The following is a 72,089-nucleotide window of genomic DNA, read 5'->3' on the forward strand; positions in this document are numbered from 1 at the left end:
ATATACCTTCATCTTAGTGCCACATGGTACCTCCTCCAAAATTGACAATATAATTAGTCACAAAACAGGCCTCCACAGATACAAAAATATAGAAATTAACCCATGCATGCTATTTGATCACCATAGACTAAAGCTGATCTTCAAAAGCAACATAAAAATAGAAAGCCAACATTCACATGGAAACTGTATAACACTCTACTCAATGATCCCTTGGTCAAGGATAAAATAAAGTAAGAAATTAAAGACTTTTATGAGTTTAGTGAAAATGAAGCCACAACATATGTGACACAATGAAGGCAGTCCTAGGAGGAAAACTCATAGCCCTGAGTGCCTCCAAAAAGAAAGTAAAGAAACCACACAATGGCAGCCTGACAACACACCTAGAGGCTCTAGAACTAAAGGAAGCAAATTCACCCAAGAGGAGTAGACATCAAGAAATAATGAAACTCAGGGCTGAAATCAACCAAGTGGAAACAAAAAGAATAGCCAGAAGCTAGAAAGAACCCAGATGTCCCTCAACAGAAGAATGGATACAGATAATGTGATACATTTACAGAATGGAATACTACTCAGTCATTAAAAACAATGAATTTATGAGATTCTTGGACAAATGGATATATCTGGAGGATGTCATCCATAGTGAGGTAACCCAATCACAAAAGAAGTCATTATATATGCACTCACTGAAACGTGGATATTAGCCCAGAAACATAGGAACACCAAAGATACAGTTTGCAAGACACAAGAAAATCAAGAAGAGAGAAGACCAATGGGTGGATACTTCATTCCTCCTTAGAACAAGGAACAAATTACCCATTAAAGGAGTTACAGAGGCAAAGTTTGGAGCTAAGAAGAAAGGATCGACTATCCAGAGACTACCCCACCCGGGGATCCATCCCATAATCAGCCACCAAAACCAGACACTATTGCATATGCCAGCAAGATTTGCTTAAGGGATCCTGGTATAGCTGTCTCATATGAGGCTATGCCAGTGCCTGGCAATTACAGAAGTGGATGCACCCAGTCATCTGTATGGAACACAGGGCCCCCAAAGGAGAAGCTAGAGAAAGCACCCAAGGAGCCGAAGGGGTCTGCAACCCTATAGCTGAAACAACAATATGAACTAACCAGTACCCCCAGAGTTCGTATTTCTAGCTGCACATGTAGCAGAGGATGGCCTAGTTGGTCATCACTGGGAAGAGAGGCCCCCTGGTCTAGCAAACTTTATATGCCCCAGTATAGGGGAACGCCAGGGCCAAGAAGTGGGAGTGGTTGGATAAGGGAGCAGGGCTGGGGGAGTGTATAGGGAACTTTCAGGATAAGCATTTGAAATGTATATAAAGAAAATATCTAATAAAAATATAAAAAATAAATAAATAAAATACTATTGTAGGAATATTAGTTCAATCTCTATAAAAATTGATGAAAGATATGGAAAAACTGAAGACAGTGATTCTACCAAGTGCATCAGGAATGACCTTGCAAATGACGATTACTTAGGTAGAATAATGACTAATTAGGGAAATGTCCATGACTCTCATCAAACTTACAATGGAATCCATACTCAATGGCCTTTTCAAAGAATCTGACCATCCCACTTTCCTCTGGCATTATAGCAAACTGGTATGATACTAGCAGCTACATAACTATAGGATCAGAGAGCCAACCACTTTCACCTATCACTACATGATAATTTTGATCAAAAAAGAAAAGAGTGATAAGCTCTGCATTTGGCAGTAGAGAAACTCAGAAGTTCATATCAGTGACTGATTTTCAAAACTGACATAAAAGAGTGATATATATTTACTTTAGTCTTGCATACATGCTTTATGAATTAAATTGAGGTGCACAATAGATGCACAGTAGACTATGACATATATAGCTTTTGAATTTTATTAATTTTGAAATCTTACGCGCGTTCGCAACCGGCCAGGAAAGACGCAACAAGCCAGAATCTTCTGTGGCAAAGCTTTATTGCTTACTCAGGAGCAAGCGAGGAAGAGCACGGCAGAGAGAGGCAGAGAGGAAGAAAGAGAGAGACGCAGAGAGACACACAGAGAGAGGCAGAGAGAGGGGCAGAGAGGGAGAGAGGCAGAGAGCAGAGGAAAAGACGAAGAGAAAGAGATGACGAGACAAAGAGAGAAGAGGGGGAGTGCCAGAACCCCGTCCCTTTTAAGGAGAATTATCCTCCGCCTAGGACGTGTCACTCCCTGATTGGCTGCAGCCCATCGGCCCAGTTGTCATCACGAGAAAGGCAGAGCACATGGCGGGGAAACTGCCCCTGCACATGTGCAGATTATTTACTACTTAGAACACAGCTGTCAGCGCCATCTTGTAATGGCAAATGTGAGTGCGGCTCCCCACATTGAAATTATAATATTACATCATTTAACCCTTTTCTTTCTTCTGACCAGGCTCTCTCAGATACTGTTCCTTGCTCTCTTTCAAATTCATAGCCTTTTTTTTTTTTTACTGTTAGTTGTTATAACATTCATAAATAAATATAATCATATGTGCTACTAAATATAGCAGTCCGGGTCTGTACAATGTTATTTACATGTATGTTTTCAGGGCTATTTTTATTGTATATCCAATTGTCGTATTTCCTCCCTAGAAAAGACTGATATTTAACTGTACAAATTTTCTGATAATAATGTACAGAAAAAGCAATGAATATATCAGTCTACAAAAGTAGAGGTAAAGAAGATGCCCAGAATACAGCAAGACCCCAACAGAGAATCAGTCATGGTTTGAACCACAAAAAGTGAATGTGGTAGGGAACACATACAATATATATGGTAACAATATAATATGGTGAAATTAACAAGATTTAGTTCTATATTTGAGTGATATGTGAGAAGGAAAGATACATACCAATACTTACAGTACATTTTTTACCCAAATGAAATGGAAAAAATTAGATTTAGCATTTCTGAAATTGAAAAGGTGGAGAAACAGCAGATTTGAAGCAGAAGGAGAGAAACTTAAAAATTAAGTTTAACACACCAGGGAGCTAACTTTCAAACATACAAGTACATACGTTAAAAAAAAAAAGATTCAAAATTCAGCATGAATTTAGATGAAAAAATAAATTTAGAAGATATCATTGCTTATATTTTTGACATTTCATTGTCCCACAAAAACATGTTTGAAAAATTTTAGACCGCATATTTTAAAATACAATTTTCATTTCTTTTAGAATCCACATGTTGTTACCATAACAATGTAATATTCTCTCCAATACCTTAATGATAAAATTTTGAATGATACAGGTGACTGACAGGTAGAACAACTTCAATGTTGGAACATATATAAAACTCTTAACATATTAGTGTTAATGATGAATTCACTGTCCAGGGTAATATACAAAGTGTGATAATCCGACATTATTAACACCCAGCAGATGTAAATAAATATTCAACACATGTCTTAAAAGAGAAAAAGTAGTGGAAGATTATAGAGTTTATATTTCAAGGAGGAATTGGGCAAAAAACAAATCCAAACTCTAAGTCCTGACAAAGAACTTGGTGAAAACATTGAGCAAATTCACAACGGATGGTTGGAAATGCTTTGCAATCATTAGTAATGGAGAGAATGATTTATCAGCTCTTGTAATACTTTGAAATATTATACTAGTTGTGAGTCTATTCTTTTTTGTATCTAATATGCAAAAATAATTAAGATTAAAGGAATTTGTGGGAGATAATATGTTCCAAAGTTCACAGGTCGCACTGTTGCCTTTTGTGCTTGTTGCTTTGATTCTATTGCTTTTTCCTCTCCTCACAGCATTATTTATTCAATCTGTTTAGTTTGCTTTACAGGCTGTGGCAGCATCCACAGGGTGGACCTATTGAACCAAGCCGTAATAGATGTAATACATCAATACATTTGAGCTGAACAGCTTTAATTAGGCCTTCCCGGTCATTTCATCAATTCAGTTGAGTACCATTGGGATTTGGATAACACCGAGCCTCCTGTCGAGCATGAGAATTACAGCACTTCAGCAAGGCTTCACCAGTCACAGAGCAAGGTTAGGCAATCAACTATAATTCACACAGGGAAGTGCCCAGTGCTCAACCCATAAACTTAGCCTTACAGTAATATCTTTGAAATCTTAAAGCCTCTAAACTCAAGTGTCAATTCAGAATGCAAAATGCCTTAAACCCCTCATACTGGCACACAAAGCTTTTCTTTATCCTATTCAATAAAAGGGCAGGGTTTCTTTGCTGCAAACATAAACATGCAATCAAGGTACCACTTCTGTAGTGATGAGTTTGATGGACAAGATATAAGAATATGCAAAAATGCTTGCTTAAAGTGTTGAAAATATTACAAGTGTATATTACTTATTTGCTGTTTTGTTCTGTTTTATTTGAGAAAGAATCTCAGTTTGTAGCCCAGGCTAGCCTTAAAATCACAGTAATGCAAAAGTTTCAGCCTTACAAGTTGCTTGTTTAACACGTGTAACCCATTTGTCTTAGCTAATTCTCTTGGCGTCCTTTCGTCATACTTACTTCTCATAGACCAAAATAAATATGCTGAATGTAACTTCCTAGAGAAAAATCTGTACATATGAGCAACATGTTAATGTAAAAGTCACTTATAGCTGGAAAAGGGAAATACTATTTCACCGGCACATTCAATATAACACGGTCACCAGCATAGCTGGATAAATCCAGAAGGAAAAGATTTATGTCATGTATAAAGGCATCAAAATGGCACTCTACTTCCCTTTGTCCACAATGTATATATACAGCATAAAGATAAAACCTTGTCAGGAAATCCTATGTGAAGGTGCAGTCTGGGTCACCCAGCATTCACTAGAGAATAGAAAACCCAACTTTTTTTTTGTTTTTATTGTTGTTTGTTGTTTGTTTGTTGTTTTGTTTTTACTAAGAAAACTTATACTTAAGAAGAGATTGGATTTGGGGAAAAGAATGGTTCGGCCAAGACAGGGACATCATTTTCTCAAGTGCTAGGAATGAATTAAAAGATTATTTGAAAGGCCACATTTTTGGAAAAGATTACTATGAACCCCAATCAGTTCTTGTGAGGGTTTCTTGTTTCTTTTTCAAGAACAGAGTTCATTTCCCTAGAATGTATACTGTGGGAAGCTGGCTATGTTGTGGCGAATTGTGAAAACTCAGAGGCCAGTATCACTCATTTTGCAGAATCAAGTTTTATCCAAGTCAATTCATTTTGTTTATGAATGTTTTAAAAACATCTCCTTGTACTGAAATAAAAATAGGAATGTAATGTTGCTTTAAAAAGATATAATCAGGCTAAAATTGTTGCTGTACAAAATGGAAAAAAAAATAGTTGAGGGAGTGGTAGAGGTTTTGGTGGTTCTGTTACTTTAAAGAGCTAATCACGGTGCTATGCGCTCAAAGGGTAATGCCACATACATTTTAAAATAATACTAGATATCATATAGGTTAATTTGAAATCTTTTCCTTTCAGTCACAGACAAGAAGCCTAAATTAGTCTTAATTGTGCCATGTTCCATTTGGACATTTGGCGATTGTTCTCTAATCTAGATGCTTTTACAGTTAGCACATCTTCTTACAAGGAGTTCTTTTTCTTATTTGCCTTCAGTGACCCATGGGATGTTTTTAACAGGGCATTGCTATTTTTGGAAATTGTAAAAGAGGTGATGTAATTGTGTGGACAGAGCTCTTTGAAATTTTAACTTGTCTGCATTATTCACTTCTACATTATTGAAAATTTTCATTACTTAAAATCTGCATAAATGTAGGAATTTACATGGGATGAAGGAGGCAGAAAGCTTCAAAGATGTGAAGAAACCAGGGCAGGTAAAGAGACCAAGTTTGAGAGATGACTTGAGGTAGCTCATTATTCCCATATAAAGGTCGGTATTGTAAATGAGGCTGTATAGCTTGTCCTGATGGAGAGAGGAGAGTTGTTCTTCACTGTTAGTAATTGATTTCAGACTTCTGGGCTGGCAGAAGAGGCATAAATCCAAGAAATTCCTGGCCAGCTAAAACCTTTCCACATCAAATCATGGTTCTTCAGAGAAGGGACAGATGTGAACTATTAGCAGCAGGTGGTGTATGAAGTCACCCCAAGTCTGGAAAGAGTGTCACCACACCATTTGCCACAACTATAAATCTACAAAAATATTCACAGATTTTGGGGAAAACATTAATTTTGATTTTAATCTGTTGAGCCATTTATTTTGTCTTTAATTTTTCCTGAGACCTTATAATTTTTTAACACATTGACAATTTCACATTCTTGGTGCTCTTTGTAAACATTTGTTTGGGATTATAACACAACTCCCACTCTTTCTAATCCCTCTTCGACCCGAATACACATTCTCTTCCCTATGTGTCCCATTTTAAATTCCATATATTTCAGTTTTGAGCCACTATGTGTATGATCAGAGAATACAATGTCTTTGGAGTGTTTGGGGCTCACCTTTGTAATCAGCTGACAACAATGAGTATCCCTTACCTATAATCCACCAGGTACTAATTGTTCAGCAAGGAAGGGACGGGTGAGACTACCACCCCAATCAATGATTAAGTAATGATCCTGCTGGCCTTGTATTAGCCCACTCATCATTTTAGCCTGTGTAGGATCAAAGTTCCAATGACTATAGCAGACCCAGAAGGAAACTGATTTTATCTATCTATCTATCTATCTATCTATCTATCTATCTATCTATCTATCTATCTGTCTGTCTATCTATCTATCACCTATCTGTTTAATTTATTCACTTTACATCCTGATTGTGGGTTCCCATACAAATTCTTCCTCCCTTCTCATTCTCTCTCTCTCTCAGAAAAGGGAAAACTCCCCTTGGGTATCGTGTCCTCCTGGAACATCTAGTCCTAGGAGGCCTAAGATCATCCTCCTCCACTGAGGCCCATATAGGTTGTCTAGTTAGGGGTCAGAAAAATAGTAGGCAAGAAAATCAGCGATAACCCCTTCTCCAATTATTAGGAGACCCACGTGAAAACCAATCTGCACATCTAGGTCCATAACCCACATGATTTTTGGTTGGTTGTTCAGTCTCTGTGATACCAACAGGCCCATGTTAGTTGACTTTGTAGGTCTTCTTGTAGTGTTCTTCCACATTTTATAACCGCACCAAACACTATTGTACTGCTAAAGGTACATAGTAAAAAATATCTTCCAACAAAAATCTCTTATACCCACAGGGAAAACTGTGATTAAAATATATAACAAAATATTTTCAATTAAAATAATATAATAAAATAACTTAAGACATGGAAGATTTTCTGTCATGTGGCTATTTTTTCTACATTTATGTAACCAAATTCTACATTTTATGTCTGATAAATATTATTGTATAATAAAATATCATCCATTTACTTATTGTGTCTAAACTTTTAGTTGTTATCACTGAGCAGTCATCACTGAGATTGTAGCAAATACTTTAAGCTTACTAGAATCCTTTTTGAATTAAGACTATTAGATCATGAATACAAAATTATGTTTCTTTATTACTTGCTGTCTTTAAGATTATTTTGCTTTATTTATTAACAATTTAATCATAATGTGTCAACTGAAAAAAAATCTGTGGATATACATTTTAAAGAGTTTGTGCTTTTTTTGGAACACAGAGTGTTTACTTCACTTAAGAAATTTTATATCCTTTAGAACCAAATCTTCATGATCTTTCCTCTCTGCTCTCTTCACCGTGGACTCCTACTCCTGGATTTTCATGCTTGGCACTGTTCCATAGCTATGCTAGACCTTTTCATTTTTCTTTTCCCCTGGTTCTTCTACTGGCATTTCAACTTTAGGGATTTGCTTCTGTACCTTAAATCTATTGGGGAAAAATCTGCTTCTTTTTTTAAATTCAGTAAATTGTACTTTTTAACTCAGAAAATCTTTTTGATTCCTATCAGTGTTGTTGCTTTAGTAACAACTGCTGGACATTCTTTACATCTTTTCTTTGCTTCTTAGAACATATTTGCAGCTGCCAATTTATTATACTCATCAAAGAAACACAACACCTATACTTTTTAGAGGAAAGATGATTTGAATTTTCTTGGTTCCTAAGAATATGAATTCTTGATTTTATATATGCCTCTAAATTTGCAAAATTTAAGAATGATATTAAGTATAATTCTTAATATATATATAATACTTGACATAAGTTTATAATATATACTTAATGTAATAACTAATATATTTAAGATATTATATTGATTATTATAACCAAGAAGTGAAATTCTTCACTTTTTGTATTCATTTTGGTTTCTAACTGTTGACTATTATTTAATATGTCCACTCTAATTTTGGAAAATTTTTGTTCATTACTGTTTCTGATTTCCTAAATGCCTCACTACCTTAACTTTCTAATCACTAGTCATGTTTTCTTAAAGTATTGTAAAAAAGAGTCAAGAACATTTCTTCTATCTTTGCAGAGGGCCATGTGATATTCTCCACAATGTTTATGTAGCACAATTGGGCACTTATATGAATAGTCCCTTAATTACTTGCTGTAATATGCTGAGATCTCAGATGTTTTCTGAACATATTTTATGTCTATCTTGTAATATGTTCTTCTTTCCAAATTCCTCTTTAGGCAAATGGTTTTCAAAGCCTTCATCTTCCCTTACTATCTTTTCTTTAATAACCCACTTCACCCTGTGATTTTCAGCCCATCTACTGTTTCCTTATGTTTCTACTAGTTCGTTCTATGGAAATAGGTTTGTTTCCTTGTCTTTTGGTATTCACAAGAATATCATGCTTTAGAAACTTCCCCACACTGGATAAATACTAATTAAGGGAAAATAACCTCATGTTTATTATATAAATACTTCAGACACATCTCAGGCATTCTGAACAGTGACAAATAGTTTGGGAAGATATACACTATACTCCCTCTTGAATGTTCAACACACTGCTACCTTGGGATACAGCCCCAAATTATAGAGTCATAAAGGAAAGAGGATGAATGAGAAAAGGCTAAGATAATATTATACAAAATTCTCCCACATTGTTTAGGCTACTTGTTTTTTCATTCACTATTAATTCACACAACTTCATTTTTGAGAGGCATCAAGTATTTTCTAAAATTTTGATACAGTTGATGAATGTGTGTGTTCTGTGCTTTTCTAAAGAATCATAGAGCTTTACAGATACCTAGTCTGTCATTAGTAACTTCTTAATATCCAATCCTTCTCATCTCTAGAAATCTGAAAAATCTAAGCAATTCTTGGCTGATTGACTACCTTCTTCTTTCAATTCTCAGTTACCAAAATATTGAATATGTGTCTATAAATTGAAACAAGAACATTTTCTTCTCTTCAAATCAATTTACTTCAAATTTCACTCTGCATGGTTTTTTGGTTTCTTGTGTGTGTGTGTGTATGTGTGTGTGTGTGTGTGTTTGTGTGTTAGACAATTACATTATTTCCTCTTACTTCCCTATTGTATTGTAAATGATTTCAGAGGAATTTTTGTTTGGTTAACAGCTTCTGACAAATGGGAGACACAATGAAGTAGAAGGAACTTATTTATTCAGTTCCAGATTTAAGGGATAGAAAGTCGATTAAATATCTAAACTGCCATTTTGCAGACAGGCTAGGATTAGGGGGCTGTTATGTGATGAGAGATAGAATACCTTCCCGCATACACACTCACTTCATTCTAGTCCTTAAACATATTTAGCTATCTTAAGTTCATATTTCATCTATTCAATTTTTTGCTTACATAATAATAGTTCTAGTCTCTGTAATGATGATTTCTTACTTTTGTCCTTTCTGCTTCACTTTATTATTTTGACTACATTTCTTATTTTTCCATCATTTCCATATATATTTAATATACCATGTCATATGAAAAAGATTGTAGGAATTTTGAGGTAGAATCAGCTGCTATACTAAGTAAGTCAACAGGTTACTGATATATCAAGCAGGTGATTACAATACTACCTTTAATTATAGCAACAAACATAAACTTAAATAAAAACATAAAAAATGAATAACAAGAAAAGAACAGAGACAAAGAACAGGCTGTGTGATGTTTAATTCACTATATGCTTGGTGGTTTCGTAACATCATGGATTATACAGAGTTATGGTACAGTTGATGGTGTAAGTGTGTGTTTGTGTGTGTGTGTGTGTGTGTGTGTGTGTGTGTGTGTGTGTGTATTCTACAAAATCTTAGAACATTAGGGCTACTTAGACTATCATCTGATTAGTAACATCATAATATATCATATTAGAGAGATATCTAGAGAGATGAACAAGGGACAGCATATGAGAGAATGTTTATCAAATCTATCCAATTAGAATCTATGGGTTTAGTAATATATATTAGTAAACAAATAAGGATGAAAAGATTTCATAAGAAGAAAGAAAATCAAAGAGAAAACTTCCTAAGAATGTTAATGTTATACATCACAGAGAAGTCAAGAGAGAGTGGTGGTGAAACGTTATTGGCAGACACATTGTTTATTTTTCAAGACTTTTCCAAACCACAATGGTAAGTTAAATTATTCTATATGGGTGTTCATACTGGAAACACAAACATTTCTCTCTTACAGTTGGCTACAATGTGTATATTATCTCTCATTATCAAAATGTAAACATCCCCAAGAAGAAGCACCACATACCTCTGCCAGGGCTCCTAAACACCCGAAAATTTCCTGAGATAGAGTAATTGAAGCAGGAGAAGATTTTGAGCTGATTTCACTCTATATCTCTTAACAATGCCTTTTTGATGATATGATAAATAGCTTCGGTTCATTTGCCAGTTGATCCACTGACAAAACAAACTCACTATATCAAACTAGAATTCAAAAATTTCACTGTGTATTTTCTTTGTTTTCTTTTTTTTTAAGTTTTTTTTTTTTTTAATCTCGAGTCTTTTTTTTTTTTCACTCCAGACTTTATACCCCTACCAGTCCACCATTTGCCTGTTCCACATCCCACACCTCCTCTCCCTACTCCTATTTCCAAGAGAATGTCCCAACACCCCAACTGCACCAGAGCTCCTCACTCCCTGGGGCCCCAAGAGAGTTAGGTGTATCTTCTTCGAGTCCAGAACCAGCAGTTATCTGTTGTATATGTTTTGGAGCCCTCAAATAAGCTGGTGTATGAAGCCTGATTGGTGGCTCAGTGCATGAGAGATCTTGGGGTCCAGGTTAGTTGAGACTGCTGGTCTTCCTACAGGGTTGTTCTCCTCAGATTCTTACAGCTTTACCCTAATATAACCACAGTGATCCAGTGTATGGTCAACTGTTCCTGTTATGACTGCTGTCTTAAGTGCCTACTACAAATCCCAACATAAGAACTAGTTTTCCCAAATTGCTTTCTATGATATCAACATGTATTTTTTCATTTGAACTATAGAGAATATACTCTAAGTCTACCCATAAATTGCAAAGAAATCAAAGAAAATCTCCGTAGATGGAAAGATCTCTCACATTCATGGATTAATATAGTAAAAATGGCCATCTTGCCGAAAGCAATCTACAGATTTGATGCAATCCCCATTAAAATTTCAACTCAATTTTCTTAGAGTAACAAAGAGCAATTTACAAATGCATCTAGAATACACCCCCCCAAAAAAAAACCAAGATAACAAAAACTATTCTTAACAATAGAAGAACCTCTAGAGGAATCACCATCCCTGACATCAATCTGAACTACAGAGCAATAGTGATAAAAGACTGCATGGTATTGGTACAGATACAGGCAGGTAGATCAACGGAACAGAACTGAAGATTCAGAAATGAATCCACACACCTATGATCACTTGATATTTGACAAAGGAGCTAAAACCATCCAGTGGGAAATAAAAGTCAGCATTTTCAACAAATGGTATTGATTCAACAACAGGCCAGCATCTAGAAGAATGCAAATCAATCCATTCTTGTCTCCTTGTACATGTTCAAGTTCAAGTAGAACAAGGACCTCCACATCAAATCAGATACAATGAAACTAATAGAAAAGCAAGTGGGCAAGAGCCTTGAGCACATGGACACTGAGTAAAAGCTCCTTAATGGAACTCCAATGGCTTATGCTCTATGATCAAGAACTGACAAGTGGGACCTCATAAAATTACAAAGCTTTTGTAAGGCAAAGGACAAAATGACAACCAACAGATTGGAAAAAGATCTTTACCAACCCTACATCTGGTACAGGGCTAATATCCAATATATCTCAAGAACTAAAGAACTTAGATTTCAGAGAACCAAATGAAGTTAGATTCCTGAGAACCAAATAACCTTATTTAAAATGGCTACAGAGCTAAACAAAGAATTTTCAACTGAGGAATACTGAACGGCTGAGAACCACATAAAGAAATGTTCAAAATCCTTAGTTATCAGGGAAATGCAAGTCAAAACAACCCTGAGATTCCACCACACACAAGTCAGAATGGCTATGATCAAAAATTCAGGTGACAGCAGATGCTGGTGAGGATGTGCACAAAGAGGAACACTCCTTCATTGTTGGTGGGATAAACAAGTCTAGAGATCATTCCGGCATTTTCTCAAAAAATTGGACATAGTACTACCTAAGTACCCAGCTATACCACTCCTGGGCATATACCCAGAAGATGCGCCATCATGTAATAAGGACACATACTCCACTATGTTCATAGCATCCATTTTTATAATAGCCAGGACCTGGAAACAACCCAGATGTCCCTCAACAGAGGAATGGATACAGAAAATGTAGTACATTTACATAATTGAGTACTACTCAGCTATTGAAAACAATTATTTCATGAAATTCTTACACAAAAGAATGGGACTAGAAAATATCATCTGGAGTGAGGTTACCCAATCACAAAATAACACACATGGTATGCACTCATTGGCAAGTGGATATTACCCTAAAATCTCAGAGTACACAGATATAATTCACAGTCCATAGGAAGCTCAAGAAGGAGGATGACCAAAGTGTGGAAACTTCAGTCCTTCTTAGAAAGGGGAACAAAATGCTATGCCCATGCGAGGAGATACTGAGACTCAGTGTGGAGCAGAGACTAAAGGAAAGGCCATTTAGAGACTGCCCCACCTGCAAATCCATCACATATACAGTGACCAAAACCAGACACTATTGTGGATGCCAACAATTGCTTTCTCACAGGAGCCTGGTTTAGCTGTCTCCTGAAAGATTCTGCCAGTACCTGACTAATTCAGAGTTGCATGCTCTAAGCCAATCATTAGACTGAGCATACAGTCCCCAATGTAGGAACTAGAGAAAGGACCGAAGGAGCTGAAGGGGTTTACTATCCCATAGGAGAAACAATATGTGCCCACTAGTACTCGCAGAGCTCCCAGGGACTAAATCACCAACCATGGAGGGACCCATGGCTCTAGATGCATATGTAGCAGGGGATGGCCCTTGTATGTATGTATGTATGTATGTATGTATGTATGTATGTATGTAGCAAGGAATGGAGAGGCTCTTGGTCCTGTTATGACTCAATGTCCCAGTGTAGAGGAATGCCCAAACAGGAAAGCAAGAGTGAATGGGTTTGTAAGCAGAGGGGAAACCAAAAAGGGTATAACATTTGAAATGTAAGTAAAGAAAATATCTAATAAAAAATTTCAAATATAAAAGAAGGCACACATATAAACCAACATATAAACAAATCATAAAATACACTTTGGTTAGTTAAGACTCTTTGAATAGAGCTTTCCAAAAAACTTGTAGAACATGTAACAACACCTATGTTCACAATTCAAGATTGCTAATTAAATTTGAAAGTAAATTTAGAGAGACCGAACTTATTTTATATTTTGTCATTTTTTTTATCCTTCAAATAATTATTACTAATTTTTAGGTTTAAATTTAAAATAGCTTTTAGTACTCATTGTAGCGGCTTATATTCTCATGCTCACAAGGTTTTCCAAAAAACTCTTTTCAGTGTCCCACATGTAAGCCTGAGGGATCCTGCTCCAAGTTGGTTTTGATTGCTAAATAAAGTTGCCAGAGACTAATAATTGGGCAGAGAGACAGTGGCAGGACTTCTAGGATTCCAAGGCAAGAAATAGAAGAGAAGCAGGAGGAAGGAGAGCCACCACACCTAGGAAGGAGAAGAGACATCACACCTGAGAGGTGCAGAATGCAGAGAGCATAGACTTCACATAGTTATCAGGGATCGTGGCCAAGAGGGCTGCATATCTGAATCTAGGGCCACAAAAATGAAATTTAGATTATAGTACTAACTCAGGGATATTGGAGGGGCCTGTATCATCCATGTGTAGGCTGGCTACTTAAGTCATATTAAAATTCAAAAAAAAGCTGTGTGTGTGTGTGTGTGTGTGTGTGTGTGTGTGTGTGTATTCTACAAAATCTTAGAACATTAGGGCTACTTAGACTATCATCTGATTAGTAACATCATAATATATCATATTAGAGAGATATCTAGAGAGATGAACAAGGGACAGCATATGAGAGAATGTTTATCAAATCTATCCAATTAGAATCTATGGGTTTAGTAATATATATTAGTAAACAAATAAGGATGAAAAGATTTCATAAGAAGAAAGAAAATCAAAGAGAAAACTTCCTAAGAATGTTAATGTTATACATCACAGAGAAGTCAAGAGAGAGTGGTGGTGAAACGTTATTGGCAGACACATTGTTTATTTTTCAAGACTTTTCCAAACCACAATGGTAAGTTAAATTATTCTATATGGGTGTTCATACTGGAAACACAAACATTTCTCTCTTACAGTTGGCTACAATGTGTATATTATCTCTCATTATCAAAATGTAAACATCCCCAAGAAGAAGCACCACATACCTCTGCCAGGGCTCCTAAACACCCGAAAATTTCCTGAGATAGAGTAATTGAAGCAGGAGAAGATTTTGAGCTGATTTCACTCTATATCTCTTAACAATGCCTTTTTGATGATATGATAAATAGCTTCGGTTCATTTGCCAGTTGATCCACTGACAAAACAAACTCACTATATCAAACTAGAATTCAAAAATTTCACTGTGTATTTTCTTTGTTTTCTTTTTTTTTAAGTTTTTTTTTTTTTTAATCTCGAGTCTTTTTTTTTTTTCACTCCAGACTTTATACCCCTACCAGTCCACCATTTGCCTGTTCCACATCCCACACCTCCTCTCCCTACTCCTATTTCCAAGAGAATGTCCCAACACCCCAACTGCACCAGAGCTCCTCACTCCCTGGGGCCCCAAGAGAGTTAGGTGTATCTTCTTCGAGTCCAGAACCAGCAGTTATCTGTTGTATATGTTTTGGAGCCCTCAAATAAGCTGGTGTATGAAGCCTGATTGGTGGCTCAGTGCATGAGAGATCTTGGGGTCCAGGTTAGTTGAGACTGCTGGTCTTCCTACAGGGTTGTTCTCCTCAGATTCTTACAGCTTTACCCTAATATAACCACAGTGATCCAGTGTATGGTCAACTGTTCCTGTTATGACTGCTGTCTTAAGTGCCTACTACAAATCCCAACATAAGAACTAGTTTTCCCAAATTGCTTTCTATGATATCAACATGTATTTTTTCATTTGAACTATAGAGAATATACTCTAAGTCTACCCATAAATTGCAAAGAAATCAAAGAAAATCTCCGTAGATGGAAAGATCTCTCACATTCATGGATTAATATAGTAAAAATGGCCATCTTGCCGAAAGCAATCTACAGATTTGATGCAATCCCCATTAAAATTTCAACTCAATTTTCTTAGAGTAACAAAGAGCAATTTACAAATGCATCTAGAATACACCCCCCCAAAAAAAAACCAAGATAACAAAAACTATTCTTAACAATAGAAGAACCTCTAGAGGAATCACCATCCCTGACATCAATCTGAACTACAGAGCAATAGTGATAAAAGACTGCATGGTATTGGTACAGATACAGGCAGGTAGATCAACGGAACAGAACTGAAGATTCAGAAATGAATCCACACACCTATGATCACTTGATATTTGACAAAGGAGCTAAAACCATCCAGTGGGAAATAAAAGTCAGCATTTTCAACAAATGGTATTGATTCAACAACAGGCCAGCATCTAGAAGAATGCAAATCAATCCATTCTTGTCTCCTTGTACATGTTCAAGTTCAAGTAGAACAAGGACCTCCACATCAAATCAGATACAATGAAACTAATAGAAAAGCAAGTGGGCAAGAGCCTTGAGCACATGGACACTGAGTAAAAGCTCCTTAATGGAACTCCAATGGCTTATGCTCTATGATCAAGAACTGACAAGTGGGACCTCATAAAATTACAAAGCTTTTGTAAGGCAAAGGACAAAATGACAACCAACAGATTGGAAAAAGATCTTTACCAACCCTACATCTGGTACAGGGCTAATATCCAATATATCTCAAGAACTAAAGAACTTAGATTTCAGAGAACCAAATGAAGTTAGATTCCTGAGAACCAAATAACCTTATTTAAAATGGCTACAGAGCTAAACAAAGAATTTTCAACTGAGGAATACTGAACGGCTGAGAACCACATAAAGAAATGTTCAAAATCCTTAGTTATCAGGGAAATGCAAGTCAAAACAACCCTGAGATTCCACCACACACAAGTCAGAATGGCTATGATCAAAAATTCAGGTGACAGCAGATGCTGGTGAGGATGTGCACAAAGAGGAACACTCCTTCATTGTTGGTGGGATAAACAAGTCTAGAGATCATTCCGGCATTTTCTCAAAAAATTGGACATAGTACTACCTAAGTACCCAGCTATACCACTCCTGGGCATATACCCAGAAGATGCGCCATCATGTAATAAGGACACATACTCCACTATGTTCATAGCATCCATTTTTATAATAGCCAGGACCTGGAAACAACCCAGATGTCCCTCAACAGAGGAATGGATACAGAAAATGTAGTACATTTACATAATTGAGTACTACTCAGCTATTGAAAACAATTATTTCATGAAATTCTTACACAAAAGAATGGGACTAGAAAATATCATCTGGAGTGAGGTTACCCAATCACAAAATAACACACATGGTATGCACTCATTGGCAAGTGGATATTACCCTAAAATCTCAGAGTACACAGATATAATTCACAGTCCATAGGAAGCTCAAGAAGGAGGATGACCAAAGTGTGGAAACTTCAGTCCTTCTTAGAAAGGGGAACAAAATGCTATGCCCATGCGAGGAGATACTGAGACTCAGTGTGGAGCAGAGACTAAAGGAAAGGCCATTTAGAGACTGCCCCACCTGCAAATCCATCACATATACAGTGACCAAAACCAGACACTATTGTGGATGCCAACAATTGCTTTCTCACAGGAGCCTGGTTTAGCTGTCTCCTGAAAGATTCTGCCAGTACCTGACTAATTCAGAGTTGCATGCTCTAAGCCAATCATTAGACTGAGCATACAGTCCCCAATGTAGGAACTAGAGAAAGGACCGAAGGAGCTGAAGGGGTTTACTATCCCATAGGAGAAACAATATGTGCCCACTAGTACTCGCAGAGCTCCCAGGGACTAAATCACCAACCATGGAGGGACCCATGGCTCTAGATGCATATGTAGCAGGGGATGGCCCTTGTATGTATGTATGTATGTATGTATGTATGTATGTATGTATGTAGCAAGGAATGGAGAGGCTCTTGGTCCTGTTATGACTCAATGTCCCAGTGTAGAGGAATGCCCAAACAGGAAAGCAAGAGTGAATGGGTTTGTAAGCAGAGGGGAAACCAAAAAGGGTATAACATTTGAAATGTAAGTAAAGAAAATATCTAATAAAAAATTTCAAATATAAAAGAAGGCACACATATAAACCAACATATAAACAAATCATAAAATACACTTTGGTTAGTTAAGACTCTTTGAATAGAGCTTTCCAAAAAACTTGTAGAACATGTAACAACACCTATGTTCACAATTCAAGATTGCTAATTAAATTTGAAAGTAAATTTAGAGAGACCGAACTTATTTTATATTTTGTCATTTTTTTTATCCTTCAAATAATTATTACTAATTTTTAGGTTTAAATTTAAAATAGCTTTTAGTACTCATTGTAGCGGCTTATATTCTCATGCTCACAAGGTTTTCCAAAAAACTCTTTTCAGTGTCCCACATGTAAGCCTGAGGGATCCTGCTCCAAGTTGGTTTTGATTGCTAAATAAAGTTGCCAGAGACTAATAATTGGGCAGAGAGACAGTGGCAGGACTTCTAGGATTCCAAGGCAAGAAATAGAAGAGAAGCAGGAGGAAGGAGAGCCACCACACCTAGGAAGGAGAAGAGACATCACACCTGAGAGGTGCAGAATGCAGAGAGCATAGACTTCACATAGTTATCAGGGATCGTGGCCAAGAGGGCTGCATATCTGAATCTAGGGCCACAAAAATGAAATTTAGATTATAGTACTAACTCAGGGATATTGGAGGGGCCTGTATCATCCATGTGTAGGCTGGCTACTTAAGTCATATTAAAATTCAAAAAAAAGCTGTGTGTGTGTGTGTGTGTGTGTGTGTGTGTGTATGCACATGTATGCGTGTCTATCATTTAGGAACTCAGAATACTAGGGCAGGTCGTGAAAAGCATTACCACCACCACCAGGGTGGATTTGTGTAGCATTAATTGGGCTCAGCTACGAGTCTTAATATATTTATACTTTTTAAATAACATATTCCAGGAGCATATTAAAAACTGCACCTGAAATGAAACAGTCTTATGAGAGAAGCTGCCATTTTTTATTTTTAGTGTTTTGTCTGGTAAATGTACATATATAAACTTATGCATGTATACAAGTATAAATTGATATAGATATGTATGTATGTGGTGTGTGTGTGTCTGTGTGTGAATCATCCATATGTCTCTAGTTTGTAACGTTTATGGTTCTGTTCTATTAGATAGGTAACTTTTACATAATACATGCCACTAATTGCAGTAAGGTAGTAAATAAAGAGGACAAATCTGAACTCTAGACATATTTGAAAACATATATGAGAAAAATATCAACCTACACATCTTGTGTCTCAGCTTTGTAACCTACTGGGGACAGAAAAATATGTAAACCTTACATAATCACATTTTACAAATCAAAATAGCATATGCAGAGACATGTTTCAGGATATAATTGGAAGGTTTTTATTGATGCTATCATGGTGCATGGAAAATCCAATCAACTATCATTAGTGTACAAGTATAGGTCAATAGTTAATGTATAAAGGCAGGTAAGTGAGAAAGTCATTTCTAATGTAATTGTACCATGTCTTAGCTTTTAATATTGATGAAGCATTCATAAACAGAGAGTCAAAACTATCAGCTATTATAATCTACATATGTAACTCACTATGCTTTCAAGTAATCTATCTTTTCCATTTTATGTAATATTTTTTATTTACTCGTTTTACATCCCAATATCAGCTCTCCTTCTAGTACCACCTCAAAACGAAATCCCTATTCCTTCCCCCTTCTCTTTTAAGGAGACCTCTAGGAATCAAGGTCCTTCCAGCCCCTGCCAGCACATCAGGTCACTGCAGGACTCAGCACATCCTCTGTTGATAAAGACAGACTGGGCAGTCCATCTAGGGGAACAGATCAACAGGCAGGCAGGCAGGCAGGCAGGCAGGCAGGCAGGCAGGCAGGCAACAGATTTGTGGAGAGCCCCTGCTCCTGCTGTTGCTTACAAAGCCTCTAATTTTCTGCATACCTATGGTGGGCCGAGTTTCATCTCATGCTCACACTTTGATTGAAGAGTCAGTCATTGGAGATTCAAGGTTAGTTGACTCTGTATGTCCTTCTGCAGAATATCTATTTTCTTCAGATTCTTCTCCCAAATCTTCACTAAGAAACCAAAGCTCCATCTAATTATTTGGCTATGCGTTTCTGCATCTCTTTCTATTAGCTGCCTCCCAGAGAACAGTTAAGTTAGACTCTTTTCTGCATATATAACAGAGTATCATTAATAGTGCCAGGGATTGGTTCTTGTACATGAGATTGGTCTCAATTTAGAGCAGCCATTGGTTGACCATTCCCTCCATATTTTGTAGGTAGGTCACATTTTTAGTTGAATGTTTTGTGGGTGGGTTGCTGTATTTACCCATCCACTGGGAGTCCTATCTGGCTCTATGAAGTGAGTATTTACAGATCCATAGCTACCATAGCTTGGAGTCTCTGCTAGAGTTGCTCCCATAGACCACCTGGGACCTCCCCCAACCCAGGTTTATGGCACATCCAAGATACTGCACCCACCACTGTATTTCTCTTCTCTAGCCCCTGCTATCCCTAAATTTGATACTTATCTACTCCTCTGTTCTTAACATCACCTCCTTTCCCACTCAGTTCCCTCCTTCCATCAATCACCAATGCCTATTTTGTTTTCCCTTCTGAGAAAGATTCAAACTTCCTCTCTTAAAACCTTGTTATTTGACTTATTTGGGTATGTTTATTATAGCACGATTATATTATATCCACTTATAGGTGAGTACATGCCATGCATGACCTCTTAGGTCTGAGTTAGATGATATTTATTAGTTTCATTAATTTGCCTTCAAATTCATAATAAGTTTCTTTTTAAGGGCCGAGTAGTATTCCACTTTGTAAATTAACCACATTTCTTTATCCATTTTTCAGTTAAGGAACATCAAGCTTGTTTCTGGGTTCTGGCTATCACAAATAAAGCTACTATGATCATATTTGAACAAGTGTCCTTGTGGGATGATGGTCTATTACTTGGGTATATGCCCAGAAATGGTGTAGCTGGGTCTTGAGGTAGATCTATTCCAAATATTCTAGAAACTCCCAAATTAATTTGCAGAATGGTTGCGCAAGTTTGTACTCTCACTAAGAGTGGATGGGTGTTCCCCTAGTTCCATAACCTTGCCAGTATGTTCTGTCCTTTGAGATTTTGATCTTAGCCAATCTTTTGGATATAAAGTAGAATCTCAGAGTTGTTTTGATTTGTATTTCCCTGATGACTAAGGATATTAAACACTTCTTTAGGTGCTTCTTGGCTATTTGAGAATCCTCTGTTGAGAATTTTTTGTTTAGCTCTGTCACCTGTATTTTTTTGTTTGTTTGTTGTTTTTTGTTCTTTTTTTTTTTACTTTTGCCATTTGGTTTGTTGGAGACTAGCTTCTTGAGTTCTTATGTAGTTTTTATAGTAGCCCTCTGTGAAATGTAGTATTGGTGAAGATCTTTTCCCAGTCTCTAGGCTACTGTTTTGTCCTAATGACAATGTCCTGTGACTTATAGAAGCTTTTCAATTTCATGAGGTCCTATTTATTGACTCTTTTTTTCACTACATATGTTTTATTTCTTGGCCTGCTTCATAGATTCTCAATGGGCTAGTGGGGGCCAGTATGGTTATTTCTTGTATATCTTAGATTCTGAGAAGACTTCATTCAAGTCATCATTGGTCAACTGGTCAAAGGGAATTATATTCTTCATTTTCTCTAGCTGCTTCTCATATTTGTAAATCCAGACCTGAAATCCATAAACGAACTCAGCACAGTTCTTCATATCCTACACCTCATTGCCTACCATGTATTTATCTTCAGGCACAGGGATCTTAAAGGCATTCTAGTTCTTTGCAAAATTATCCACAATGCTGGCCTTAGCCACATTGGCCTCATAGTAAGTCCAGTCAATTGCTGGTGGCTTCTCAGACAGATTAGCCAACCAGCTATGGAGTGTCTGATTGCAGGATTTGGCAACTGTCCTCTGGTTTGGGGGTATGATCTCCCCAAAAACTATCCAATAAATGGTTTTTAGAGCAAGTTTATGCCCAGCCATCTTGTGCAACTACACCAACCACTGGTAGAGTGCTGTCTACAGAAGCTGGAAACCATTTATTAATTCTTCACCGTAGTGCCTGCCTTAGGGTTTTACTGCTGTGAAAAGACACCATGACCAATGCAAGTCTTATAAATGACAACACTTAATGGGGGCTGACCTACAGGTTGAGAGATTCAGTTCATTATCATTAAGGCAGGAGATGGGCAGTGTCCATGAAGGCATGGTGCAAGCAGAGCTGAGAGTTCAACATCTTCATCTGAAGACTGTTAGCAGAATACTGACTACCAGGCAGCTAAGATGAGGGTCTTAAATCCCATGCCCACAGTGACACACCTATTTTTATTAGATATTTTCTTTATTTACATTTTATGTTATCCCCATTCCTAGTTTCTTCTTCAAAAAACCCCTACCACCCCCCCCCAACACTACACACCAACCCACCCACTCCTGCTTCCCGACCCTGGCAGTCCCCTATACTGGGGCATATAATCTTCACAGGACCAAGGGCCTCTCCTCCTATTGATGACCTACTAGGCGATCCTCTGCTACATATGCAGCTATAACCATGAGTCCCACAATGTGTTTTCTTTGGTTGGTGGTTTAGACCCAGGGAGCTCTGGATATACTGGTTATTTCATATTGTTGTTCCACTTATGGGGCTACAAAACCCTTGAGCTCCTTGGGTATTTTCTCTAGCTCCTTCATTGGCAACCCTGTGCTCAGTCTAATGGATGGTTGTGAGCATCCACTTCTGTATTTGTCAGGCACTGGCAGAGCCTCTCCAGAGACAGCTATTTCACGCTCCTGTCAGCAAGCTCTTGTTGGCATCCACAATAGTGTCTGGTTTTAGCTGTTGCTTATGAGATGTATCCCCAGGTAGGACAGTCTCTCAATGGTCATTTGTTCAGTCTCTGCTTTATACTTTGTCTCTGTAACTCCTTACATGGGTATTTTTTCCCCTTCCTAAGAAGGACCAAAGTATCCACACTTTATTATTCCTTCTTTTTGAGTTTCATGTGTTTTGTGAATTATATCTTGAGTATTCTGAGATTCTGGGATAATATCCACTTATCAGTGAATGCATATCATGGGTGTTCTTTTGTGATTGGGTTACTTCACTCAGGATGATATCCTCCAGATCCACCCATTTGTCAAGAATTTCATAAATTCATTTTTTTAATAGCCGTGTAGTACTCCATTGTATAAATGTACCACATTTTCTGTATCCATTCCTCTGTTGAGTGATATCTGCATTCTTTCCAGCTTCTGGCTATTATACATAAGGCTTCTATAAGGACACACTTAGTTCAACAAGGCCACATCTCCAAATAGTGCCACTCCCTGGGCCAAGTATATTCAAATCATGACCGTGCCTGAGCCATTGGTGTTCTGTTCAGGAAGTTGCCTCATGTACTGACAAGTTCAACACTATTCTTTATTTTCTGTTCTTTTACATTTAGTGGATCTGGATTTAACGTTAATGTCTTTGGTCTATTCCGTTTTGAGTTTTGTGCAGGGTGATAAACATAGATATATTTGCATTCTTCTACAAGCAGGAGTACTGTTAGACCAGCACCATTTGTTGAAGATGATCTCCCTTTTCCATTGTATTGTTTTGGATTCTTTGTCAAAATTTTAGTGTCTGTAGTTGTGTGGGTGTATTTATTTGTCTTTGATTAAATTCCATTGATCCACTTTTCTGTTTTTATACCAATTACATGCAGTTTTTATAACTGTTGTTCTGTAGTAATTGTTACTGTCACTGATAGTGATACCCCCTGAAGTTCTTTTATTGATCAGGATTGTTTTATCTATCTTGAGTTTTTTGTTTTTCCATTTTAAGTTGAGAATTGTTTTTTTGTGGGTTTTTTTTTAAGATCTGTGAAAAATTGTGTTTGAATTTTGATGGGATTGCCTTGAATCTGTAGACTGCTTTGGTAATATGTATATTTTCACTATTTTAATCCTTACCATTCATGTGCATAGGAGATCTTTCCATCTTCTGATATATTCCTCAGTGTTTTTCAAGGACTTGAACTTCTTGTCATACAAGTCTTTCACTCATTTGGTTAGAGTCACACCCAGATATGTTATATTATTTATGACTGTTGTGAAGAGTATTGTTACCCTAACTTCTTTCTCAGCCTGATTATCTGTTGACTAGAGGAGGGCTACTGATTTCTCTGAGTTAATTTGGAATCCAGCCACTTTGCTGAAGGTGTTTATTAGATGTAGGAGTTATCTGATAAATGTTTTGTGGGTACTTGTGCATACTACCATATCATTTGAGAATACCAGTACTTTGGCTTTTTCCCTAATTATTTATATCTCCTTAACCACTTTGAGTTGTCTTATTCTTCCAGTAAGAATTTTAAGTACTATATTCAAGAGATGGGGGAAAGTGGATAGGCTTATCTTGTCCCTTATTTGAGCGGAAATATTTTAAATTTCTCTCCAGTTAGTTTGATGTTAGCTATTGGCTTACTGTACATTGCCATTATGGTATTTATATATGCTCCTTTTATTTTTGCTTTCTCTAATACATTTATCACAAAGTTGTGCTGGATTTTGTCAAACTTTATTTTTGGCTTCTAGTGACAATCTTGTGGTTTTTTTTTTTCTTTAAGTTTGCTTACATGATGGATTATGTTGATAGATTTTCAAATATTTTACCATCCCTGGATTCTGGGGTGAAGCCTACTTGACCATAGTGGATAGTGTCTTGGATGTGTTTATGGATTTGATTTGTGAGTATTTTATTTAGTATTTTTGCATCAATGTTCATAAAGGAAATTAGTCTGAAATTCTCGTTCTTTGTACAGTCGTTATGTAGTGTTATGTATCAGGGTGACTTTGACATCACAGAATGAGTTTGTCAATATTCGTTTTGTGTCTATATTGTGGAATGGTTTGACGGGTGTTGGTACTAGTTCTTATTTGACAGTCTGGTAGAATTCTGCACCAAAACCTTCTTGTCCTTGGCAGTGTTTGTGTGTGTGCGTGTGTGTGTGTGTGGGGGGGGGGTGCGTGGGAGAGAGAGAGAGAGAGAGAGAGAGAGAGAGAGAGAGAGAGAGAGAGAGAGAGACTTTCTATGACAGCTTTTATTATTTAGGTGGTTATAGGACTATTCAGATTGTTTACCTGATCTTCATTCAGCTTTGATAATTTGTGTCTTTGCAGAAGATTATCCACTACATTTAGATTTTCCAATCTTGTGGTGTACATGCTTTTGAAAGAAGAACTAATGATCTTCTGAATTTGTTCAGTATCTATTGTTATTTCCCTTTTCCTTTCTGATTTTGTTAATTTGGGTACTGTTTCTCTGCTGTTTAGTAATTTTTTCTATGAGTTTGTCTATGTTGTTTACTTTCTCAACGAAAAAGCTCTTGGCTTTATGATTCTTTATATTGTTCTCATTGTTTCTAATTGATTGATTTCAGCCCCGAGTTTCCTTATTTCTTGCTCTCTACTCCTCCTGGGTGTGTTTGCTTCCTTTCTTTATATAGCCTTTAGGTGTACTTTTAATTGGTTGTATGAGAACTTTCATTTCATTATGAGTACACTTAGTGCTGTAAACTTTCCTTTTAGCACTGATTTCATAGTGTTGCACACATTTTAGTATGTTGTTTCCTCATTTTCATTGACTTCTAGAATGTCTTTTTTCCCTTTATTTCTTCCCTAACCCAGTTAAAGAGTTGTAGAGTTTGTAGCCTTTCTGTTGTTCCTGAAAAGTTTAGCTTTAATCCATGATGATCTGATAAAGTGCAAGTGGTAGTTTCAGTCTTCTTTATATCTGATGAAGGCTTTCTTTTTGAACGAGTATATGTTCAATTTGGGGGAAGGTTTCATGAAGTACCTTTAAGAAAGTATATCATTCTCTAGGTGAAATATTTTATAAATAACTCTTAGGTCTATTTGTATCATAACCTTTGTTAGTTTCATTATTTTTCTGTTTAGTCTCTGTCTTGATGACCTGTTCATTGGTGACAGTGGGATGATGAAGTCTCCCACTATTAATGTGTGAGGTTCAAGGCATGTTTAAGTTTTAGTAATATTTCTTTTACAAATGTGGGTGCTATTGCATTTGGCACATAGATATTCAGGACTGAAATGTCCTTTGGGTGTTTTTTTTCCCCCTTTGATGAGTATAAAATAGCCTTCCACATTTCTTTTAATTACTTTTGGTTAAAAGTCAATTTTATTTGTTATTAAAATGACTCCTCTAACTTGCTTCTTCAGTCCATTTGCTTTCATGGAAAACTTTGTTCCAGCCCTTTACTCTGAGGTAATATTTATCTATTGTTAAGATATGTTTCTTGTATGCAGCAGAATGATGGGTAGTGTTTCACATCCAATTTGGTAGCCTGTGTGTTTTGTTTGGGGAATTTAGTTCATTGGTGATGAGAGAAATTAATGACCAATAATTGTTACTTCCTGTTATTTTGATGTTGGTGGAAGTAGCTTATGTGTGTGTGTTTCTCTTTTATTGGTTTCAATGATGTGAAATTACTTATTTTTTGTGTTTTCTTGAGTGTGGTTAGCCTTCTTGAGTTATCTTCCTTCTAGTGTTGTTTGTAGGCCTGGGTTAGTGGAAAGGCCTTGATAAATTTTGTTTTCTTTGGTTTTGTTACTCACATACCTGTGTATGTGACTGTGTGTCTCTGTGTCAGTTTCTTGGTTCTGTTTGTTTGCTTGCTTATTTTTGGCCTATTTTTTGTTTGCCTGTTTGCTTTCTAAAAAAAAAAAAAAAAGACAGAGAGAGAGAGAGAGAGAGAGAGAGAGAGAGAGAGAGAGAGAGAGAGAAAGAAAGAAAGAAAGAAAGAAAGAAAGAAAGAAAGAAAGAAAGGGCATGGTGTTTGATAGGTGAGGAGGTTGGATTAGGGAAAAGCATGATCAGAATATATTATATAAAAATGATTTGTAAGAAAAAGTAGAAAAATGTTTACCTTCTTTAAATTGAGAGTAATTAGTATAGATGTAAGGCAGCTACTATTCATGTTGTTCTTACACTGGTTTACAAAAGAAGGGTTCCCTCACTTTTATTCAGAAACCTTTTGTCCCCTTTTCTTTAGAAGATGTCCTTAGGTCTTAGTTATATGGTTTCAATTGTATGCTAAAAGCATTCTTTAAATAATATTCAACAAAGGAAACTCAGTCACAGAAGAAAGGGGTAAAACAGAATGTCATACATTCTTTGAGATCATTTGTAACTATAGACTCAATCTGTTTCCCTACTGTTTATTTAGCCTGTTTATATTTAACCTGCTTTTCACCAAGTATTGTCAACAACCTTACTATACTGTGAGCTTTCTGTGTAATCAGGTTTTATAAAACAAGCTAATCATATAGCTTTAATCATGTTATGTGCTCTTCCAATTCCTAATTCAGAGTAATGTATGTGTGCTGTGCTAATCATTTACTGAAAGCACACAAGAGTCTAAAAGTAAACTCAAAGAAAACAAGTATCAACAACAAGTGCATTAATCAACATGTGCATATAGGGTGATAATATCTATTTGTGTTTTGGAATCCTAAACTGGATCAGTAGGGTCCACTAAAGTAAATTCTATAAACTCCAGTAACATAGATTAAAAACAAAAGATTTCCAATTCTTTTCCCATACCATGTTTCTGTGCTGTATAATAAATCCTTTGTTGTTAAGAAAATTAGGAACAAAAGATATATAGAAAGAAGTAGAAAATTCAAATCTGGGCTTGTTTTTAGTTAAAGCTACTCCAAGAAGAAATATTAGCTTTCAAACCTCTGGATACTTTCCAGCATTAATGATTTCATGGCATCCTAAAAATAGAGAATAGCGTACTCCTTTCATGGTATCACTATATGTTGATCCTACTAACATGTTGAAAAACATGAGGTTGACCTAGTTCCAAAATCATTTTCCTATTTCCTGACCAATGGACTGAGCTGTTTGCCCTCCCAGCTCTGATGTGCTTAAAGAATTAAAAAAAAAAAAATTCTTGTTCTCGTTCAACAATTACATTAGTTCTGTCAAAGCAACACTAAACTAAAACATACAAATACAAACACACGGTCTTTGCTTATATTATGTTAACATACTCACATTAACATTGTAAGTATATCTTACTTAGGGCTATAAATAACCTTTTTTTTTTCTTTTTGAGGAATCTGGGGATCCAAGGCCAAAGAACCTGAGTTGTGTTATCTACAAACATGTGAAGGGCAATATAGTTCAGTCCCCTAAGCCAATTAGAAGATCTTTGAGTGGATCTTCTGCATTCTCATAAATATTAAAATTCCAAGATCCCTGAAAATACTTTCCTCTGTCCACTTGATGAAACTCAGTAATTCCAAGGAATACAAAGATATTTGTGCTTTAATTTTGATAAAAAAAATGTGATAGTTTTAGATCCTACTGAATACCTGAATACAACTAATGCTTTACTCTCTGCCTGGATTCACACAATTCACTCATACTGGAAACTAACTCAATATAAGATGAAAAGTAGTTTTCCATGTCAAATCTTTGTTTCCTACTAAGAAAAATAGACTAATTAATAAATTTATTAATAAATAAATACTTTTAATTTTGAAGATATCTCTATTCATTTCATTTTTAGTGATAAAATAAATTAGTGAAAGCAACTTTAGGAAAGAAGAGTAATTTTTTGCTTAAGTTCACCTTTTGGCTTAAGCATGACTGGGAAAGCTTAAGAGTAGACTTTTGAGTCATATGACCACATCGCATTTACACTCAGAAAGAAATCAATAGTGAAAGCTTATACTTAGATAACTTCATTCTTTTTACAAACAACATGGCCCAAACTTAGGGAATGGGTTCACTCTCCTTTTGTATGGAATTTTCTTACCCATTTTAATTAATCAAAGCAATCTTTCACAGTTCTATATGGATTCTAAGCTAATGAGTAAATGATTCATCATCATAAGTTTTCTTGAAGAACACATTTATGTTCAAACATACAAAAAACATTGTCCATAACAATCAATTTCAAATGTTATCTAAATTTTCAGTTTGTTGTTATTTTCACCATCTCAGTTTACTAATTATGAAGTATTAGTTTTCATTTTAACTACTAAGCACAGCCTCTTTAGAGAAATAAAGTATACCTCTAAAGTAATTTGCATTTAGTTACATATAATTTTTCCAGTGGCTACAATTATTGAAGACTTCTAATCTTCAGGATGAGAAGAATAGCACATATCTTTCCTTATATCTGTGATTTAAAAAAATAGTTGACCTTAAGTAAATAAATATTCACAAATTGTTTTACACAATTTCACAACTGAATATACTACAATATGGCTCTATAACCTGTCAACATATGTATGACCTAGAGCTGTCTGGGATACTTTGACTTGTCAAAACACAAGGGGTAGATTTGATTATAACAGGAAAGGAAATAAGTAAAATGAATATCAGAATACAATGTCTATGCTGAATAAGAGATATGCTTGTTTTGTTCTAGTTGAATCCTAGTTAAGTGTTTCAGAATTATGATTTTGCTGTGATGATACTAGGTCTGGTTTTCATTTAAAGTAAACTAAATTTTAAACTACTCTATTGCCATTTTATACTATTTGTGAATATATTTTGACATAAAATTCATGCTCTCTTTACCAGGTTTTAAAAGAGTTCTTCATCCACTATGATACCTCTAGCCCTATATAGTTGGCCGAGTTTTCAGCACCAGGCATGATTTACCTGTGGTGATTGGGTCTAGGTTCCAAGTAAAATTAGAAGGCTGTTTGGTTACTGCTCTCCATTGTGTAAAACAACCACATTTTCTGTATCTAATCCTCTGTTGGGGAACATCTATATTCTTTGGACCTTCTGGCTATTATAAATAAGGCTGGTATGAACATGGTGCAGGATGTGTCCTTGTTATACGTTGGAGCATCTTTTGGAGATATGCCAACGTGTGGTATAGCTGAGTTTTCAGGTAGTACTATGTCCAATTTTCTGAGGAACCACCAGACTGATTTCGAGATTGCTTGTATCCCAACAACCCCTCCAGAACTATTTCCAGAGTGGTTGTGCAAGCTTGCAATCCCATCAGCAGTGGAGGGATGCTACTCTTTCTCTACATCCTCACCAGCATCTGCTGTCATCTGAGATTTTTATCTTACTCAATGTGACTGGTGTGGGGTGGAATCTCAGGGTCATTTTGATTTACATTTCCCTCATGATGGATGTCTCCTGAGAGTCTCTGCCAGAGTCTTACTGATAGAGATGTGGATGCATGAAGCCAACCATTGGACTGAGCAGGGGGAATCCAATGGAGGAGTTAGGGGAAGGACTGAAGGAGCTGAAGGTGTTTGCAAACCCATAGGAAAAACAACAATATCAACCAACTGGACTTCCCAGAGCTCCTAGGGACTAAACTACCAACAAAAGAGTACACCTAGAGGTACTAGAGCTATGGAGGGATGCATAGCTCCAGCCGAATTGGTAGCACTGGATGGCCTTATCTGGCATCAGAGAGAGGGGAAGCCCTTGGTCCTGTGAAGGCTTGATGCCCCAGATTATGGGAATGCTGGGGTGGTGGGAGAGAGTAGTTGGGTAGGTGGGCTAGCACCCTTGTGGAGGCAGACAGGAAGGGGGTTTGGATTGGGGGGGGGGGTTGGAGATTGGGAGTTGGATTGTGAAGGATGATTGCATTTGAAATGTAAATAAACAAAATAAGCAGTAAAATATTTTTTTAAAAAATGAAAGGAAGCTGTTGATTACTGGTAAGTTAGGCATGCCAGAGCTAAGCCCTTAGAGTTAGTGTGCTTAGAGTCCACTTATTTCCTGGGCATATACCCAGAAGACACTCCAACAGGTAATAAGGACACTTGCTCCACTATGTTCATAGCAGCCTTATTTATAATAGAAGCTGCAAAGAACCCAGATGACCCTCAACAGAGGAATGGATACAGAAAATGTGGTATATTTACACAATGGTGTACTACTCACCTATTAAAAACAATGAATTTATGAAAATCATAGGCAGATGGATCGATGTGGAGGGTATCATCCTGAGTGAGGTAACACAATCACAAAATAACACACATGACATGCACTCACTGATAAGCGGATATTAGCTCAGAAGGTCAGAATACACAAGATACAGTTCACAAACCTCATGAAACTCAAGAAGAAGGAAGACCTAAATGTGGATAGTTCGATCCTTCCTAGAAGGGGGAACAAAATACCCATGTAAGGAGTTAGAGAGACAAAGTATGGAACAGTGACTGAAGGAAAACCAGCCAGAGACTGCCCTACCTGGGGATATATCCCATATACAATCACCATACTTAAACACTGTTTGGATGCCAACAAGTGCTTGATGGCAGGAGCCTGATATAGCTCTCTCCGGAAAGGCTCTACTAGTGCCTGATAAATACTGAGGTGGAAGCTCTCAGCCAACCATTGGACTGAGCACAGGGTCACAAATGAAGGAGCTAGAGAAAGGACCCAAGGAGTTGAAAGGTTTTACACCTCTATAGGAGGAACAACAATATAAACTAACCAGTATCTCCAGAGCTTCCAGGGATTAAACCACCAAGCAAAGAGTACTCATGGAGGTACTTATAGCTCCAGCTACATATGCAGCAGAGGATGGCCTTGTCAGTCATCAGTGGGAGAAGAGGCCCTTGGTTCCATGAAGGCTCAGTGTCCCAAGTTGGGGGAATGCCAAGGCCAGGAATCTCAGGAGTGGGTAGGTTGATCAGAAGGAGGAGGGAGGAGGGCATAAGTGGAGAGGATTTTCAGAGGGAGACCAATAAAGGGGATAACATTTGAAATGTAAATAAAGAAAATAATAAAATTAAAACAAAACAAAACAAACAAACAACAGCAACAACAACAACAAAACCTTCTGCAACCAAGGCTTCAGGCTCATTGAAAAGAAAGGCACAGAAACACTTTAAGAGCCAGGAAAGTATAGTATTTTTTTTGAGATTGTGTCTCCAAGGAACATCTGACACTATGCCCATAAAACCTCACCAACATGGATGCTTAATTATGACCTAAAGAAGGATAATATTGATAGACATGCGAAAATAGATGGGAGACATTTCATGGGAACTCAACACTCAATAAATAACTATGGGCAATGAAGTGTTGCAGAGGGCATGGGAACTATTCTGTCTCAGGGAGAAGCACATCATTTATCTAATACCAAATGGTCAGCCTTGCAAACATGCATACACTTAATTTTATACAGACTGAAGAGCTTGCATTTATGTATACATACACACATGCACACACACACAAATCCATGGATGGAGAGATGCTGTGGGTCTGAAAGAGCCAAGGAAATATACTGAAGAGTTTGTAAAGAGGGAAAGAATGGAGAGGAAATATTGGTAAGAATTGTAATTGTTGATGTTTTATTCAGATTACTACAAATGCATGGCCGATAGGATTAACATTCTTTATTTACATGTTTGCTACAGAGTGAATAATACAAAATATAATTTCATTGATTACCATGATTATAAAATTATAATCCAAGAATTTAGGGTTTTAAAATTGATTGATTGTACAGATTAAATGAAACTTGTGATAAACCACTAATTTAGAGCAAAGTCCTAAATGATAAAACCCAATGAAACAACCCAAAATTAGAGTGAATTTTACTGGATTTTCATGTCAATGATTAAAGCTAATACTACTAATGTACTTTAAAAATAGTAAAATTAGGTAAGAGTGTGATGAAAGGAAATCGTTGAGAAAACCCTGCAACTTACAGAAATTAAGAGAATAGTAAAATTTGCTATCTAAATAAAAGAATAAATTACAAAAGTAGTAATTATGAAGCATATGTGAATGTAGTTGACAGATTCTTAGAAATGTTCATAGTTTCATGTTAATTTAATTACCATATTAGAGATTATCTCATGTATTTGTTTAGACTCTACCTTTAAGCTACTTGTGAAAATACTCATAAAAGAGAGCAACTAAAAATACTTGAAAATTACTTATCCTTTCATGGTACAAATGGGAGTATGTTTACATATGCTTATTCATTCAAAATTATCTACACATGTCTACCAGTGATAATTGATTGTTGCAGATGAGATATGTTTGTATTCTGTGTTCTGATATTAATAGATAAAACCACTTATTTGGTGATGGGGGAAGGTAAAACTGAAAGGGACTGAGGGAGAGGATAAGAGAGGGAGGAAGAAAGAAATAAAAAGAAGAAAAATGGGGGAAAGATAACAGGAAGTAGCAAGCAGAAAATAATGGAAAAAAAGCTATAGAATCCAACAGCAAAATGTAAGTACTAATGTACATACTTTAATGTAAGAATTTTAATATTCAATAAGCTTTCAGGTATAGAATTAGCTTTACTTCCAGTGGAATGGCTAGCTTAAGTACTGTAGAAGTCCTTGACTACTGAGGACTTGTCTCTTAATGACCCATAACTACCACTCCCTACCTCTGTGTCTTAGATAGAATTTTAACTTCTTTTATTTTCTGGCAATATGAGCAAGATGTAAATACCATCAAATTTAAAATTATCTTAAAATCCCCAACATCATATAATCACCAAATATATTAGTTTTCTGTTGCCAAAGAGAGCACCACGACATTGGCAACTCTTGGAAGGAAGAGTTTATTTGGGCTTAAAGTTCCAGAAGGATAAGAGTCTGTCATGGTGGAAAAGGTGTTCAGTAAGAAGAAGGCATCGTCAGAGTAGGAGGAAGTTGCAAGCATGTGGCAGAAAGCAATAAAACAAAGGAGAAGTGACCCTTAATCTCAAAGCCTGCTCTCAGTGACGTACTCCCTCCAGCAAGACTGTTCCAAGTGGAGCTCCTCAAACAGTATCAAGAGTGGGAACCAAGGGCTCAAATCCAGAGCCTCTGGGACATATTTCTCATTCAGACCATCATAATAGGCATCATGTTATATGTTTAGAAGTATCATCGTTATATCTGGCTTAAATTGTAAACAAATTTGGAAACAGATTTATGTCACCCGAGTTTTAGTATGAATTTACCTCTCCATATTAAATAGTTTGGGGTACTTATTTACAATTGCAGATTATTAAATACATAGAGATGGGCTGATGTTGATGTGGATTTCTGACAAATATTTAGCTTAGAAACCAAATTGGCACCTTTTATTTAAAGTTGAAATTTTAGTCAGAATAACCCAATTGGTCTTACTGGTTGACTGACAATATGCTACCTTCTTGATGCTTACAAAAAATTGGAATCATATATTATAATAGCTGAGCCTATTGTTTGATAAAAACAATAGGCTCATGTTCAGAGAGAACAATGACATGCACAGCTGGAGCATTTTCTGGCCCAAGACTTGCAGAGCTAGGGCCAGACCTCAGGACTGAAAATGTCTGACCATTATATCATTTCTACTACAGCCCAATGCTGCAAGTATTTAGTACACAGATTAGCTGTCAAACAATGAAAAGTCTTTTGTCATATTTGGATGAGAACATCTATGATGTGGCTTGGAAGGAAACAGCCGACATAAGGTACAATCATCTGTGAAAAGAAAAAAAAGGTCATTATGGGCTATTTCTGTGAGGTGGCTTGAAAGGAGGAAGGGAAGGGTGTCACACTCCGCATGGATCCTTGAAGTTTTTCAGGCTAACACTCCATTAGCAGTGACAAGCCACCATCTGTTAGTGAACTCTTCCAGAAGAGCAAAAACGACCCAAGAACATTTTGCTACATTCAAACTGGTTCTCCACACTCAGCCCTAGGTTTTGTCAGATGTGCCAAGAGATGTACACGGTCACTAGCGAAGTTCTTCAGTAAACTAAGTAAGTGCCAAAGAACAAATCATACATACTTCTAAGTTACAGAGAGCTGCATGGAAAAGGTGCCGATTATTCACGATTAAAAAGCCATATGGATTACATTTTAATAACTTATGCCTGCAATATTATTCAGTAATTCAGATTTTTTTTATCATTCTCTACCAAACTATATATTTCCTAGGCAGTGGTCTGAGCTGTGCTGGGGAAAAATGAAATTGGCCAGTTTATGCATTCACCTTAAATTGCATCTCTCACAGACTTCACGATAAAGATTGGGAAGTCCTAGGCAGTAAATCATGAGAATCTCTTCATTTCATGCATGTTAAATTTGGGAAATGTCAGAGAATGAAATATCTTCCCTTGGGCACATCAAAGATTTTGAAGTTACATTAAAGATTAATAAATGATATATTTATTTGTTTGTATTTGTTTTTATGAACTATAGATACATAGTGTGCACACACATTTTTTTATATTCATATATATACAATTTCAAGATGTGTACAGAAACAAGAAATCGTAAAGTATACATTTAATATTAAGAATCTTAGTATCTAGATAAAAAGAATAGTAATTTATATGCACATGCACAAACTTTGGATATACTGTCTGTTTTGAATTTTAACTAAACCAGGCATTCTTGGAAAATATTTAAAGCTGACAAATTTCTAGATCATCTTGTGTTCTATAATACATCTTACTATATAGAATCATTCTTCTGTACAATTGAATGGGCCTCAAAGATGCCCTTGCTTTCTTATGAGCAAGCAGAGCAGAGACTCGACACTTCCCTTCTCTGCCTCAGAAATTTTTAGCTGAACTGCATATCATCAGTTCTCAAATGAAAGAAATTATTTGTTATCCAAATTATCTAACTTTATCTCCCACTCACACTGTGTGTGTGTGTGTGTGTGTGTGTGTGTGATATCTATCTTTTTTGTCTTAACACTGAACTTTTGACTACTAACAGGCTGAATGGCATAAAACCCCATTATTAAAAAGAAAAAAGAAAAGACTGCCCCAAACTTTCTCAGTCCAACTATCTAGTCAGTTCCATGTAATATGCAAACTGAATGGCCATTATTTTCAGTCTCTCTGTCCTCATTATATTATTGGACGTAATGTTTGATGGGTTTGCAAGTTTTAAATTGTAATAGTATCAGCATATCACTATATAATGAATATAGGAAAAAATGCTAATCTTGAGTAAAGTATATATATATATGTGTGTGTGTGTGTGTGTGTGTGTGTGTGTGTGTGTGTGTGTGTGTGTATTTGGTTTTTTGAGACAGCGTTTCTCTGTGTATCCCTGGATGTCCTGGAACTCACTTTGTAGACCAGGCTGGCCTCGAACTCAGAAATCTGCCTGCCTCTGCCTCCCAAGTGCTGGGATTAAAGGCATGCGCCACCACAACCGGCAAATAAAGTATATTTTAATCAATTTATTTTCTATAATTACAGCATTGCTAATTTCTGCTATGAAATGAAAAACAAAAACATGTCCTATATTTCTATTTATTACTTTTGAAATCATTGATTAGGAATCATCCTATATTTTGTTAATGTAAGATGGTGAAAATTAGAAAATTTTAACCAATTGTTTGACGTGCTTTCAAAAGCCATAATAGCACCATACAGTTGTATTTGTGTATAATATGAGATTTTTTTATGTATATGTAATTAGAATATAGTTTACTTCAATGTTGGCTTGCTGAATTCTGTGTTCAAGGCATTCACATAGGACTTAGTAGCCTTTCTTCATACTACACCAACTTTTTATGGTGGACTTTTATTGTTGATTTCAAAATGTCAGTCGCATTCCATTTGCCTTTGTAGTAAGTCTTCTGTAACCCTAGGCCAGAATGCACTGAGCAGCTTCCAGCAGAGTCAGTCCATGGGTCTTTCACAATCTGCTCTGCAGGAAAGGCCATGTGAAGTTTGTTGTCTCCTCCTGGAGAGTCAGCTCTGAGCCATCACTGGACTGATGAGCACAGCACTCACCAGAATGCAGAGAGCTCTGCCTCCATCTGATACTGAGGGCACCTTTATTGAATCCTAAGTCTTTAAAACTTGTATTTGTTTTTTACTGTAAAGCTTTGGCATTCTTCTGTGATGGTGACGATTTTTCAAAATCAATGAAGTGTATACATCTCAACATCCTTTATTTCATATTTTTGTTTTCATGTTTTTTTTTAATTTTGTAACTATAATCAAATGAAAGGATTACTTTATGTTTACTGTGTATCATAAGATTTTTACAGGAAAGTATCTGAGTAGCAAAAACAAAAAACAAACAAACAAATACAACAACAAAACAGGGTTATAACTTCTGCTGCAATTTCTCATAATTTGCCATGCCTCAAAGTCTAATTCGTCCTTTCCCTGAATACATTCTTCTCAGTGATAACTTCAATTATTTTTCTAGTTAGAGAAGAGTTGATTATTTTTATTAGTTTACTTCTTTCTGGAATATTTATTTCATAAGTCCATGGTGATAATTTATCTTAACTGTGAATCAATAATGTGTTCATTTTAATTCATTTAAAAATTGATGCACAAATACATTGTTATATAATCTCTACAGAATGAGAGATTCTAGTCCAGCAGAATGAGTATTAATAAGAAGGGGCATAATCTCTGAAAGGCAAGTTGTAGTCTAAACAATGTAAAAATAAGGCTTTTAGTCAGTATTCAATTTTTAAAGATAACTAAATTGTTTTGATAAAATATTTGACCAAACAGAAGAGAAAATAAAAAATAAGGCTGGGAAATAAATGAAGAAAAATGAATTTAGGAATAATAAATAAGATAGATAAAGTCTATTAGGGGGGTCAGGATTGGTTCCCAGAAACTGAAAGGATACAGTATACTTCAAGCATAATTGACATATTGAAGAGACAATGGGAGAGGGTAGTTCTCCATGGTGGCTTGGAACTGCACAAGGAAGTCATAGAAAGACCATAATAGAAGACACCTGTGATAGGACAAGGATATGCTTAAATATGTGTCAGTCTGTGTTTCTGCCTCTCTCCTGGGGTATCAGAAGGCCTAAATCAGGGGAGGCAAAAATGAGAGATAGAGAGGCTGCATGTGTGCCTTGACAGTGGGACTGGAGCACTTGAGGAATGTCATTTAGGGAAAGCAGAACACAGTCAATACTTCAGAGGCTCTCAGCCCATTTTTCTCCAGTTGAGAAATAGTGATGCTGGGATAGGTTATGCTTCCCAAACTCTTGGGTAACCAAACACTGAGGATTGTGAGGAGTTGGCCTGACCATGGTATACTCAGGCCTCTGCCTGGGCCTAGTTTGGAAGAGAATCTTGCTTATTTCTGAGTGAGTGCTAAAATATGGAGGGGCTGGACAACAGGCCTTCTAAGGAAGGTGTGGTTCTCCTATGGCAAGGGTCTTCCCTGTGGAAATTCATAATGAATCTTTTCCTTGCTTGTATAAACTGCTTTATTCATGGCTGATAAGGATGCATACATTGTACTCAGGGTGAACCAGAGATAAAATACCTTTCCAGGAAGCAATGCCCAGGAAGGGAAGCTAAATGGCTAAATACTCAGAGCCTATCTAGATACCTCATTAGCATGGAGAACTCTTGTTTTTTGTGCTCTGTGAGTGGTTGTCGAGATTGAGTCACACATTCCAGATCGGGTAGTCTGGCCAGGAACTGGATCTAATGCCTACGTAGGCATTCTCAAGTATGAGATTTACGGGAGTTTTTAAATCGGATTTGACCTCTCCAGTTCTTCTGTTTGGTGGCACAGTTCCCCTTGCCCCACAAATGTGCACAGCAAACCAAACACAAATAAAGGATGAAATTGTGATGTCGGTTCTCAGATATGTTTTCTAATCACATTTTCAACTATGCAAACTTTTCTTCCCATGATGGTATTTTAAGATTTTTTAATATCTATCAAAGCAATTTCAAAATTCAAAATGTACTCATGATAGCATTTATCTATACAACTCTTCTTTTATTTAGTTCATTTTATGCCAAAGCTTTGTTCTTTGTTTCCATTTTTGATAAATTTATGAGCAAAATGAAATCCTTCTAGTTGTTACTGTCCTAGACATTACATTTCAACTTCATGATTCAGAATAATTTATTAGTTTTGATCTGATAAATCTTGAATACAAAGCACATTATAATACATTGACTTCTATGAATACTGATAAATATGACATAACACTTTTATCAAATTATAAAGTACCCAAAAATTGCAACAAAACTATTATTGATTCTTATTTTAAATAACGTATGTTACATAATTGAAAGTGCTATTTCCAAAGGAGAAAATATACTCTGTGTGTCTATGTGTGGGGGGTCGGTAGCTATGTGCTATATCTTCTGACCATGAAGGAAGTATGTTTTTATATAAAGCAAGTATTATATAAGCCCTTTGGGAATATGTGAGGAGTGATACTATTATTTAAAGTTTTGACTAGTCTTAAATTATCAACGTTCTTTAAGATAATAATCATTTCACTCTGATATTTGTATTTTTAGTCATTTCTCTGTAGCCACCCACAAACCTGAAGCAGACTGGGCCAGAACTTGACCTTGCTGCCACTAAGGAGATTATCTAGGGTGGAGCCTTTCTCCCTAGATTACTCTATTGTTCAGCCACTGTTGCTGTTCCTCTTCAAGATACTGCAACCAGTTGAGAGGCCCCGGAGCTATCCCAGAGACTACGTCCTATCCTGCACATCATCACCCGCAGCTGGTTCCAGGCTTCAAAGATGAATTGGCGGGAATGGGCTTTCCCCTCTCCTTTATAAAGCGTGTGCACCATTAAAAATTTGAACCTTGTGGCTGGTGAGATGATTCAGTGTTTAAGAGGGCCGACTGCTCTTCCAAAGGTCCTGAGTTCAAATCCCAGCAACCACATGGTGGCTGACAACCATCTGTAACGAAATCTGACTCCCTCTTCTGGAGTGTCTGAAGACAGCTAAAGTGTACTTACATATGAATAAATAAGTAAATAAATAAAAAAATTTGAACCTTGAACAGACTAGTAGTCTTGGTTCCATTATTTCTCAACCCGCCTAGGCTCTCTCTTTTCTTTCAGTTCCAAGATGCCTTCCAGGCTCGAACCCAGACATGTGAGCCGCTGGTGGGCCCTAAAATTTCTCTTTATTTTATTTTATGTGTATGAGTATTAGCTTGCATATTCAGCTGTGCTCCATGTGAAAGAAATGAAATGGATAAAAGAAGAGGAAGTCACATTCACTTTAACTGGAGTTACAGACTATTTTGTGCAGCCATATCGTGCTGGGAACTGAAGTCTGGTCTTCTGGACAAACATTTTGGGCTCTTAACAGCTAAGACATCTCTCTAGCTTGAACACTGATTTGTCTCAAACAGGGTATCTTTCCCAAGTAAAATTTTGGTGTTGTATCATTTTCGTCATTAAAAACTTCTTCCATAAGGTTAATAATGACCTATTTGTTTACTAGATTTGATTATGTCACCTCCAAAAAATTATTTCAAATGAAAATTATTATGGCTACTACTTTAGAGTTTATGATTCAATAAATTGAGAAGAGGCAGGAAGTTCCCATTTTTTAATACACTCAAGGTTCTATCATTTGGATGTCTCCATGAAAACATGAATTGAAATTAAACTAGCATTATAAAAATATTCAAAGATAGGATGTTCATCTGTTGGAGGAAATTTACATTGTTTCAATGTCTTGGGTATTATAAATAAGGCAGCACTGAGCATTGTTGAACAAGTAAGTATATAGAATGGTGTTAAGTCCAGTGGGCTAAGTCATAATTAAAATGGGTTGCATATATACAATGAAATTCAATTCGGTAAAGAAAAATTAATTCAGCAAGTTTGCAGATAAGTTTAGCTACAACCCCTTATCAGAAACTCGCTCTTTTCAGTAGAAGGGAACCAGTTCAGGAAGCCACAACTGGGCTAAAGCTGAGATCATAAAATTGTTGGGAGGCCATGTCAACAACTACTTCTACTTCATGACTCCAGCATCTGTAACTCAGGAAACATTGAGGAAGGTTACTGAAAATTTGTAAAAAAACAAAACAAAACAAAAAACCCAAAAACAAACAAACAAAAAAACTAACAATAACAACAACAAAAAAACGCACACACAAAACACCAGAAAGCCTTCTGTTAACCATACTTTCCCAGAAATGGTTGCATAAACAAGACTACAACAATGCCAACTTTATTAGACAAATTAATGTGGAAGTGGAAATTTTTTTCTGGGTTCTACCTTTAGGCAAATAATTACAAGAAAGTAATAACTGGATAGGGTGAAATAACTCTCCCAAGGAAGATTCCTTTTATTGTTTGTTTAGTGTAGAGTGGTCAGCTTTGAAACTATGTAGATACCACCACCACCAAAAAAGGCTCAATGGGATTATATATATATTTTGCATACATCACAAATTCTCATCATCACAATAAAAGAGGGTATCAACTTGAGAATTGGGACATAAAAAAAGATCTAGGAAGGATAGCCATTTGGGACTAGAGGGAGAAAGGTTTTTTTTTTTTTTTTTTTTTTGAAAGTTATGTAATTCTACTACAATTATAAATATACTAAAAAGTCATGTGATGTTTAAAATATGGTTGCTAGTTAGGTGTAATATTATAGTAAGAACAAGCCTATAATCTTTTTATCTGAGTCACAGTTATAGAATGTAATCATGGGTCTTTCTATGTCACCCCTAGTATCGAATGATGACACAAAAATTATATTGATTTATAAGCCTTGGCCTTACACCTAGGCTTGTTTCCCATTAGTGTGTGACTTAATTATCCTATTTCAACTAATCTAAGTTCTGCCTCTTGGCTGGTTACTTTTCTCTTCTTCTTTATTGGCCTGCTTCTTCCTTGGTGTCTTGCTGACTGAATCTTTCAGTGTCTGACTCTCCCCCAAAGTTCCTATCTCTTCTAGGAAGTTCCAGCCTCTGCTATAGGCCATCAACATTTTAATAAACCAGCAAGAAGGTGAAAGAAGAAGTATTTATAAAACAATGAAGCAGGTGATGCTTAATGATGCCAAAGTACAACTTGTAATCAGGTATATGCTGGTTCAGATATCATAGTTTGTATAATAAGGAGATAATCTCCAACAAGAGTATTATAAATTTGAGGCCAGACTGGCCTACATAGATTGAGATTTTTTGTTTAAAATAACACTATCCTAATGCTAATATTTTAATACATTTCCTTATAATGTGATGATCCACCCAAGAGTAAAAATATTTCTGTTGCTATTTCAAGACCTCCCCCACAAAAGATTTTGGGTCCTATCTACAGGCTGAGAAACACTGCTATAGGAATGTTGAGTCACAATATTTAATGAGAAAAGAAAGCTATTAGTTTGCAAAAGAATAAGGAGAAAACAGAAGGGATAACATGTATGGTTATATTGAATTTTAAAAAAGAAAAGTAAAGGATCAATGTCTTAAAAACAGCTTTTCACCAAATAAAGCAGCAAGAAAGCAGAATTTTGGACGAGATACATAGACAAAGTAGAATTCCCATCCAATTCTTTGAAATAACCTAGTTTTCCATGATTTTTTTTAACTGTTTCATTCCCTCTGATCATAGAGTGCCTGCATTGGCTTGGGTTTTCCTTTAATTTTACATTCTTTAAAGGATCGTATTATAAAGCCCCCATTGGAGTGTGGAAGGTATGAACAAGAGGGAACAATGCCACAAGGACATACCAAGTATTTTATTCTCTCTCTCTCTCTCTCTCTCTCTCTCTCTCTCTCTCTCTCTCTCTCTCTCTCTTTCTCTCTCCCTCTCTTTCTCTCTCTCCTCTTCCTCCTCCTCCTCCTCCTATCTATCCTTCCTTTCTATGTCTATTATTATTTCTTATTTTTGTCAATCAATGGTTCCTCAGGTTTGAAAAGGCAAATAAATACAATTAACTTGAGAAAATGCTAATAAACTTCCCAAAAAGGTAAAGAAACAATGAAGCTAAAGTCGTTTTACTTGGCTGTTAGAACATTGAAAATGTCCATGAATTTCTCAGCAGGACATGCACACTACCAAGTTGCTAGTCTTTACTGCAATTCTCAAGGGCTCTCTCCACTCTTTCTATACAAAAGGCCAATTCTGTGCTGATCACCAGTACTTCAGCTTCAATCTCTGATGCTGGCCTTAAAACCAGGAAAAGAAAATACAAAGTAGCTGACCTATTCTAGCCTTCTCTTTCAAGTATCTCTTACTAAATATACTATCTACAACAAGATGACACAAGAATCTGCAATGTGCAATTTTAATGTTTCAGAGGCCTTCACATTCAGGAGACACTAGAAAAAAGAAGATTGTGAGACTAAGAGCAAGCAGATCAATGTAATTCTTTGTGAGTGTATGGCATCATCAATATCATTATCATCATCATCATTGATACAAATTCACACTCAAAAACATGTTCAATAAAACAACAGTCTTTTAGCATAAAATTAATGGTGAATTAAATATGTTGATTCATTATAATTTTATAGTTGCTTGTTATTCTAAATCTTTCCTTAGATATATCCATGTTACTTATATTTGTAATAATATTCAGGATAAGAAAAGAGATAAATAAAAATAAAATTTATACATAATAGCATTATTATGTAATATACACAAGTATAGATACAGAAAAGTATTTGGTCAAAATTCTATTTATAAATATTATTTTGTATAATGATGAATTATACAACTTAATTTTGTAAGTGAGATATATCAATTGAAAGATATTAGAAATTGATGCTATTTTATCCATTAATTTATTAAAACCTTATTGTAAATACATATATTGGTTTGTGTATTTTGTAAGTCTGAAAATCTTCATTTTAATTGTATAAATGTTTGTTTTAATAAGATTATTGGAATATTATTTGGGACCCATTTTATAATCAATAAAAACAAAAGCATAAATTTATTTTTATGAAAAAATGTGAAAACTGCGCTTCCGTGTAATATGAAGTCATCTGCTTATTAAAATCCATTCCTAATGTCATCAATGAAAATTTATCAGTATTACATTTGCTGCTATATGTTAAGACTATCATAATTTTTTAAAATAATATTTAACTAATACTTGATTTGAGAAAAGGTCAATTTTGTTTGTTTTTTTTGGTTTTGTTTGTTTGTTTAGTTTTTTTTGTTTGTTTGGTTTTTTTTTTTTGTTTTTCGAGACAGGGTTTCTTTGTATAGCCCTGGCTGTCCTGGAACTCACTTTGTAGACCAGGCTGGCCTAGAACTCAGAAATCCACCTGCCTCTGCCTCCCGAGTGCTGGCATTAAAGGTGTGTGCCACCACACTCGGCTCCAAATATTTACTACATATATTAATTAGAGTATTTAATAGACCACTAATAAATAAAATTCTCTAAGTAGAATAATTAACCTCTTTCTAAGATTATTATTTGTTTGCTATGATAGTATTCTTAATAATGTACAGCATTATACATGTACTGATTGTCATATGTATGTGTCTAGCTTTTTAATATCATGGTATCTATAAGAGAATGTTGTTTGTGTTTTATATGAAATTCATACAAGCTGATCATCCAATGTTTGATCAGTTTCTATTTTAAATTTTCTGATGACAAGTGTTATAGTTACATGGATTTTTAAATATCTCAATATTGGCTCATCTTCTTAGTTCCAGCATGTTCAGTGTCAAGGCACCAAGTGAATGGTGAACTCCAGCATCATCTGGTACCAGAGCTCCTGAAGAATGTGCCTCAAGTTAAAGGATGCCTTTTTGTTCCTTTGTGTTCTCCATTTTTTAACTCTCTATCTGCCAAATTAGTCCTTCTAGAGCACTGTAACTTCTTTCCTTTTAAAAATTTTTTTGTGTTTATGTGCACGTGTGTTTATGAACCATATTTTTATTCATTCATTAGCAGATAAATATCTTGTTTTTTTACATCATTTTGAGATTGTCGATTGAGCAGCAGGGAATGTGGATGTGCAAGTGTCTAGGTAGCAGGATAAAGAGTCCTTAAGATAAAAAACCCAGAGTGATGTAATGGTACATGGTAGTTCGTTTTAATTTGTTTCTTTGTTTTTGTTTTTGTTTCTTTGTTCTTTCTTTTTATTTTCTTTTTAAAAAGTATATTATTTATTTACATTCCAGTTGTCTCCCTCCCCTCCAGGTCCCCACTCCTACAGTTTTGCAAACCATTCTTCTTTTTCCTTGCCTCGGAGAGGGTGCTCCTCCCTCACCTGTCCTCTTAGGGACTCTAGTCTCTCAAGAATTAAGCACATCTTCTCCCACTGAGGCCAGGTCAGACTTAACTCTGCTATCTATCTATCTATCTATCTATCTATCTATCTATCTATCTATCTATCTATCTATCTATCTATCTATCTATTAATCTATCTACCTTTCTACCTTTCTACCTTTCTACCTTTCTACCTTTCTACCTTTCTACCTTTCTACCTTTCTACCTACCTATCTATCTATCTATCTATCTATCTATCTATCTATCTATCTATCTATCTATCTATCTATCCACCTTTCTATCTATCTATCTATCTATCTATCTATCTATCTATCTATCTATCTATCTATCTATCTATCTATCTATCTACCTATCTACCTTTCTTTCTTTCTATCTATCTATCTATCTATCTATCTATCTATCTATCTATCTATCTATCTATCTATCTACCTTTCTATCTATCTATCTATCTATCTATCTATCTATCTATCTATCTATCTATCTAATCTGTCTGTGTATGCTGCCGGGTTGGTGATTCAGACTCTGGGTGTTCCCTGGGGTCCAGGTTAGTTGAGACCACTGGTCTATCTATGGGGTCAGCCTCTTTAATCCTTCTCCTAATTCAACCATGAGAGTCCTTGATTCAGTCCAATGGCCTTGTATACAGTATCTGAGTCTGCTGGTACAGCCTCTTAGACAACAGCTCTGTTAGGCTCCTGTCTGTAAACACATCATAGCACGAGTAATAGTGCCTTTCCACCCTTCCATGAAATGTATCACAATTTGGGCTGATCATTGGACCGACCTTCCTACAATCTCTTCTCCGTGTTTTGTCCCTGTAGGTCTTTTAGATAGGAAAATTCTGGGTCAGAAATTTGACTGTAGGTTAGTAACCCAGTCCCTGCACTTGATATTTGCCCATTATTTTTACTAGAGGTGGACTCTGAGTTCCCCCTCCCCATTGTTGTGTATTTTGGCTAAGTTCTTCCCCAATTCATCTTAAGAGTCTCTCACCTCTCTAGAGTGTGCCCCCCTCATCTCCTATCTCCAGAGACTACTTAATTCCATTCATTCTACTGGCCCTATGGGCTTCTCTCCCCCACCCTATACCTGATCTTATTTCTCTTTTCACCTCCCTCTCCCCCTCCCCTCTTCCACCCAGGTCCTTCCCTCCCTCTGCCTCCTGTGTTATTTTCTTTCTCCTTCTAAGTGGAATCAAAGCATTCTCACATGGTCCTTTCTGATTGTTAAACTTTTTTTTTTTTTTTTTTGTTTTTTTTTTTTTTGTTTTTTTGAGACAGGGTTTCTCTGTATAGTCCTGGCTGTCCTGGAACTCACTTTGTAGACCAGGCTGGCCTTGAACTCAGAAACCCGCCTGCCTGTGCCTCCCAATTGCTGGGATTAAAGGCGTGCACCACCACACCCAGCTTGATTGTTACACTTCTTAAGGTCCATGGGTTGTGTCCTAGATATTCTCTACTTTTTGGCTAATATCTACTCATAAGTGAGTATATATCATCCATGTTCTATTGGGTCTGAGTTATCTTACTCAGGGTATTTTCTAGTTCCATCCATTTGCCTACAAAATGCATGATGTCCTCGTTTTTAATAGCTGAATAGTATTCTATTGTGTAAATGAATCACATTTTCTTTATCCATTCTCTGGTTGAGGGACATCTAAGCTATTTCCAACTTCCAGCTATTACAAATAAGGCTGCTATGTGTTCACTGCTATGAACACAGTGGAGCAGATGTCCCTGTGGTATAGTGGGGAATCTTTTGGATATATGACCAAAGTCTTTTCTAGAGCACTGTAAAGTCTTCTGTAGAACTTCTCTTTTCTGGAGTCATTTTTCATTTGTGAACATCTTTCATCCACTGGGATAATTGCTTTTTTTATTTACACACTGAATCAGCATTGAGTTCTGTGTATAAAGTGTTACATTTCCAAAAACTTTGATATATGGAATAGTACCACTTGCTTTTTAATAACATGTCTACTACTTAAAAGGCTAACTGTAAGCTAGGAACATTATAACATATTGCTTAACCTCATTGTTTCCCTATCTATAAAATGTTGCTAGTTATAGGATATAGTAAATATAGAAGGTGTGACCTTTAAAATAAAATCCAGTGAGCACATTGCATTCTTACTGTTCAGCCTTTCTGATCTGGTTATGTATTATTGAATGTGGCTATCCTAGCACTTCCTTTCCACAGTCAAAAATCCTGGAAAATATTTCAAAAATATTTGCACTACAACCACTGATAATTCCAAACTTCATTCATATTTAATTTTATTCTGAAAGCATTCATAATAATACTGACCGTTTGCTCTTTTATTAACCTTGACTGATAAATCACCTCCGATCCGGACAGTTCTAAATTGAAAATATACGATTGAAAAACCACTAATTAGCTTTATGAACCAATATAAAATGTATAATAGGAAAATTGTTAAACATACAGCATGATCTCATCTAATGCAGATACTTGTTTCTTTTAACTTTCCTAAAAATTGATAATGCATTTATTTGTAATTATGGATAAATTAGTTCTAATGATGTTTTCTTCTGAAATAGCTCTACAGATTAAATGATAGGAATGTAAAGCTGATCATTGTATTCTGTTTCAGTTGAGGAAAAAGTATATCTTAACACTTAAGTGATGATAGTAGGAGATACTATATGTTTCTTTTTTTCCTCTACATCATTTATTTTTATTTATTTATTTATTTATTTATTTATTTATTTATTTATTTATTTTTACCTTTAAAAATAATAGGCTGGAAAGCCTTTCAGGCCATGATCATTTTGGGTCAAAATAATGGGAGAATATGTGCTCCTCCAACTGTCATTCACCTGGCAATCTTTCTTGTGCCCATTCTTTCATACACTGTCTTACAAGTATTAGTGTGATGTCCTCACTATCTCTACACATTGTATCTTGTTTGCTACATAGATCATCTAGTCTATTTACACACACACGTAAATAAGCAATTGCATATGTATTTTAGTTGTGACATTATTATCTGTTTTAATACTGTGATCAGTGCTATGATTACAACAAAGCATAGGTCCACCTGAAATACTCCACTATGAACTTTATGATAGTCTGCATAGTTTTCTATACCACAGGTGTCTTAAAGTATAAATATGTGACACTGTAACATAAATAGTAGCAGTAGTATTTGTGATGAACTAGGAATTAGTCATGTCACACATTCCTCATCTTTCTGGGCAGCCTGAATCAACTGTCAATACAATGAAAGGCCACCATGACTGGAATTCTCTTGGCTAACACTCCATTCATTGAACAGATCAGTATACTGTCACTATTATCATGGGACACTTGGATAAAGTTCAGAGATGGAAATCAATAGTTTTGGAAAGAAATAGCTATCAGGTGAGTGGTATTTGGTACATTCCCCATGGAGCCATGTGGAGCATTTGCTCCTTTGATTCACTGAGTGTTCTGTCAATAGCAAAAGAGATAACAGAGGTAATAAATGATAAATGATAGCATACTATCCAAAAGCTTCAGAGTGACAAAATGCACAAATGGCAGGTGATAAATATGGATAAGGATGGAAGCTATTTTTGAAAAAAAAAATGTTGAACTTATTCTTGAGATTCTTTTGACTAAAAAGAGCTTTTCTTTTGTAGTATTTGGAGAAGTTTGACAATCTTATAAACTGTGTTAATTGGACAACTCAGCAAAATGGATTCCTCTGGAACTGAACAATTTCCAGAGTATTTAGATTAATACCATTAATACACTCTAAGGGGGGATTTTTAATGCATGCAGAACGTGTAAAACAATTTCACGAATTCCATACTTTTTCATTTATCATGGACATGTATAATTTTCAGAGATAGTGTGAGAAGATAAAATGTTCTTATTTGAATGTTCAAAAATTTTGAATATCCAGTAAAAGAGAGAGAGAGAGAGAGAGAGAGAGAGAGAGAGAGAGAGAGAGAGAGTGGAATTTAGTTCTGTTCTACAGGTATAAAAGTAATCGAGTGCCCTTCAATAGGGTTTCCTTCTCTCCTCCATAGAAGCTGCCCCACTTTGATTTCTGTTGATTTAGTAAACACTAGCTAAAAATAATATGGAAATGAAAACATTTATTTGGTTTAAAAGACATAGCCCCTCATTCAATGGAAGCCAAGTCAAGAATTCAAGGCAAACTTAGATGATGGACTTAGAGGAGAGTCCTGAAGCAGAGATTACCGAGGAAATATGCTTACTGGACATCCTGCCCTGTTTCTCCTCAACTACCATTCTTGCACAATGCAGGTCCACCTGCCTAGGGATGGAAGATCATATTAGGACATAATCTCCTCTGTTATTTTGAAATTAAAATAAGTGCCCTGTGATCATTCATAGAGGGCAATCTGTTGAGTCAATTCCTGAACTGAAGATTCTTCTTTAAAGTTGGATCAATTTGACAGACAAATTTAGACAAAACTCAGTTTTTCTCTTCCTTTCCATTACTTCCGTTCCCTTTCCTTCCTTTCCCTTTGCTTTCATTCCTTCCCTTCCTTTACCTTTCCCTCCCATAAACTCCCCATTCCCTTCTCTCCCTCTGCCCTCCTACCATTTCTTCATCCCTCCCCTTCTCTCATCTTCTTCTTCTCTTTCCTTTTCTTCTCCTTGCTCCCTGTTTCATTACTTCTTTTACTATTTTCCCCATCTTCTTCTCCTTCTTCTTCTTGTCTTCTCCTTCATTATCTTCTTCTTTTTTTTCTTCTTCTTCTTCTTCTTCTTCTTCTTCTTCTTCTTCTTCTTCTTCTTCTTCTTCTTCTTCTTCTTCTTCTTCTTCTCCTCCTCCTCCTCCTCCTCCTCCTCCTCCTCCTCCTCCTCCTCCTCCTCCTCCTCCTCTTCTTCTTCTTCTTCTTCTTCTTCTTCTTCTTCTTCTTCTTCTTCTTCTTCTTCTTCGTTTTCTTCCACTTCTCTTCTTTTTCCTCCTTTCTCCTTCTTCCGTCTTCCTAACAAAGATTTGCTATGTAGTCCTGCCTGTGATAAATATTAATACTTAGATTAAGTTGGCCTTGAAAACATAGAAATCTACCTGTTTCTGTCTCTCAAGTGCTAGGTTTAAAGTGTGAATTATTAGAATGTGATCTACATCAATTTTAATTGAAAGACTATCCCAAGCAAATGATATATGCATATTTTTGACAAGTTTTATTGTCATACAGATGGTCTATTTTTGCTATTAATAAATGAGGTCAAAATCAACCTATTAAGATTATAGCAGGTGAAGTGCTTAAGATAAGAGCAATAACACTAACAGACATATGGCATATATTAAAATTTTTGTATTTTGATACAATACGATATAGAAGCTACATGCTAACAAAGAATAAGCATATAAAATATAACACTATAATATGTTCTTAATAATATACTAAGCTTTATTATTGACTATTTTGGCAAGTCTAAGATACAGGAAAACAAGATGAGATGAAGTCCATATGATTATATTAGGGAAAAAAATAATCTTACACACTACATATATCTGTGTTTTGTCAAATCTAATTTTTGTCCTGTTTAAGATCTATGATAACTGATGCCCTTAGACTGTTCTGTTAACCTAAATTTCTAGTATTATACTACATTGAGTTATATGAAATTAAAATAGCCTAAGGGCAAATGTCTAATGAGATATTTTTAATCTATGTCAAGGTGAACAGATTCTGATATTCAATTCTCACTTAAACATTAATGAATGTCAACACAAAATCAATAATCACATATTTAACAATTTGTTCTAGTAATGACACTTTGTCCTCCATGAAACCTTAAATTAGGGCAAATAATTGTTCTTGTTTCTGGCTGTCTATTATGTAGAATTTCTTAGAGTTTATTTTGTTCTTTTAAAATAGAAGACTGTAAGTTTTGTTTATTATTCAGTAAACCTTTTTATTTCTGAGGGAATTGTGAAAATTAATCAAAATTACCTGCTAGATTGAGTTTAATCATTGCTCTGGAGCATTTTTCTCAGCTTATGGGTCAGAATCCCTTTGGAGATTAAATATCAGATATTCTTCATATCTATAGATATTTACATTACAATTCATAAGAGTAGCAAAATTGCAGTCCTGCAGTAGCAATAAAATAAGTTTATAATTAGGGGTCACCAAAAAATGAGGAACTATAATTAAAAGTAACCATATTAAGAAGGTTGAGGGTCTCACGGGGCCCCCAGTGAAGGAGTTGGAGGAAGTACTTAGGGAGCTGGGGGGATCTGCAACCCTATAGGTGGAACAACAATATGAACTAACCAGTACCCACCCCCCCAGAGCTCGTGTCTCTAGCTGCATATGTATCAGAAGATGGCCTGGTCGGCTGTCAGTGGAAAGAGAGGCCCATTGGTCGTGCAGACTTTATATGCTTCAGTACATGGGAATACCAGGGCCAAGAGGTGGGAGTGGGTGTGTAGCAGAGTGGGTGTGGGAGGGCATGGGGGACTTTTGGGATAGCATTGGAAATGTAAATGAAATAAATACCCAATAATAATAATAATAAAAAGAAGAAGGTTGAAGGTCTGCGCCCAGAGCTGATCCTGTGCCACAGTACTCCATACTCAAATACCACTGAGAGAGATATGGTCTTCCAGGAGTTCAGACATGCCTGTGAGCAGAGGTAAGACCACCACTTCTACTCAGAGGGACCTGCCTAAAATCTTTGAGACACAGGAACCAAGGAGCAGCATAGGACAGGATCCTTCCAGTTTCCAACTGCACCAGAAGTTGATGCCATGCCACAGTACCCAGAACTGACCTTTGCCACAGCTCTCCATACTCAAATTCCTCCAGGAGAGAACTGGTCTCCCAGGAGTACTGACACACAATGTTACAGGAGGGACAAGCCACAGTCAGAGACAGCAAAACCAGCTAATGCCAGAGATAAGAAGATGGCAGGAATAAAGGGCAAAAACATAAGCAACAGAAACCAAAGCTACTTGGAATCATCAGAACCAAGTTCTCACACCACAGTGAGCTCTGGAAACCCCAACATACTAGAAAAGCAAGACTCTGATTTAAAATCATATCTCATGATGATGACAGAGGATGTTATGAAGGATATAAATAAAGCCGTTAAAGAAATATAGGAGAACACAGGTACATAAGTAGAAGCCCTTAAAGAGGAAACACAAACATAGTTACAAACACACACACACACAAACAACAACAACAACAAATAGGTGAAGGAATTAAACAAAACTATCCAGGATCTAAAAACAGAAATAAAAACAATAAAGAAATAACAAAATGAGACAACCCTGGAGATACAAAACTTTGGAAAGAGATCAGTAGTCATCAATACAAGCATCACCAATAGAATACAAGAGATAGAAGAGAGAATCTCATTTGCAGAAGATACCATACAGAACATTGACATAACAGTCAAAGAAAATGCATTGGTTGTGCAAACTTTATATGCCTCAGTACAGGGGAATGCCAGGGCCAAGAAGTGTGTGTGTGGAGAGGGTAGGGGAGTGTGGGGGGGAGGTTATGGGGGACTTTTGGGATAGCATTGGAAATGTAAATGAAGAAAACACCTAATATAAAATATAAAAAAAAAAAAAAAGCAAAAAGCTCCTACACCAAAACTCCCATGAAATCCAGGACACAATGAGAAGACGAAACCTAAGGCTGGTTTCTAATAGCAAGAAAAAAAAAAAAAAAACAAAAAGCCCACATACAAATGGAAGATGAACAACACACTACTTAATAACAACTTGATCAAGGAAGAAATTAGGAAAGAAATTAAAGACTTTTTGGAATTTAATCTAAACAAAGGAACAACATACCCAAACTTATGAGACACAATGAAAGCAGTCCTAAGAGGAAAACTCATAGCTCTGAGTGCCTCCAAAAAGAAAACGGAGAGAGAGAGAGAGCTTACAATACCAGCTTAACAACACACCAAAGTTCTAGAACAATATATATATATATATATATATATATATATATATATATATATATATATATATCCAAGAGAAGTAGACAAAAGGAAATAAATAAAATCAGGCTGAAATCAACCAAGTAGAAACAAAAAGAACTATACAAAAAAAAAAAATCAACAAAACCAGGAGCTATTCCTTTGAGAAAATCAACAAGATAGATAAACCCTTAGTCAGACTTATCAGAGGGCATAGAGATCATATCTAAATTAACAAAATCAGAAATGAAAAGGGAGATAAAACAAGAGATACTGAGGAAATTTTAAAAAATCAGATCCTACTACAAAAAACTATACTCAACAAAATGGAAAATCTGGAAAAAATGGACAATTTTCTAGACAGATACCACAAAACAAAGTTAAATCAGGGTCAGATAAATCATCTACACAGTTCCAAAGCCCCTAAAGAAATAGAAGCAGTCATTAAAATCTTCTCCCCCAAAAATGCCCATACCAGAGGTTCAATATATGGAAATTCATCAAAGTAATCCAATACATAAACAAACTCAAAGGAAAAAAAACCCACATGATCATTTCATTAGATGCTAAAAAAGCATTTAACAAAATTCAACATCACTTCATGTTAAAAGTCTTGGAAAGATCAAGAATTCAAGGCCCATACCTAAACATAGTAAAAGCAATACACAGCAAACTAGAGGCCAGCATCAAACTAAATGGAGAGAAATTGAAGCAATCCCTCTAAAATCAGGGATAGATGAGTCTGCCCACTCTCTCACTATCTATTCAGTATAGTACTTGGAGTTCTAGCTAGAGCAATTAGACAACAAAGGGAGGTCAAAGGGATACAAATGGTAAAGGAAGAAGGCAAACTATCACTATTTGCAGATGATAAAATACTATATCTTATGTGACCCCAAAAATTCCACTAGAGAACTCCTAAACCTGATAAGCAACTTCAGCAAATTGGCTGGATATAAAATTAACTCAAACAAATCGGTAGCCTTCCTCTACTCAAAGGATAAATAGGCTGAGAAGAAATTAGGGAAACAACATCCTTTACAATAGTAAATATATACATATACATATACATATATATACATACACACACACACACACACACACACACACACACACATATATATATATCAAATATCTTGGTGTGGCTCTAACTAAACAAGTGAAAGATCTGTACAACAATAACTTCAAGACTTTGAAGAAAGAAATCAAAGATGATCTCAGAAGATGGGAAAATGTAGTTGTAAGCCGCCCGTGGTCTACATGAACCAGGTACTCCTGAAAGGCAGGCTGGGGCTGAAAAAGAAACTAGATGGTTAGAAAAGAATGAGGCCAAGACAAATTTTCTCTGATCAAGGCCCCAAAGTTTACGAAGAGTCTGTGCTTATAAAGAGGGAAGGCCCATCCCCTGCCAATCCATTCTTGGTGCCTAGAGCCAGCCCAAAGACTCAGTGCAAATTCACTGAAAGTAACAGAATAGAAATTGGGAAAGAGTCTCAAGCATATGGGCACAGGGGAATATTTACTGAACAGAACACCAATAGCCTATGTTCTAAGAACAAGAATTGACAAATGGGACCTCATATAATTGCAAAGCTTCTTTAAGGCAAAAGACACTGTCAATAAGACAAAAAGGCAAGCAACAGATTGGGAAAAGATCTTTATCAATCCTACATCTGATAGAAGGCTAATATTCAACATATACAAAGAACTCAAGAAGTCATACTCTAGAAAACCAAATAACCCTATTAAAAATGGGTAACAGACCTAAATAGAAAATTCTCAACTGAGGAAGCTCTAATGGCCAAGAAGCACCTAAAGAACTGTTCAACACTCTTAGTCATCAGGGAAATTGAAATAAAACAACCCTGAGATTCTACCTCATCCGAGTCAGAATGGCTAATATTAAAAAGTCAGTTGACAGAAGATGCTGTTGAGGATGTGGAGAAAAAGGAACACTCCTCCATTGTTGGTGGAATTGCAAGCTGGAACAACCACTCTGGAAATCAGTTTAGCAGTTCCTCAGAAAATTGGACACTGTACTACCTGAGGATCCAGCTAAACCACTCCTGGTCATATACCCAGAAGATGCTCCAACATGTAACAAGAACACATGCTCAACTATGTTCATAGCAGCCTTATTTATAACCCCCAAAAGTTGGAAACAACTCACATGTACCTTAACAGATGAATGGATACAGAAAATGTGGTACATTTACATAGTGGAATCTTACTCATCTATTAAAAACAATGACTTCATAAAATTCCCAGGCAAACAGATTGACTTTGAAAATACCATCCTGAGTGAGGTAACTCAGTCATAAGAGAACACACATGCTATGTACTTACTGATAAGTGAATATTATCCCAAAAATTCAGAATACCCAAGCTTCATTTCACAGACCATATGAAATCCAAGAAGAAGAAAGACCAGTGTGGATGCTTCAGTGCTTCTTAGAAGAGGGAACAAAATACTCAAAGGAGAAAATATGGAGACAAAATATAAAGCAAAGGTTGAAGGAAAGGTCATCAAGAGACTGCCCTACATGAAGATCCACCCCATATACAGTCACCAAACCTGGACACTATTGTGAAAGCTGGGAAGTTTTTGCTGAAGGGAGTGCAATATGGCTGTCACACCTGAGAGGCTCTGCCAGAGCCTGATAAATACTGAGGTGGGTGCTCACAGCCAACCACTGGATTGAGTGTGGGTTCCCTGATGGAACAGTTGGAGGTTGGAGAATGGAGTGAAGAGCTGAGTGGGTTTACAGCCCCATGGAAAGAGCAACAGTGTCAGCAGGTCAGCCCTTGGATCTCTGGGGGAATGGACCACCAACCAAAGATTTCACGTGAGTTACCTATGGCTCAGACAGTATATGTGGCAGAGGATGGCCTTGTTCAAAATGGGTGGAAGTGGAGGCCCTTGGGCCTGGGAGTACTCGATGTCCCAGGGTAGGGGAATGCTATGGCAGGAAGACAGGAGTGGTGAGTGGGGAAGGGAAGATGGAATATGGGATTTCATAAAGAGGGACCTAGAAAGGAGAAAACATTTGAAATGTAAATAAATAAAATATCCCATTAAAAAATAGATTGAAAAACAATGTTCTAGAGAACAGAGAAAGACTATCAAATTTCTGTATGCAAGGGTTAATTGTTTCCCAAAACATAGCAAGTATTTTATGTTTTATATGGTCCTTATAAACTCTTGACAAGGTTACAAACAGTGCTTAGTTTCTCAAAATATTAAATAAGATAATCTTGCAAATGCCTGATCATCTGCCAAATTCTCTGTCTCAAGGTAATAATGACACATGTAAAGTCTACTAGCCTTTTTAATAATATTACTCAGTTAGTGGAATGAGGTTGTACAATCCCAACTAAAATATCTAACTCTGGGTGGACCAGTGCCAGTACATTAAGGAAGTATAATCTGTAGAGAGTACACAGTTTCTGAATATGGGCAACATAATTATTTGCTGGCTCAGATATAAAAAAGTCTGAGAGAAAAATGGTGCTGCTTGTTTGCTTGGTAATGTTTCTGATTATTCTTATTATTATATATCTATGCCATTGTTGCTGTGACTATCATTAATTATCAACAGAACCCAGATTTTTCAGCATGCAAAATGGACTGGAGGTCAGCAGCTCTCTAGGATTTCAAAGCCATGCTGGTATTATTAAGGAATCTAGCCTGTTGGACTGATCATCTTCCAAGTTCTCAGCTTCTACAGCAGCTAGAGAGCAAATGTTGGACTACGCAGGTCTATGACATAATCCAACCGAATAAAATTTTCTATACCTACCCCTAATGTTCCTTTAGAGAGTCCTGACTAATACATTTTAAGGTTATCTGTTACTATGGTTTTTTTGATACCACAGTGAAGGCATTACATAACTTCACAGAAACTTCAGCTATAATCTTCATCAGCTTGGTTTATGTAATGTATAATATCAGATGTTGTATGCTCCCTGGTTGGTGGTTCAATGTCTGAGAGATCTCCTGGATCCAGGTTAATTGAGACTGCTGGTCCTCCTACAGGATTGCCTTCTCAGCTTCTTTCAGTTTTCCTCTAATTCAGAGACAGGGATCAGCAGCTTCTGTCCATTGGTTGGGTGCAAATATCTGCATCGGATTCTTTCAGCTGCTTGTTGGGTATTTCAGAGGGCAGTCATGATAGATACCTTTTTGTGAACTCTCCATAGCCTAAGTAATAGTGTCAGGCCGTGGGACCTCCCATTGAGCTATATCCCATTTTGGACCTGTCCCTGGACCTTCTTTTCCTCAGGCTCCTCTCCATTTCCATCCCTACAGTTCTTTCAGACAGGAACAAGTATGGATAAGAATTTTGACTATAGGATGGCAAACCCATCCCTCACTTGATATCCTATCTTTCTGCTTGAGGTGGACTGTACAAGTTCACTCTCCCCAATGTAGTACATTTTATCAAAAGTCCCTCTCTGAGTCCTGAGTGTCTCTCACCCCCAAGGTCTCTAGTACATTCTGGAGGGTCCCCCAACCTCCTACCTCCCAAGGTTGCATGTTTGCTTTCTTTCTGGCCCTCAGGAATTTCAGTCCTTTTCCCCCACTGAATACCCAATCATTTTCCGCTCTCTGCCACACCTATTCCTTTTACCTCCCAGGCCCCTCGCTCCCTTTCACCTTGTGGTTGCTTTCTTCTTCTTCCCAAGTGGGACTGAGGCATCCTCACTTAGGGCCTTCAGTTTGTTGACTATTTGAATTTTGTGGACTGTATTGTGGGTATTTGTGGCACTTTTTTTTCTTTTGCTAATATCCACTTATTAGTGAGTACATACCATGCATGTCCTTTTGGGTGTGATTTACCTCACTGAAGATGATATTTTGCAGGTCTATCTATTTGTCTGCAAAACTCAGAATGTCTTCATTTTTCATAGTTGATTAGTATTCCATTGTGTATATGAACCATATTTTCTGTATCCATTCTTCTGGGACATCTGGGTTGTTTCCAGCTTCTGGCTATCACAAACAAGGCTGCTATGAACGAAGTGTAACACATGTCCCTGTGGCATGGTGGGGCATATTTTGGGTACTTTCCCAAGAATGGTATTACTGGGTCTTCAGGCAGATCTCTTTCCAATTTTCTGAGGAATCTTCAGATTGATTTCCAGAGTGGTTGTACCAGTTTGCAATCCCACCAGCAATAGAGAAGTGTTTCTCTTTCTCTACATCCTCACCAACGTGTGCTCATGTGATGTCACCTGAGGTTTTGCTCTTAGCCATTCTCAATTTGTATAAGGGAGAATCTCAGTGTTATTTTGAGTTGTATTTTTATGATCTCTAAGGACTTTGGACATTTCTTTAGGTGTTTCTAAGACATTCAAAATTCCTCTGTTGTAAATTCACTGTTTAGTTCTATACCCCTGTATTTGGAAGTATTGTTTCTTGTTGTTGTTGTTGTTGTTGTTGTTGTTGTTGTTGTTGATTTTGTGGTTAGTTTCTTGAGTTCTTTATATATTTTGCATATTAGGCCTCTATCAGATGTGCGTTAGTGAAGATTTTTCTCCCAATCTGTAGTTTGCTGATTTGTCCTATTGACTATGTCCTTTGCCTTACAGAAGCTTTCCAGTTTCATGGAGTCCCATTTATCAATTGTTATTAAAGCCTGAACCATTGAAGTTCTGTTTAGGAAATCTCCCCTTGTGCCAATGAATTCAAGGCTCTTTCCCACTTTCTCTTTTATTAGATTGAGTGTAACTGATTTTATGTTGTGATCCTTGATCAACTTAGACTTGAGCTTTATGCAAGGTGATAAATATGGGTCTATTTTCATTTTTCTACCTACAGAAACCCAGTTAGTCCAGCACCATTTCTTGAAGATGCTTTCTTTTGTCCATTGTCTATTTGTGGCATCTTTGTCAAAGATAAAGTGTCTGTGTGGTTTTATTTCTAGATCTTCAATCTATTCCATTGATCAATGTGACTGTCTCTGCCAATCCCTGTGGTTGAATTAGGGAAATGCTGTAAAAAAATTGAGGAATAGGGCCACCCTGTAGGAAGACCAGCATTCTCAATTAACCTGGACCCCTGAGATCGCTGAAACACTAGACTGCCAACTAGGAAGCATACACCAGCTTATACGAGGCCTCCAACACATATACTGCTGAGGACTTCCAGGTCTGGGTTCAGTCAGAGAAGATAATCAAAAGATTGGAGGCCCTGGGGTGTTTAGAGGTCTGGTTGGGTGTGTGTGTGTGGGGACATCTTGTGAATACAGGGAGGTGTGGAGGAGGTATGGGATGTGGAACAGTTGGAGGGTGGAAGAGGGTGGAAGTAAAATCTGGATTGTAAAAAAATGAGTAAATAAAAGAATTTTACCAAAAAAGAATAAAAGCTGAAATTTTCTGGTTTGTTGAAAAAATAAAATACCCGTTCTTACAGAGATATCTTTGAAATTGTATAAAAATACATGTTTTGAAACAGTGTAGATAGGATTTTCAACCCTGCTGATTATACTTTCATAGTTTCTAATTTTTTCCATATGTCTTCTAACTTTTAAGGTGTACCCATAAGAGAGTTATACTGCTACATTATTTCCTATGAAATACTTCTTTATGTACTGAATCTTACTCTTTACTCTGCCTCATAATCTCTTCATTTTGTTAAATAGTCACAAGGCACCACCGACCCAATTGAAACCAATTCGATGTCTGATAGGATCAAACACTGCTGTTCTCTGAAAATCCATTGTGATTTGGTAAAAATGATTGGATAACAAGTTCTCAGAAATCCTATTCAAGTCTTTTCTGTCTCGGTTTTCTTTTTCTACCCTCATTATCTCCCAGTACTGGGTATTTTTCATTGGCCTTAATTTTCAGCTCAATGCATAGTAGTATTGCATCTTTATCTACCCACTATCACCTCCATTTACATGATGAGGCATCTATGTTCCAAGTGTAAGCTATTTAGCTTTAGTACAGAGAAAGAGAAAAGTGAAAGTAGCAAAGAGAAGATGGGGAGATCGGTATATATATATATAAAATTCTAACAGGTGAGTGTGGGTGAGAATATCTAAATGCTATTTTAGAAAGAATATGAGGTATCATGCTGTGTGTGAAAACCCATTTTTTTTCAAGACAGCATTTCTCTGTGTAGTTTTGGCTGTCCTGGAACTCACTTTGTAGACTAGGCTGGCCTCGAACTCAGAGATTCGCCTGCCTCTGCCTCCCAGGTGCTGGGATTAAAGGCATGCGCCACCACCCCATTCTTTATCAGAAATAAAGAGCAGGAAAAAAAAAACCACAAGATTAATCTTCTCAAAAGAATGTGCAGCTAGAAGAAAACAGGGTTCATTTTCACTCTACATTTTCAGTTGTCTTCTTTTATTAAGGGTTGGCATAGATAGGGACGTGGGGTGGACATTGGGTGATTTGTGAATAGCAAATGACATAATCAAATATATTGTATAAAAAGCCTGTTAAATAAAAAATTACAAATGTTACATGGCTTACTGTCATGGGGACTCATTTCTCTGGTGTGAAAAAATGAGCATCAAATACGTCTAAACGAGTGCAATACTTGAACATCAATCCAATTATGTTTTAATTGGTCCTAAGTCTTTTCAACATTGCTGTGGGCTTGTTTCAAAAAGACTTAAGACTTAAAATTATGCATCATCTGTGAAAAAAATCATAACAATACATTTTTATCTAATTTACTATGAACAAAGTTAATATGATTTTTAACTGTTTTCATGTTGGCTGCCATTTCTAATACATGACCTTTAAGATTCTGCTTTCATCCTTAGAGGTAAGAAGAACATTTCTCAGCTAGTGGTTTGCAAGGTTGTTCAAGCAGACACACGGCCGCTTAGGGTTAAGGAGTTGGTAAGCAAGTTTGCTGATGGTTTAGATGCTGCACTCCAGGAAACTGCAGTCAAGGAAAGCATTGTCATGCTTCCAGGTTGATTATCCTTCCTCGGTTTCATAAAATGGACCCTATGCCTTTTGCTAATTTAATCACAGAGGGGAAGGGTGGCATTATAGAAAGACCAGCAGTCTTAACTAACCGAACCCTTGAGATCTCTCAGACACTGAGCCACCAACCAGGCACCTTACCCAGCTGATATGAGGCTCCAGACAGATCCATATCAGAGGGCTGCCTGTAGTCAGAGAAGATGCACCTTATCCTCAAGAGACTGGAGGCCCTAAGAGTGGGGAGGTCTTCATATCTACATCTGGGATACTGTGTGTAAAAGATAAAGCATACTTGTATGAATTCTACACTCATTCTTTACATTACTCTGCAAAGATGCTTGTGATTTGGACGGAGGGTTGTGTGGTATATGTATTCCATTTAGGGCTGAGTATTCTGCACTGTCTTAATCACCGTATCTGGGACCATTGTTGGTAGCTCTGTTGATCACCATTTATTTTTAATAGTAGATTCTTAATTGAGGGATAAAAGATGCTTTGATTTGTCACTATAAGTACATAATTATGGGTCAGATCCATTCTATTTCCACTTAGTAAAATATAGTAATAGGTCTACAACCTCTCTAGCCATATATTCTTGGCTTGATGATACTGTCAGCTATGAGTTTCATCTTGTAGAATAGGATGCACAGCTAACAATAAAGGAGTTGTCCACTTCAGTCTTGCCACTGGTACACCAAAGGTCAATTCTGGCCAGGCTAGTTAGTATTGGAGCTCATGGTAAACACATGTCATAAGATGAATTTTACTGTCACTTAGCAGGCTGCAAAGCACAACAGCTCATTGGAATATATAGCCAGGAGAATTTAAACATTCAGCTCAGTTCCAAGCACTATTTCTCAATGCTCTCCAACTGAAGTTGACATCACTATGGTCTGTCTGATGAAGATCAAGCTTTGAGAGTTACCAAATGAAAAGTCAATAGCCTGGAAAATTTGGTGATTATTCTATGGGAACTCACAGGCTAACTGATCCAAAGCAGAAAACATACATTAGTGGGTTAATAAATTTTCCTGTGACATCCTGAGGTATTTAGTATTATACCTCACTCTTCTATCCTCTTTCACTCCAATCTTTCCATTTTTATAATTTCTCTTAACCACTTAAACCAGTATAGACTAACTGCTCTCCCTTGAAATATCCTTCCCATAGTCCGTTGGTAATTTCTGGATCTCTACAGATATCTTTAACAGTTGTATTTTCAATATGGTGAAAATAAAACCAAAATGTAAAATAAATCTGCTCCCAACATGATAGAAACTTTCAAAATTGACAAGTAAATAAAATTCTGATGTAGTATAGTATAAAATGTATATTTGTATTTTATTATATTTCAAAAATAATTAGTTATTAGAAAATGGTATCAAGCCGGGTGTGGTAGCGCACACCTTTAATCCCAGCACTCGGGAGGCAGAGGCAGGCAGATTTCTGAGTTCGAGGCCAGCCTGGTCTACAAAGTGAGTTTCAGGACAGCCAAGGCTATACAGAGAAACCCTGTCTCGAAAAACTCAAAAGAAAAAAAAAAGAAAATGGTATCAAATAATAACACAATAGAAATGTCAAATCTATGAGAATTACATGCTTTAAATATACCATGTATGCATAACACAGATAAATTATAAAACAAATAAATTACACATTTCTTATAATTCATATAAATGAGTATATTAGCTAGACTTTTCTACAAAAATGTACACAGAATACAATATTCATCAAATGACTATTAAATTTTATTTTAAAGGCACAAGTAAAGATTATTTTATTAGATATTTTCTTTATTTACATTTCAAATGTTATCCCCTTTCCTAGTTTCCCCTCCAAAAATCCCCTATCCTCTCTCCCTTCCCCCTGCTCCCCAACCCACCTGCTGCACTATTTACAAATGAATTCTTCAAAAGTAACAAATTTGTAAAAACAAATGGAGAAAGGATAATAAAATGTGATTCAAATCATATCAGTAACTTAGCTCAAGTCAAGTGGACTGGACCCTGTGATAACCAACAGGTGTTACTAGACAAATAAAAATAAAAACACTATCTACAAGAAATGAATTGAAATTCAATGACAGAAATTGTTTGAAACTAAAAAAAAAAAAAAAGAAAAGAAAGAAAGAAAGACTTTGATACTATAAAACAGTAAATAAGAGCCCTAGAGTAGCTATATTAGTGTTAGACAAAGAATACTTCAAGAAAAAGATGGTTATCTATGAGATTTTCATCTTTATATCACTTAGCATATGAATGCATTGAGAAGTTAGAATGCTTATGAATGTACATTTTTTAAAGTCTTAAAATACAAGAAGTAATAGACATAATTTTAAGAGAGAAATGGGCAGTTTTGCAACTATAATAGAAAACTTTAGCATCTCAAAAACTGGTAGAGTGTGTGTAAAATAAATTAAACCCAAGATGATATGAACATAGTCTCATTTTCTATATTTTAATTACATTTTCTAGAACATTTACTCAACAATAGTAGAATACACATGGCTTTGTGATGGTCATAATATACTCATTATAACCCAATGGCTAGAACCCATTGTTAAATTGTTCTCTAATCCATGTAAATCTTACTGAAAGAGCCATGAAATAATTTTGGAATTAAGATACCTTTTATCTTTTTAGATATTACTTGTCTATAGATAAATGATGGGGTAGAATTTGGCAGTATTTTAATGGTGATCTTATTAAAGTATTATAAATCTGTTTATATAGCATGTGTCTAAACAACTGTTAATGATCGACTATGTAACTTCAAATGCTTATCTAATTTAGAGGGGGACAGAAAAATAACCACCATATCACTAGACCATACAATATAGCAGTGCACCAGATACTCATATAGAGCACACCTGATACTCATAAGGACATACACTACAACACTGCACCTGATATTCACAGGCATATAGACTCTAGCAGAGTACTTAACACTCATAATGGGATTTTGCATTCTTTCCATTTCACAGAAATAATTCATTTTCTCAAGTAATGAGATAGAACAATAACAGAATATAGGGAATTAAGTCTAAAAGTACCCCCTTGAGCATACACTTAAGACCATAAGTAAATGGATTAAAAAGTATTATTGTAGTAAGAAATTAACTGGAAGTTGAGGTAAAGCTGATGCTTACAAAATTATTTGTACCCAGATAACAGAATTGAAATAAAGTGGGTTTCTGATTTTACTGTTCATTGTTTTTCCATCGATCAGTTGAATTGCTTGTTTAATTCACGAGTACACTGGAGTACTAAAGTACAAGCAATAATTTCACATGAATCATGATCAAACCATAGCAAACACTGATTAATCCATTCTCAACCTCCGTTCACGTCAGGCCCCAAGCTTGTTGTATAATCACTTTAACTGGAATCTTAGAAATTGATGACTAAAAATGAAAATAAGCAATAAAAATACTGAAGCTAGGAGCCAGATTTTGGCACAAGCCTTTAATTCTATCACTCAGAGGCAGAGGCAAACTTGTTCTATAGAGCTAGCTTTAGAATAGCCAGGGATACACAGAGATACTATTTCTTGAAAAATCAAACCAACCAACTTAACAAATAATCAATCAAATAAACAAACAAAAGAAAACAAATTCAAATATTTGTTTATTTGAATTGTTTATTGTAATCATTTATGGAAAAAAACATTATTTACTTTAAATTGAAAAGAAATTCTAAATAAATAATGTTCTATTTTTGACATCATCTATGCATAAAATATTTTACATTATGATATATAACACTAATATGATGTTATTAAAATTCAAAAAGTAATGAAAATTTGTCTCTAAAAGCTTCATTCCAAACAGTTCTTTCTCTGTAGTGATGTCAGAAAAGAACATTTTTTATGACATTGTTTAAAATTACCACAGAATAATAAATATATCAGAAAATAACAGTTTCACACTCAGGATTTAATAATGTCTACTTAGAGAATCATTTCCTATTGGTGTGCAAACCACTTCTAACTTCCAGCCTAGGTATGGACACATGCTCAAGAGAAGACTCCATTTGGTTAAGGATTTGTCAGGAATATGAAATGTCTGCTCCTGTCTGCTAACAAACAAGAATGTGAGAGCGAGGCTGACTTGATACTGAGGAGACCTGTCAGCTTTAGAACAATTACGCTGGCATCTATTGTGTTTGCAGAAGTGTAGGCAGAGGACACACGGGCAAAGGAAGATAGAGCTTGGCTGGAAGGATCTCCAGGACTGGTTGGGAAATGTTTCTTTATTTCTTCATAAACATGAACCACTAATATCCTGTTTAACAACATATAATCAACCGCCATAATTACTCATATAGATTTAATATATTTGAGTGCCTTTTATAATTCAAAATGTGCAGGGTGGTTTACATGTCATTAAGTTTAAGCCTTAGAAAACCCTTGAGTTATGATTAAACAATTTCTCATATAAATAAACTGAGGCTTGGAAAAAAAGTAAGATGGTTTTTGGAAGCCAAGTGCAGTAATTATTAAACCCGGATATTGGCTGCTAAGTCTGTGTTGTCTGAATCCAAAGCCTGAGCTATGCATAGTACCTCACAATCTCTCTTCCCGAGTAATTCACAGATGTAGCTTGATACTTTCATTTTACTGATGTTTGTGTCATAGCAAAACAAATCAAAGCATTAAGTTGTCAACGAACAAACTAACAAACAAAAATACTATCTATGATCTCATTCACAGACTTGAGCTTTTGCATGTTTGTAAAATGAGAGAAAAATTTAAATGAGTAAAGAAAGAAACACAAACTGTGTTACATCAGCCAACCTCTAACAGTGTCTCAAGACAGGATCAGAAGTGAATCTGTGTGTGATCAGTGCTAAGAAAACAATCTGTTCAACTCTATGTCAATGTTCTAAAGAAATACGCTATTTAAACATATTCCTTCAGTATCATTTCTACAAAACTGATCAACTTGATAACAATTTTTACTGGAAAATAAAATCTTATTATATAATTGTCAGTTGTTCATAATTTTTATCATGGTAGTATTAAAAGCAGTAAAGAATTAGAAATGGATGTAAACTAATATTTTGCCAATTTTCCTGTAAGAATGGGGTCAAATAGAAACAGAATTTACAATTCATAAAATTCAGTAATATTTAAAATTTTAAAAATAATTGTTAGTCATACAGTGAGATTTTGTAATTCAACTAATTAAAAACATCCTATCTAGTATGATTTTTAACACATAAATCTAAAATAAATATTGTAAAAATTCTTCTACAACCACAAATTAATTAAATTAAACGCAATTTTATTTTATATTTCTATTATCTAAAAACATCTTTTCAGGTTTATTCAGTTGTTTTCTTTTTTAAGTTTATGAGTGCTCACCACAATTTTGCAGTACCCACAGAGATCAAAAGAAGACAGTCTATTCACTGGAATGGAATTAAGAGTTGTGAGCTACTTGTAAGTGCTGGGAGTTAAACTAGAATCCTCTGGAAGAGTATCCATTGCTCTTTACCACTGAGCCATCTATTCAGTCCATATTTCATTTTATCATGTATTATACCCTCCATAATTTTGTATATACTGGTATAATTTTTTACATTATATTACATGATTTTAGTTTAAAGATTCATCTTAAGTTATAAATCTTTTTTTTCTGTTTTCAGTAATATTGGGATTACTTACTTTAAGTACTCACTTGTAGGTCCATTTTTTCATGAAAAAAGATAAAATAGGCTCTATTATATGAACAAAAATATTCACTGTGGTAGCACTTCTGGCAGATATAGAAAAATATCAATAACCTATACGCATATATTTGCTAACATTTATTTCCTCCACCCAACAGAGGAAGCCACACAAGGTAAATATATTTAACAACCCAATTGTGCAGGTAGAATACTTTCCTCTCCATAGCCCTGATGAGTAGTGCTGTTTTCTATTAGAGGATATTCTGCTAGTATATTTCCCTGAGATGAATTTTACACTATCACATTCTAAGAAACTCTGAACTTTTCCAAACTAGTTTTTAAAAGTCCAGGAATTAATGAATTCAGTAGAAGGTTCATAATTACAAATTTTGTCAAATACTAAATTGAAACCCTGAAAATTTTATTTAATTCATTTTCAGCCTTGAAATTCTTATCTTTTAGAAAATGATAAGAATAATTTCAGAGAGCTGTAAAAGAATAAAATCAAAGGAATGTGAAAAAACCCTTACGTTGGCTACAACATAAAATAAGCCCTAAGCTGATACCTAGAATGGTTTTACATTATTAGCGGTATAGTTCTAAATGTTAATAGAGAAGAAGATTATTTCTTCTCCAGAACAAGACATAACACTGAGGAATTTTTAGGACAATTTATGATAAAAGAAATTTTTGGCTCAATTTTTAAAATAAGATATTTTGTTCTATCTTACATGGATATATTTTAAATTGATATGTTGAATTATCTTAAATTGCTGTAAGTTAAATTATTTATGTTTTTATTACTTTTACTTTTTTCCACACTCAGTCATTGCACCCCTTCCAGTCTCCCCTCCCACTGTTACTCATCCCATTCCTCCTCCCAGGTCTCCAAGAAGATGCCCTGCCTCTGTCAGGTCTCTGTGGCCTCAAGTCTCTCCAGGGTTAGGCACATGTACTCATGCCAGACCAAGCAGTACTATGCTATATATGGGTCTGAAGCCCCGACCAGCTGATGTATCCTACCTGGTTGGTGGCTTGGTGTCAGAGATCTTGGAAGTCCAGGTTAGTTGAGACTCTGGTCTTTTTATGGGGTTGCCTTCCTCCTCAGCATCTTCCAGCATTTCCCTAATTCAACCACATGGTTCCCTGACTTCTGTCTAATGGTTAGGTGTAAGTATCTGCATCTGTCTTGTCACCTCTTTGTTGGGCCTATACAAGGACTGCCATGCTGGGCTCCTATCTGTAAGCACAGCATAGCATGAGCAAAATTTTCAGGCCTTGGAGTTTCCACTTTGGATGGATCCCAAGTTGTACATAACTTAATTAATAATAATTAACCACCTAGACTTAGAAACAACTAGAGAATCAGAGGGGAAAAATCATTATTCATATAGGTATAAATCCAGACATTCTTAATTGGATTATAACAGTTGGACAAAAAAGCCCAAACACTGATAAATGGGAGTTTCTGATATCAGGGAAGCTTTGTATCAGCCAGGGAAGATACTAACAAGCTGAAAATTCAGAACATATAATCGAAGAAAATATTTTTGTCATCTATTGTGTGATAATAATCTGAAAATACACACTATACATTGGTAGAAAAATATTACCATCTATATTCGGATAGACAACTAGTATCTAGAATATATAAAGAACTCAAAATTAAATACCCAAATACCAAATGATCCAACAAGTGCATAGGCATGATAAATGAATAGATACCTGTGAAAATAAGCACAAATAATCAACAAATATTTTTTAAATAAAACTGTATTATACGACTGCATCACTACCCTCCTAATAGAGATCATTAACAAATTCAGGGAACCCACTTTAAATAGTGGGTTGGTCATTAAACTGCTGGTAGTAATATAAATAATTTATGTTACTATGGACATCATTATTGAAGTTTCTTCAAGACTTGCAAATATATTCTACCTATAACTTGATGATATATCATATTTAAAGAACTCTGAATGAGAATATTACAGACACGTATTTACCTATTCTAATTGTGGATCTGTGCCTTCTTTAACCCTTGTAGGATGACTATCTGTCTCCTATCACACTTACCACCATTCTATCTTGCTCATGGTTTTCTGTATGTATGAAATCTCTTCCTAATATTTCATATATGACACGACGAGGTGATAGCCTAAGTAACTATGTTCTGCTTCAATATTCTAAAATATCTCTTTGCCATTAACCAAATGTCAAGTATGAACATTATAGTGTGTATAACTCAATATGGAACAAATAAACACTGACGATGCTTGAAATAGTTTCTCTTTTTTTTTTCTTTTTTCTTTTTTCTTTTTTGTTGGTCTTCATCAGTTTCCCCTCCCTCCACTGCTTTCAGTCCCCCTTCCCCCCTCCCCTCGTCCTTCTGCCCCAGAACTACTCTCCTTCTGTTTTCCTCCCAAAAAGAGCATGCCTACAATAGACAACACCATTTTGTTCCTTTGTTTGTGTTTTTATTTTATATTTGTTTTTTTTTATTTGTTTGTCAGATTGCTTTTGCCCAGTGGTTTGAAAACAATGAAAGACCACCTCTTCTGTAAAGGAAAAGAGCTTCCCTCTTTTTCTTACTTGAGTTGTCTTCCAAGAACTTTACAGAAAACAAAACTTTATATTCCTCAGTACAGGGGAACGCCAGGGCAAAAAAGGGGGAGTGGGTGGGTAGGGGAGTGGGGGTGGGTGGGTATGGGGGACTTTTGGTATAGCATTGGAAATGTAAATGAGCTAAATACCTAATAAAAAATGGAAAAAAAGAGAACTTATCAGAAAACAAAAGTTTTATGGGAAAGTCAGGTTTTATTCTAGTACTGAGTAAACCCCTTAAGGGTGGGCTTGTCTACATGGGTTTTCTGTATTTGACAGATTAACAGTAGTAGTGAAATTGTAAAGTTACCATATATGTATGAAATACTACATGAGTTCACATTAGATCTATCCATGTGTCAATTTTCTGCAGAATTCCAGATAAATTCCAAATTATTTGAAGAATCTATAGAAGAAAGAATATGGATAAACAATGGAGTTTGACATGGTATTTGAGGAGTTATCAGTGGACTAGTATTTGAAGCAGAGTTGGATAAGAATGACTTAATAGAGGAAGGGGGAGGAATACAAGTAAGAAAACACATTTAAAATGGTTTTCAAAATACAGGGCATAAAATCTTGACTCTAAATTCTTGAATATGTTTGTTAACAGTCTTATTACTACGAGAAGGCATAAAAATCTAATGTTGTATTCTCAGGCACATCAAATTAAGAAATTGAAGGCAATTGGACACAGAAAGAGAATCAAATATTTCACAAGATGTACCCAAAATGAAGTTTCAGCGAGAGGCCCGAAACAACATAAAATAGAAAAGTGTGGAAAACTCCCAGTTTTCATGTCTAGGAATGAGTGGCTTGGCAAGTTTGCTTTCTTGAGGTAAGTATTTGAGGGGTTTATTGAAAAGATTGAGTTATAGGTAAAGATGATTTTGGAGGGACACAGCACATGCTCACTTTAAGAAGACTGATCAAAGATTAAAAACTACAAATTCTCCAAGCCTGTTTTGTTTTAGAAGCATAATGTTTAGTAGTAAATATTAGTAGTGCATGTCTTCAACCTAAAATGTCCTTAAATGACATTGAAACAGTAAATATTTTAATTATGAAACAATGGATTTATAGCTAAATACCACCTGTGCATACTGCCGTCAATCTTGCTGTGTAATATTATAATTACGCATGCTGGTGTACATAAATCAATGAGTAGGCTTCAGAAGTTATTGGTGATTGATGAAGGGAAATTGAGAAGAAAAATATTTACTTGGAAAAATCAAGAATCTGTCATTACTAAGAAACACCATATTCTCATAATTTTCTATAATTTGCAAGAACTTGCAAGGAAAAAAAAACGTACAAAGCTTTGTAGTAAAATGTAACCTTACAAGTCACAAAGTAGTTTATATATTTATAAATATAAACAGTATTTTATGAGTGAGTGTGATGTGTATTCATACACAACGTTATGGTCAGATAAATTATCTTGGTTGGTTTGTCCTGAAGTATTTAATACACATAAGAAAAGCAATGATTTCCTGGCAATCCTGCTGGTCACACAAGTAAAAACCATGCAGTTAAAAAAATGGTCTGATTTATTCTTATCCCTGACATTGTTTAGAAACAGAGCCCATTAGGCTACTATTGAGAGAATATTGTTGATATAGCTGAAGTTGTTAATAATTAGTGGTAAAAAAAAAAAAAAAAGAATGAATGAGAAAAACAGAAAAGAGAGACTACTGTATGAAAGAATGAAGTTACATTGGCTAAAGTTAGGAGAAATAATAGAGGAAATGATATGGAACAGGTACAAGCAAATGAAGGGTAATACTTTCCTATTCACGAATATTCAAACTAAAACAGAACAACTAAATAATTGGAATAAAAGTGTAAAATTAAAGATATATGAATGTAAATAAGAAATAATGTGAAATAGAAACTATTAAACCACCAGTTGTCATTTTTTCCCATTGTTGATCAACAGTTTCTCATCCTGAAAGTCAGTGTGCATATACAGAAAGGGTTTTGGGTCTCAGGTATTCAAATGAGTTAGGGTGGTAGTTTGAAGATGCTTGGACTAGGGAGTGTCACTATTTGGAGGTGTGGCCTTGTTGGAGTAGGTTTGGCCTTGTTGGCAGAAGTGTGTCACTGTGGGCATGAGCTTTAAAGACCCCATGTCCTAGCTTCTCAGAAGCCAGCCTTCTCTGAATCACCTTCAGATGAGGTTGCAGAACTCTCCGCTCCTACCATACCATGCCTGCCTGGATAATGCCATGCTCCCATCCTAATGATAATGGACTGAACTTCGGAACCTGTAAGCCACCCTCCCCCCCAAATAAAATTTATAAGAGTTTCCTTGGTCATGGTGTCTGGTTCACAGAAGTAAAACCCTAAATGTGACAGTTCCTAAGATGGTTATATTTCATCTGTTGATGGTGATTCTATGTCAGATATAGCTTTCTATAGTAGTTTCATAGTTTCTCTCTCTCTCTCTCTCTCTCTCTCTCTCTCTCTCTCTCTTTCTCTCTCTCTCTCTCACACACACACACACACACACACACACACACACACACACACACACACACACACACCTGCCAATTGCACAATTGCAGCCTTGTCTCTGCTGGTCTGGGGACCTTAATCTCTATGTAGAGCTTTGAGGCTCTGAATGGATGTGATCCTGCAGCCACACTTGTATTTACATTTCCAGAGGGCTCATCTCCCAAACAGATTGCCAGCTACTGTGTTTGTTTGTTTTGTTTTTATTTTTCCCAATGTCCCAAAGTGTCATTTGAGAACAATTGTTTCCATCTGGAAGACTCCAGCAGGCCTTATATCGTCCTATTATTGCTCACTTAGGTGGCTCTGGGATACTGTCATCCATATATTTTTCAAGTTATTAGGCAAAAACACAATAATTTTCAGCCTCAGCTCCAGTACCACACTTTGGCCAAGCCTTCAGGGCCAACACTACCCTTCTGTACATCTGGAATCACTCAATTCACAGTATTTTTGGCTGCTTATCATCTCTGACACACATCTTTTTTTCCTCTAGCTATCAGTTTTTATGGCGTCGAAGCCTGAGAGAAGGCAAGACCAATATGACAGTTCTCTTCTCTGGGGAAGGTGTGAGCCTTTCACTTAAAAGTGAGTATATACCATGTTTGTCTCACTGGGTCTGGGTTACCTCACTCACAATGATCTTTTGTAGTTCCAACCACTTACCTGCAAAATTCATGATGTTATTGTTTTTAAT

General features: G+C 36.0%; 1 long non-coding RNA gene and 1 pseudogene across 1 annotated transcript; one reads left to right on the forward strand and one right to left on the reverse strand.

Annotated features, from left to right (window-relative positions):
• The first annotated feature begins 2,316 nt into the window (after positions 1-2,316).
• Positions 2,317-39,049, forward strand: Gm41219. Its single transcript, XR_874866.1, has 3 exons — positions 2,317-2,346; positions 3,810-4,030; positions 38,998-39,049. It is a non-coding gene; the product is annotated as a predicted gene, 41219 (long non-coding RNA).
• Gm19311 lies at positions 21,239-21,704 on the reverse strand (annotated as a pseudogene).
• Positions 39,050-72,089: the final 33,040 nt, after the last annotated feature.

This window comes from Mus musculus, chromosome 14 (assembly GCF_000001635.26).
Source record: "Mus musculus strain C57BL/6J chromosome 14, GRCm38.p6 C57BL/6J".
Lineage (NCBI taxonomy): Eukaryota > Metazoa > Chordata > Mammalia > Rodentia > Muridae > Mus > Mus musculus.